Source organism: Gymnoscopelus microlampas (assembly GCF_963454915.1).
Source record: "Gymnoscopelus microlampas genome assembly, chromosome: 15".
NCBI lineage: Eukaryota > Metazoa > Chordata > Actinopteri > Myctophiformes > Myctophidae > Gymnoscopelus > Gymnoscopelus microlampas.
In genome coordinates this window covers 14,648,440-14,720,528 of record NC_139952.1, presented here as the reverse complement: position 1 = coordinate 14,720,528, position 72,089 = coordinate 14,648,440, and the positions used below count along the sequence as shown (strand labels likewise).

Sequence of the window (72,089 nt, the reverse complement as noted above, 5' to 3'; positions counted from 1 at the left end):
GGAGCCAGACATTGAATCATAGCGTTTAAATCATTCTCATCTAATTTCACAGTCATTTGACTCATGTCTGAGTGCTGAAAACCAAAGACATGTACAGGCAGTAATGATGCTAACCACAATACATGCTTGCCAGAAATGTCCTGCACCAGGAGACAGTAGTACCAACAAACAGGCAGACAGATAGATAGACAAGAGAGGGAGGCAGGCTGGGAGACAGACAGACAGCCTCAGCTGACGTAATTGGAAATGTCAGTGGATTTCAGCACCATCTAAGATAAGAGATCAACCTAAGTGATTATGAACCTCCATATATTTCTGTTTTATAAGAGGGGAAGATTTGACATAGATAACCCATTAAGAAACAGGCAAGAGGTGGAGTATAAAATATGATCCAAACAGCATAGTAACAAAACATAAAAACAATGAAACACGGGCAAATATTGCTTCAACTGCAAAGGATTAACATACTGTTTGTGGATGTTTTTTCATGCATGGGATCGGTTGTATAGGGGTCCTTTAGATAACAAACTAATCTCAACTATATCCTAAGATAACTACACCCTGGCTGAGACACATGCATCCGGTATGCCACCTGATACCATCAAAGCCCAAAGGCGTGAAATCTCCTAGCATGACATGATACGGGATGGAGTCTTTAAAAAAAGTGTACAGTCACGAATACCCTCATCAGCTTTAAGTTCCACTTTTGTCCATCAACTGTCCTCTGGACTGGGCATACTTCCAGAATCCCATTCATGTGTAGCATCATGACATATAACCTTACCTGAAATGAATGTTTTTCCAAAACACACCTTTGGATATCTGATATCCCGTAACATGAACAAAACAATTAACTGAATTTTTGGGGATCAAAAATAGCGAACAACATGACACCTGATTTCTAGTCATGAAAGACAGAGACAGATTGGCATAAGGTTGTTGAGTAACATTTGCAAGAAAAGTCCTAGAAGGCCAGATGATTCCACGAAAAAAAAACTGTGGAGTTTGAGGTGTAATGAATCTGAGCTCTGAGAACTAGAGCCAGCGAGCCAGCGTCTAGAGCCAGCGACGGCCAGCATGTTCACTGGTAGGAGACTGCAAGTGCAGCCTGTCATACGGGTTGAACCCAGCCAACGGCGGGAGTTTTTTCACCTGCCTGATGCATGATGTCATGGACTGCCACCTCTCGGTCAATTCCAAACGGCCACTCATCCATGTCCCAACAGGGAATGAGGGTTTGTTACATCTCTCCTCTATTTACAAAGCCTGTACTACATTAAGTATCAGCAGATTTGCGCTCTATGATGACATTGACTGACGGGTACAAACTGCTCAGCCAAAAAAAGCAAGGAATCTTGAAAAATAAATACTATAAAGGAGATGAAATTGCCTCAAGCCTCATAGCATCCTTTGAAACAGTGCCGATTATTTTGACCTGCTTAGCATCCTTCTAAATGGGGCTGTTGCCAAACTGTTTCCCCACTGATTTGTGGACTCTTGGAAAGACATGCCAGCACAGGAAACAGAATTGAATGCATCCCCCCAGAGTTAGCATATACTGTTCTCTCTCTCTCTCTCTCTCTCTCTCTCTCTCTCTCTCTCTCTCTCTCTCTCAAAGTCTGAAGCTTTGCCAGGATTGCCATGCCTGAAGCCGAAGGAATGCTAGGATGCCAGCAAGAATGTGGTTATGAAACATGTGAATGTCAAAAAAAATAAAAAAAAATAAAGGCCTTTATAGAACTATGACACCATATCACACAAACTGCAAACCACTTATTTACCAACAAATGTGCACACACAAAAATACAGTTCGAATATTGATTTATTGCATTTTATTGCAATTTGTACAGAGGTACGGTTTACAATGATTGTTAAAAGGATAACACAAAAAGCCCTCGGGGTATATATATATTCATGGGGCTAATATATTCATGCAAGGAAATATCTCCAGCTCGATAGAACACAAGAAATTAAAACATTGTGCTCCACATGTGTAAAACAAGATGCATTTAATAGTGTTCAGTGTATGCAACGTATGTGTATTGGTTTGTAAATTGCGCAGAGCAACAGCAAATTGATATCACCATGATGCAACTGTAGGCATCCTTTTTAATTTCAAGATTTCATTGAAAGTACCCGTCCTTGGTTCTGGTGAACCAAGGATGATATTATCTAATACGTGAGGGGCTGTGTTCTTTCAATTACTTTTTTCATTAATTTATTTTTGTATGCTTTGTTTGAAAAAAAAAAAAAAAAAAAAAAGAACACGGCCCCCTCGCGTATTCGAAGGACAATATCAGTCCCCAGAACCAACCAAGGACAGGTGTTTTCGATGAATCAATCATGGTTCTTCGATGAATTGAGTACAGAGGACCCCAATGGAAACAAGCCATAGTGCTTTCTTAGGTTTAAAAACAGACCTTGTATTGAACTGTACTTCCCTGTGCTTGTCTTTGCAAACTGTTAATAAAGTATTCAATCAATCAGGTTAAAATGGAGTTTGAAGTTACCAAATCAAGCAACTCAAAAACTGCTGGGGTCCTCACAAAGAGAAGCCAGAGTTAAAACTACCCCAAGCATGTTTGAAAGTGAAATATCCCTTTAACTATCAATAATTTAGCAGTGAAAAGAGATTACTGTACATAGTAGGATACTGATTCTCAAGATTAGGGTCCAGTGACCCCCAGGGGTCCTTGAAGGGACCCCCATGTTTCTGTATCCTTCAACCTCTTTTCACTGTATAGACTCCTTGGACCAACGGCATCACTTCGCCTGGCTCAACATCCATTGTAGTGTGCCTCTGGACCACAGGGGTAGTGTTTTCCAGTGACCATGGCAACATGGAAGACTGATTGAGCTCCGTGAGCAGGAAGTTCTGCACGGACAACAGGATGTGCGCTGGCTCCGCCGTCAAGGGTCTAAGAATTCCAGGAAGTTATTGTACTTTGTGGAATGGCCTGAGGAATGCAAGATGTCTGCCATTTTTTTAGGTCCTGCTGGCCATATCACATGTCTGAGGCGACATGCTTTGATGATAATGTGCCCTTGTTTGGTGAAAGTGTGGCAGATGAATGTTTGTGGTCACCTACCTCTCCATTCTCCTCTCCATTTTCTAGGCTCAGGAGGAGGTAGGCAAACGAAGGGTTGCTGGTTCAAACGCGGCTCTGTGTTGAAGTGCCCTTCTGCAAGACATTGAACAAGTGAAATTAATCTTTTGTGTCCCTGATTAATCAGCTTGTGCTATGTGATAGATTGAGTTGTTACCTCTGTGTGCAGTTTGTTTAATTTGTTACAGTAAGTATGGAATGGATGCACTTGTGCATTGCACGTTTGATGAATGGTACATCATCTTAAAGCCAGCTTTGCATCATTTCACAGCTAGCTTTGCATCATATCTAAACCGTTGTACTGGCACTGCACTAAATGCAATAAATCCAATAGGTGGAAAAAGGAGGCTCAACAGGCAAAAAACATAAACAATAGCTCAGTTTCCTAATCTACAGGGATAGTCTCTAACCAAAGGTATTCACTCGCACTTTTCCTCTAGACAGATCATGTATCCAGTAGCTTGCATTCTTCTCTCACGCGGCGCATTTGATCTTGTGTGAGCTACACCTACCTAATTGGCCCTGTCTCCCCACTTCCCCCATCGCCTTCAGACCAGGCCATGTTCTGGATTGTTCTGTGTGACAGCCCTTCTCCCTGACGCGTGGATAGAGCTGTCGTCCTGAGGGTCAGGGGTCATCGGGGTCATGGGTTAACACCACAGGCAGCTCTCCAATAACAAACAAATTGTTTCAAATCCAAAAACGGACGAATACCTGGCTCTCCGTTCCACCAACACTGGGTGCCATAAATCCTCTCACACCCAAAACATACAGCCACAACCTCATATCCATTACTACTTTCGAGAAATATCTTTGCACCCTGCTTCGTGTTTAGGTTCTCAGATATGGGCTATATTAATGTATGTTTAACTTAAAGCAGTTCTGTATTTGGTATATTCTTTAGCAGACTTCATGTTAACATCAGGTTCATCACTGCTATTCACCCTGTGTGCCAAAAAAACATAGGAGGGAGTACGTTAATGGGTGATGTGGGTTGGGGGTTGATCCCCTGGCAGATCAAATGTTTGTTCAGTGCTGAAAGGTATGTTCTGCCTGTGGAATTGGGGTGTCTGTTTGTATGCCTTAGGTGTAGCTAGTTGCATGTCGGCTCACCCTGATGATGTGCTGTTCAATAGAAAGGTTAACAGCTTTGACTCCTCGATTCCCTACTGGCCCCAATGAAAAAATACAGACAGACAAGAGTGGGAGAAGGCAGACAGGAAGCTAGAGGCATGGCCTCATTCTTCTTTACCTGGCGTCCTTCATTTTTAAATGTAGAATTTCTTTCCAAATAAAAATATGTTTTCAAACATTTCAAAAATAAAAGTAGCTATTTTCTACATAGGGCTTATGTTAACCTGATGTCCACAGTATACCCTAATACAATGGTTCTCAAACCTTTTAAGTTTAAGGAACCACATAGCTCAGGAAGTGTGCAAAAGGATACCTAAGGGTCCATTTAGAACCCCCTCAAGGAACACTGAGGGTCCCCCACTTTGCAGATTCACAGCATAGACTGTATGATTCACAGCAGCCATTTTGACATGCAATAGAAGAGTAAACACATGTGTTACCAATGATACTAATTAAGGTTGCATTCCATTTAGGTCAAACTGAGCCAGGGTGTTGCAATTGTGCACGTGGAACTTTAGGCTCTGCTAAATGTAACAGAACATTAATTAGTATCATAACATCAATGTACCCTACAGTTTCATATAGCTATCTTGAAAAAGGTGTATTTCTTTGGGAATAGTATTTATAATGGCATATTATGTAAATTATTAATACAAAAACACTAAACTGATATTACCTTTGTCGGCAACATGATGAGTTTATCCCGCAAATTCTACAATACTTTGCTAAGTGCTAATATGAAAGGAAGCGTATTGCGTTTAATGCATTGGCACATACGGATTACAAATGCAATAGACCTAATGGTAATGCACACAACCAGCCAAATATAAACTATCTACATAATAGCTACATCATTGCTGTATGCTTGTGCGTCATATCAAAGATATTTAGCACCCTCCAGTGTTGAACATAAGCACTACTAGGTTGGATTTCCCCCTCCTCATTAGATTAGATATCCTTTATTATCCACAAGGGGACATCGTTTTGCTCGGATCAATGCATATATGTGCAAGACAAGACAATACATAAATATAACAACAATTAACACACCCACCCAGCAGCCGACAATAAAGACTAGAAGTACTTCAATTCTGTAAAAGGTGTGCCTATTACCTAATTCTAAATTTAAAAAGGTCTGTAAAAGAAAGCAGTGTCCTCTCCAAACTGGAACGCCCATAATGTGTTTGTAGATGCTCATAATTACCCAACCTTGTATTTCTTTATCACAACTGAGAGAAGATTTATGACATGTCCTAGACGAAATTATATATATATAAAAAAGTAATTATATAAATAAAAAAAAATATCATGTCTCTGGAGCTGTAATAATCTCTCAAGAACAGATTCTGCTCTCCGCAAGAGTAAAAAACAGCAGAGGGCGCTGTTTTTCCTTTTTTATTTAGCGATGGGTTCCCAGATTGCTGGAGCTGTAAATGTAATGTACCTCTGCTGGCCCACAACGAGCCTGTTCATCTGCTTCTATAATGTCTCCTCTCAGTTTTCCTACTGTGTGACTCAAATAAATATATATTGAGACTGTGCACGAACATTTAGGGTTAGGTAAATCAATCTTTTGTCATTGGATTCCATTCATTTCAATTGAAATCTATGTAAATCTAAATAAAATCTATATAAACTAAGCTGATATGTAAAATCAGGAGTGTGAAATTATCTTCGATTGATTGATTGATTGATTGATTGATTGATTGATTGATTGACTTTAAACAGCATGGAAGTACAATAAAACACCTGGGCTAAAAGGGTAACATAAACAAGTATTTCTTAAATCTAATTTATATATCATGCATTTGTCTCTGTCTCACCTGACATAGAGCAACATACTTTGGTATGAATATGAAATGTTGCATCCACAATATATTCAGTGCAATGCATTTTCATGCATTAAATGTGCCCTTACAATGATATTTTTGCAAATTTCCAAAGATGACAACTTTGCCACACATAATTTTACTTTTTTTGTGCGTGAATTAAAATTCTAAATAGTCTTAAATAGGAAACAGGTCATCTAGTAAGGGAGGGTTGTCAGTAGGCCTACTAAGCTCAAGGGCTGTAACAAGAAGGGATGGAGTATGAAAGTCAATAAAGTCAGCGGTATGAGTGTGTAAAGTCCCAAAATGCAAACCAAACCGAAAATGTGTCTGTCTGGATGAAAGAGAGACTGAGATGCCTATACCTGCTAGCCTGGTAAACCCTCCCTCCGGAAATCTCATTTCCATTTGATTCCAGGAAATAAAATACAATTGAGATTTCTGGAGGGAGGGTTTACCAGGCTATATACCTGCCCGACCTATCAGGTAGACTACCAACAGAAGAGACAGCCAGAGCAGGTGGGGGTTGACAGTGCATTTTCGATCCATTTGTTGCATGAAACATTTCAGACAGCAGGTCGTCACTCAATGACGTTATTTCGATGCCTGCACATTGCTGGCTGTGGGATAATGGAGCTGTATGTGTTTCTGTGTTGAGCTTGTCAAGGGGAAATATGAGGGCACTGATTAACTGGAACATTGGTACGTCACTGGCTGTTTGATTGTCACGCATGCATGCTTCAACAATTGGGGAGTCAATCAGTCAGTATAGGCCAGTGAAACTACAGCACATAAACATAGGCCTACATAGCAAGTTTCCAATGAATTCAAACGTAGGCTACAACTACAAAAGGGACGCTCAGTGGAGCACATATAGCTTACATTCTTGCCCAGATATGGAGACTTTCAGACTGGCATGCAAGTACTGACATCATGACATCGTGTGTGTGTGTGTGTGTGTGTGTGTGTGTGTGTGTGTGTGTGTGTGTGTGTGTGTTTTCATCAAAATATGCAAGATAACGGCATGCTCACTTCCAGCGAGGCTACAAATCAGAACGCTGGTTATGCCTAAAGAGGAATCTTGTGTGATGTCTACTGTACGCACATGATAGCTTCTTACAGCACATTTCAAATTAGTTCAGCGTTATAACAAGAAACATTATTAGCAATTGATCTGAGAAGCACAGACCAATATTGTCCACTAGAGTGCAGTAGTACTACGCATGTAAGTGTAACATTACAGCCCAAAACATTACTACGTCCTCATGGACCACTTTCCCAGTAGGGCTGTATGCTTCCCCATACACCCCTGTCGCTTGCCACTGAAAACTGAATGCCAGTGCGACACTTTCTTATGATGAAGTATAAATGTCATACATGTCAGTTTTGGGTATTCAGGCTTTGCTCAAATGTCATCACATTCAGTCTATTCTAGGGTGTGTTGTAACACTGCAATAGCGATGAGACGTGATTACTCGTTCCTGTCTTTAAGAGGATGAAGATTAGAGTCCAGTCAGTCAGTCAGTCCGATGGACGGACGGACAGACAGACAGACAGACAGACAGACAGACAGACAGACAGACAGACAGACAGACAGACAGACAGACAGACAGACAGACAGCTGTTTCTCTCATCATGTGAACCAGTTGTCCTAGCCTCTGTGTGTGCGTTTGCGTGTGCGTGTGTGTGTGTGTGTTGTCAGTCTGTCTGTCTGTCTGTCTGTCTGTCTGTCTGTCTGCCTGTCTGTCTGACTCTAGTGATTACAGCTGCGCTAGTTGTGCCTCACCACCTGTCTGTGACCTCTTTCCCTCTCTTCTACTCTTTCCATTTCTGTCCGTGTCCTCGTTTTTTCAGTCCCCCCCCCCTATCCTTCTTTCTCTCTCCCTTTTCTGTTTTGTTCTGTTATTTCAGCTTTCACCTGTTCCTAGTTTCCAATGGCCGAGCTTTCATTCTTTTCTGATTGCCCAGTCCTTTCTATGTGTTCCTACGTCTTCCACTCTCTTCCTTTCTGTTATTGTGACTCTGCTTCACCATGTTTTAAGTTCACTTGTCTGGGCTTATGGTTCTTTTGTTCCCTGAAGACCTGCAGGTTGGTTCAGATCGAAGCTCCCAATCATGTTGCACATGATTTTGTGCAACATGTTGCACAAAATCATGACTTGCTTTCATCTACTTTCAACCTAGCATCCCTAGTCTGTCAAGATTTGACAAAAAATATTCTCACAACGCATCACAATGTGACGTGTCGTGAGCTTGTAGTTCAGCTATTTTTGCTATTCACCATATGAGAACTTTATAGTGTGTGAGTGCGTGGGTGTGCGTACACAAATCATGTGGGGGGTCCCAGCTTTTGTCAGATATATGAACGGGGGTTCCAACAAAAAAAGGTTGGGAACCTATGTTATACTGTCTAAGGAACCTATATGATACTGTTTAAGGAACCTGTATGATACTATCTAAGGACAAGAGAGAATAACCTATATGATACTGTCTAAGGAACCTATATGATACTGTCTAAGGACAAGGGAGAAGAACCTATATGATACTGTCTAGGGACAAGGGAGAAGCCACAGAAATAGACAATGCCATTCCAATCAAAACAATGCCATGCCAACCAAGACAATGGGATACCAGTCAAGACAATAGTATACACAGTCAAGCTGTATCCGTCTGAGCTTCTGGGTAGCCAAGTATTCAGCAAATGAAAGAAACGGTAAAGATACAGTCATTTGCAGTTTGTGGCCTTTTACAATAAACATGATGATTAAATGTTTCTACGTGGAAAGAGAAGAAAACAATCAAACGGAGGAGTATTGCTCAGTGAAATACGCCATTGGCTGTAAATACTCCGAAGATACAATAGCCCCTGTGGGCAACGATGACACATTCATACCATTCACTTAAGGCAAAATTTGGTGTGCAGCAAATAGACAAGAGTCATCCACAGTTTGTTTGGAACGGGATGAGAATACGTGATGAGACCAAATACCACATTTCCCAAATACTCCCGGCTGTCAAACATCACACTGAAAAACAGGAGGAGAGAACCCACATACCAATTGATTTCATTGACTGCACCAGCGATTTATACTGTTAGACATGACAGTATTTACACAATGAAACTGGGTCAAACAGTGCAATCAGACTCCTGACCAAATAGATATCTGTAATATCAACTGATTGCAATCAAACAACGTCGTTGCAACATGCTAGGATTAACAGCAATTTCAAGCCACTCACACATAGATTCTCAACTAAAGACATAAACACAAAAACAAAGTGTAGCTGAGATTCTCACTCTCTGATAGCAGCAGATTTGGAAAGTCAATGAGAGGAGGGAGGCCTGTTTACCGTTTTTGTCATGGTTATACAGGACAGATACCCACCAAAGATGTATTTTTATATTCTCTACCTACACAGTAAAATCCTCAGTGTTAATGAGAGAACCAAATGGACCATTACCGGTCCATTTGTACACTCTCTGAGTTCAAATGTTTCTGGGTGATATTGGTAGTGGTGGTAGCGGTATAGGGGTTGCACTGCACAACAGCTCCTTTCATAGCTGTCAGTGGCCGGGTCAGCTGTGCAGTAAAAGCTGTGAGTCCTACAGCTGCCTGCTCAGGGAGAAGGGTGGGTGGGGTGGGGTGGGGTGGGGTGGGGGGTTAGAGAAGAGAAGAGGAGGAAAGAGAAGAGAAGAAAGGGGTGGGGTCTGGTGAATGGGGAGATCTCCACTATAGAGCCATGCTGGCCATTCAGATACAACTGGATGGTAGAACAAAGATGGGTCTGTGCCAGGGGGAGAGAGACTGCTCCCGGGATGCAACGTTGTTTGTCTGCTTCAGCATTCTGTTAATTCCAGAACTTGTCATGTGTGGTTTGCATTGGAGGAAAATATGGGGTATTCCGTATAATATACGGACATATTATGTTCATCATATTATGATGAATATTGTGGCTGTCGGGGGGAACCAAAACCGTACATTTTCGGGGAAATGGAATAAAGAACCTGTGTTCCAATAGATCCAATGCAGTTATTATTATTTAGTCCCAAGTTATTGCTAACATTTGGTTAAATATTTATAAAACCCACAAACAGACCTAAAAAAAGAAAAAGTAGCAAAAATACCTGATCTTGTAGATCAGGTATTTTTGCTACTTTTTTGCGATGCATTGTGAACTTGTAGATCGTCCATTTATGCCCTTTTATGCCTTTATTGATCATTCAGTAGGTAGACAGGAAACGGGGAGAGAGATGGGGAGTGACACGCAGCAAAGGCCGCCGGGATCGGGACTCTAACCCACAACACGCTGTCAGGCTACATTGGAGCCTAGACCGGCTATTTTTGCCACTTTTGAGAGACATAGGGCATTCATTTACGTTTTTTTTTTACAGAGACTCACTTAGGACTCAATAGGGACTCTTATAGGTAAAAGTAAGGTTTCACTCTCCATGCATGAATCAATAATAAATGTGACGGACAGCAGTGGCTGTTTCGTAGGCTTGGTATAAGCCAATCACAGAGATTCGGCTTAGTCTGTGTTTCTTAAATTATGCATCTATTAGATTTATAAGGAATCACTTCCATTACACATGTTCTTCAAGCTTATTCACGCAAACTCTCTCAGACTTGTTGGCACTATTTTTCGTTTGAGCTCTTCTTCCCCTTCTTTCTACAGCATGTCTCTTTTCTTTGACTGCCTGTCTTGTTTTTAATCTCTCTCTCTCTCTCTGCTCTTCATTCACAAAGCGAGGTCCCACAACACTGGGCACAGAGCAGCAAGCAGAATCAAATTAGATTTAAACACCAATAAACATTGACCATGCATTAATTGTATTGCACACGACTGAAAGCATAATTATGCAAGTAAAACAGGACCTCGCAAATACTGCCCATCATAAACATTTTAGTACTAGCTCCTAACTGCCTGCCTGCAATATGTAGTTTGCGCCTGCATTAATACCAACTTATGCTCACGCCACTGTTGTGTTTGAAGCAACACTTTAGCGGTACAGTAGGCCTGTATTTTATTGCCTTTTCTTGGACTGAAGATATACAACATATGTTGTGATAGACCGCTAGTCCAAAGCTCAGGGAGCTGCATGACTTTCAATATAGAATGACCTTATTAAGATTATTACATAATACGCCCTAACCTGGCACTGTGTCATGGAACATTAGTAATTCTACTGTACACATCCTCATGGGCTTGCTACAACTCATTTGTTGTCATCTCAACCGTCTCCATGACTGTTCAGCAGAATAGGTGTATGATTCAATAGAATGATTAAACTGTCTCTTAATTTGGCTCTCATAAAGTGTTGTTCCAAGCTGGTTTGGGAGCAACAACAATATAACATTCAAGTCACAAATGCTGCACCATATGTGGCCTAAAGTTTATGTAGGGCATAGCATTTGTTAGTTAGAAGACCACCTACTGACTCTGTGACAAGCAGTGTTGGAGAATATACTTTCAAACATGCCTTCAGTGCAAAAGGACTATACATAATATTAATGGCGGACAAACTATATTGCGCATGAACTTGTTCAAAGCTTAAATAACTACCGTAAATAGAATCAAGAATCAAGGTGTCTTTGTCACTCACTCATGCAGGTACAAGCAGCAAAATGTTGGTTTAGCATGTTCTGCAAGATTGTGCTAACAGTAATCCAATATACAACAAGATAACGACAGAGATAATACTGGATATGTATCCATATGTGAGTGAAAGTCTAGCCACCCTACATAATTGCATTACCGACATCAAAAACTGGATGTCTAACAACTTCCTTCAGCTGAACGAGAAAGAATCTGAGGTTCTGGTGTTTGCCCCCCTCGCCCATTAGTTCCAAACCTCAAACCCACAGTTAGAAACCTAGTTGTCACCTTTGACCCAGACCTCAACCTCCAACATCATGTCAAGAAGGTTGTTCAATCCTGATTTTATCACCTCAGAAATATAGCAAAAATTAAATCATTCCTGACCATCGCCGATCTGAAAAAAGTTGTTCATGCCTTCATCTTCTCGCGCTTAGACTACTGTAATGCTCTCTACACCTGCCTCTCAAAAAAATCCATCCACAGCCTTCAGCTGGTTCAGAATGCTACGGCCCGTCTTTTAACTGGTACAATTTTTTTTTTATCATATCACACCCATTTTAGCATCCCTCCATTGGCTCCCAGTTGAGTTTAGAATCAGTTGCAAAATCTTACTCACTACTTGTAAGGCCAGGCTAGGTCTTGCCCCAGCCTATATCTCGGACCTACTCCCCCCTATGTGCCTGCACGTAGTCTGAGATCTTCAAACCAAGCGCTCCTGGCCATTTTAAAAGGTCTGTTAAATACAAAAGGTTGCATGGCCTTCACCTTCAGAGCCCCTACCCTTTGGAACGCCCTGCCCCTAGAGATCAGGCTCACTGAGTCTGTCCCCCGGTTTAAATCCCTCCTTAAAACCCACTTCGATAGATTAGCTTTTAATGCCCAGCCCTAGCCGATGATTACAGTCAATCTCCACTGGTCTTGCACCGGTATGAAAGTGGTCTGTTCATGTGCATCTCTGCATTATTTTTAATCTTTAATCTTTCTTTGTTTTGTTTTGTGTGTTTTGTTTTGCTGTTTTCTATATAAATAAAGTTGTTTTTATTATTATCCTTATTATTATTAAGTAATGTACTACTTGACATAACTGTATTGTATTACCCAATTTGTAAAAGTAACACATATTACTTTGTGATGCATGTAGTGTTACTTAGTCAAAGAATCCAAAAGAATTCCAATAAAAATAAATCCTGAATAAGATTTTGGAACAAATCCTATTGGAATCTTTTCTTATAGCATTTTTATCCTATAAGAATGTAAATCTTGAGGTTTTTTATTGGAATCTATTGGAATCCTATAGAGTTTTTAGCTGGATTTTTCTATTGGAATCCTAGGCCTATGACCTCTTGACTCTAGGGAACTTTTATTTTCGTAAAGAAGTATTGTACTGTATTTGGAATTCGAATATGTCAATGATTGTATTATATTCAAATATCAACCCGTTCGGCAAATATGATGTCCATGTTTCAACAATACAATGGTTTAAAGCAGTGGTTCTCAAATTGGGGTTCGGGGACCCAGATCCTCCTTGGGGGGTTTCAGGGTGTCGGCCAGCAAAATTAATGCAGCGTCAGAATCAGTTTAACCCGTATAGTGCCACATCAGCTATTTGAAAATAGCAGATCTACAAGCTCATGCGTGTTTTCAAAAGATTTGGAATACTTTTGAAACATATTAACAACACAAATCTTGTATGACACAAAATGTTTTCAGATATGGGGTCCGCAGCCAAGTACATGTTATTTTTGGGGTCCTTGACATGAAAACGTTGGAGAGCCACTGGTTTAAAGAACAGTTTTTCTCAAACTCAAATGACGGGAAGTGCTTTTTAGTTCTATAGCCCACATCAGTAACATTTCCAGCAGGGAACATGTTTCAATATTATTTCAATAAGATTATGATAGAGGCGACAGAAATTATTATAGCAATATTCAGAATCCTATAGGATTCTATTGGTACATTGGAGAACTCCTACCGGATTCTTATAGAAATTGTACATTGTTTTCTGCATCTTCCTCGGTCACTCCAGCATGTCCTCTCTCACCGCATCCATAAACCATCCTCTTTGCCATTCCTCTTTTCCTCTTGCCTGGCAGCTCCATCTTCAGCATCCTTCTCCCAATGTACCCCTCATCCCTCCTCCGCACATGTCCAAACCATCTCAACCTTGCCTGTCTGTCTTGGCCCAAACCTTCTTGGCTGACCCTCTATAGTCATTTCGATCTTGTCCCTCCTTGTCACTCCTAATGGGAATCATAGCATCTTCAATTCTGCCACCTCTAGCTTTGTCTCCTGTCTTTTTGCCAGTGCCACCATACTTTTACTCAAGTAACATTTTGAATATCTAATGGTACTTTTAAGAGAGTATTTCTACATTGTGGTATTGTTTACTTACTACTACTACTACTACTAGGCTACTACTGCTGCTACTACTACTACTACTACTACTACTACTACTACTACTAGTACTACTACTAGTACTACTACTACTACTACTACTACTACTACTACTACTACTAATAATAATAATAATAATAATAATAATAATAATAATCATCATCATCATCATTATAACAATAGCAACGCCTCATAATAATACATATTAGCTCAGACTGTTGTTGCCCATGGACACATCTGCAAAAATGTATCTATAATTAATGCAGCGTATACATACAGATATATAAATATCTGTATTTTTACTTTACTGGAGTATTTCCAATTTTCAATACTTTTACTTTTCCATTACATCTCAGAGGCAAACTCCACTACAAATATTTGAAAGTTTTAGTTACTTTGTTCTTTGTAGATTTTGATTATTATTACAAGCCACACTAACCACTTCAGCGTATATATATTTCGGCCATTTGAAAATAGCAGATCTACAAGCTCACAATGCCTCGCAATGTGATGCATTGTGAGCTTGTAGATCGGCTATTTTCAAAATATTTTGAAAATAGCCGATCTAAATAGTTTGAAGTTATAATGGGTTTGTATAGGAAAGGGGCGTGTCTGATAAAATGAATATCAAATATCTAAATACTGAATCAAGCAACTTAAAAACGGGGGGGCTCACAAAAGCCTGAGTAGACGATAAAATGACCCAAAGTTTTTTTGAAAGTGAAATATCCCTTTAAGTCAAGAAATGTAGTACTTTTTCCAACACTGGTGACGTGTGTTTGTGTTTTTGTGTGTTGCGTTTGTGCATGGATGGATGGCATGCATGCGTGCGCGCGTCCCTGGTCGGTCCTTGGCAGCTGAGCTCACGCGCCCCCCACTAGGAGGAGTCTGTCAGGGAGATGATTTGATTAGCTGGCCGCGCTGTGCGCTGCGATCTGATGTCAAAGTCCCTTCAGAGCTCCATCTACAGCTGAAGAGTGAAGACTGCTGAGCCTGTACTATAGGCTATATATTATTATTATTTTTTTAAAGGAAAAAAAAACTGGACAAAACAAATCATCCACTTGTCACATGGAAGTAGGCTGCACGATCAGACAAGAGCCATGGGACGCATTAAAAGGACGCAGATATTGCTGTGAAAGTTTGCGTTATTTTCAGTACCGGAGAGATGGAGACAGTCCGGAATGAAGGGAGAATCATACAATTGTAAATAGGCTATTTATTCACTAAAAGGGACTTGCCTTTGTGCAGCAAAGGATGACACCTGCACACCGAGACCGACCTGGCTCTGCTGGACTTGTAGAGTAAGGTTATTTTATTGCTCACGGGACGGGTGTGACTTTTGCTTCTAATTTTGCACGAACGTGAACTGACCTCTCATTGACCATCTGGACAGCTGTCCACACTGCATAGGCTACTATGCAGCTCATGGACGCAATGATCTGCTGCCCTTGTATCAGCATCACAGACTGCGACAAATAAACAACATTGGACAGTGTGGTCTACTCTACATCACATCAGATAATACAAGTGAGTATGAACGGTGGTGGGAAAAGTGCTCACATGTTTTACTTAAGTAAAAGTATCAATATGTAGTTATGTAATTACAAGTAAAATGAATCTGGAATTCAAAATGTAGGCCTACTCGAGTAAAAGTACAAAAGTATCATAATGTACTTCAAGTACTAAAAGTATTAAGTACTCATTATGCAGAATGTCCCATTTCCCAAGTTTTCATAATGTATACAAATCTTTTGAAAATAGCAGATCTACAAGCTCACAATGTAAATCAGCTATTTTCAAATGGCCGAAATGTAGGCTGAAGTGGGTAATGTACGTTTTGTAATAATAGTCCAAATCTATAAGTAACTAAAAGTTGTCAAATAATACTAGTGGAGTAATGGAGTAAAAGTATAGAAGTAATACTGAAAATTCGAAATACTCCAGCAAAGTAAAAAATACCTCAACATTTTACATAAGTACAGTGCTTGAGTAAATGTACTTAGTTACTTTACACCACTGAGTATGAATATCCATATGAAAGAAAAATAAACATCCTAAATATTTGCACATAAAATGTAGGCCTACTCTTTTGTAACAGTTCCTTTCCAGTTGTGTGTGTATGAAAAGGGGAGTTCAGACTTCATAACCTGTGCTATTTGTAGTCTACTGCGGTTTAGGATGCATAGAATACAGTAGGCTAATAGTGTATATTCAAAACCATATTTCCCAGTGAGCAGTGACCTACATTAGGCCTACAATACTTTCATCCTTTTAGGCAAATTAATGTTTCAACTTGATCATCATAAGAAAGATCCCATAATTTTAATTGATTAAAATGGATTATAGGCTATATGAAATAATATTGAAAGTGTATTGTCACAGGCTGCACTCTAAAGTAGCCTAATGGCTGTTAAGAGGACTGTGGTGGTGTATGTACTGCAATTGTTTCATATTAATTGATGACAGTAGTGTTTCTTTACTTACACTCCTGTGTTGTTTGTTTTATGTTGCAGATATTGCCTCTGTTATCATGGACATTTAGATTTGCCAGCATCTCTGTTAAAACAGACAGTCCAGGTTCAGTTGTCATGTCTGCCTTGGACATCTTTCCACCTGACTGCTCTGTTCAGCGGCCATCTCAACCTAGAGTCAAATAATTAAAAGAGCAGATAGAGAGAGAGCTGCGCATCAACTGTCCTCACCTCTGTCCAACCCCCATTAAGTCAGTTTAATCTCTGAAGCACTGACTCACCATGGGCACGGTATTATCACTGTCGCCTGGCACTCGGAAATCAAGCTACTATGATAACCGGGCAGGCTCTCTCAACCATTACCCGAGCTTCAGCAGCCACTCTCTCAACGCCCAGAAGGACCGCGGTCTGAAACGGGGTCAGTCCATCTTCCTCCCTGCACTGACCTGGAAACGACTGGTAGCCTCCACCAAGAAGAGAGGCGGCACCAAGAAAAGCTCTGGGGGTCCGGGGGCCCTATGTGACCCACTCAACAACAACAACAACATCAACATATACCAGAAAGACGCCGTGCTGCACCTTAACCGCGAGAATGTGAAGAAGTCGGTGTCGTGTGCCAACTTGTCCAGCTACGATTGCCCAGCGGGACTGGGTCTGGGCCTCGGGTACGGGCTGGGCTTGGGCCACGGCCACGGCTATGGCTATGGCTATGGCTACAGCAAACCCCAGCCACTGGCCTGTCCTGTGAAACAAGTCCCCCTGGGTACGGTGACCTCATCGCCTAAGCGCGTCATTGTCCAAGCCTCAACTAGCGAGCTTCTCCGCTGTCTGGGGGAGTTCCTGTGCACCCGCTGTTACCGGTTGAAGCACCTGTCCCCGGCCGACCCGGTGCTGTGGCTCCGGGCCGTGGACCGCTCGCTGCTCCTCCAGGGCTGGCAGGATCAGGCCTTTGTCACGCCGGCCAACGTGGTCTTCGTCTACATGCTGTGTCGGGACGTAGTGGAAGGGGACCTTGTGGCCTCGGAGCATGAGCTTCAGGCTACACTACTCACCTGCCTCTACTTGTCCTACTCTTACATGGGCAATGAAATCTCTTATCCCCTCAAGCCCTTCCTGGTGGAGGCTGGTAAGGAGGCCTTCTGGGACCGCTGCCTGGCCATTATTGATGCTACCAGCTCCAAGATGCTGCGCATTAACGCAGATCCGCACTTTTTCACACAGGTATTTGCTGAACTCAAGAGTGAGGGGGGATGTGGCCCCCAGGACTACAGCCGGGTGCTGGATCGGTGATCAAACCCAGTTGGCACTCCTCCAGCACGCCTCTGCCTTTTGATACAGACATGTGCACTCTTGCACACAGACACACACGATTCCTCTCGTTTTTTTTCACACTTTGCCCTTCTCCTGTTCAGCTGATGGTGTTAACACCTTAAGGACCAGACAGCCTATCTGTATTGTTTAAATCATTCCATCAGATGCCTGATGCCCTTGTCCTTACAATCCACAGACAGATCCTTAGGAGTAAAAAGTGATATTGCAACATTTCAACACAACGTGTTTCAGGCTCACTTACTTTTGCATGAATCATAGAGCCATTTGATCCAAGTCACCAACCCATATGATCCAACTCTTACCTCATGAATCTCATCAAAGGGGACCATTATCTCATTAGTGGCCTCATAAAAGAGCCTTCAAAGTCAAACCCCTCTACATAACCTACAGTCAAGTGCATTCCCACTAGACCACCTGAAAATGACTGAGCAATTTCCATCCTTGGCCACAGAGGAATGGAATATGCCAACGCCAACATCACTTAATATGGAGGAATATTCCATGAAGAGTATGGTTGTACTATGATCAATCAATTGGAATGGCATCTTCATCAATGACGCTCTTGTCATGTAATTGTATATTTGCATTATATTCCTGCAGGAATATCCAATGAGACTTACTAACCCTTATTGTAGTGCAAGCTATGTGTCAGCAATGAAAGGTGACTTAAACGTACTGAACAGCTGAAACATCCATGTTAGGTCCTCTGTGCTTTGTTATCAATTCAACAGAACCTAGTGTTTTGCAGAGCCTTTTGAAGGTCATCTGGCCTTAGGGGACAGTTGCCAGTTAACCTCATTATAGTCATTCTCCTCAACCGACAAGGACTTCAGATGTCACTGGCTACCTTATCTCATCTTAGGGTTTCCTAGTGGAAGTTGTTACACTTAAAACTTGTTTCAAGTTTCAAGTTTTAAGTGTGTGTGTGTGTGTGTGTGTGTGTGTGTGTGTGTGTGTGTGTGTGTGTGTGTGTGTGTGTGTGTGTGTGTGTGTGTGTGTGTGTGTGTGTGTGTGTGTGTGTGTGTGTGTGTGTGTGTGCCTGTTGATAGATTGTGCCGTGGGCAGTAGTGAAGGCCATCAGCCGTTTATCCCCATCCGTTGTTAACTACTTGTGGGCATCCACATTTGTGGTATTAATGAGATTAACAGATTACTGAAGCTCCTCCCCCTGCCCCCCAACCTCTCAACCTGTGCCCCCTTCTTGTCTACACCATACACTGTATAGAATCCAGAGTGTTCATTTAACTCAGAAAGTGGACCCAAATGGATCCTTTTGGTTACATTTGTGCATTCTTACAAATGGATACATTACCACAGGATTTTAATGTGAAGTCCTAGAGAGCTTCAGCAGCTAATCCTGTCAGGGCAGGGACCAGTCAGCCTGCAAACACACACACACACACACACACACACACACACACACACACACACACACACACACACACACACACACACACACACACACACACACAATGTTAAACACCTTGTCTCGTGCAATGTTTCCTCCTTAAAACAATGTGCCTGTGTTTGAGCACTACTATGGGTCAATGTCGTGACACGTGTGTGTGTGTGTGTGTGTGTGTGTGTGTGTGTGCGCGCGCGCGTGCACGTGAATGTTCGTGCGTGCGTTGCACCATCAGAGTCAGACGTAGCTTAAGTGCCCCTCAGCACAGGGCTGAAATAAAAGATGGATTACGCCGTGGTAAAGGCAGTTGTTTTTGTACTGCAGCTGAATGCGTCCCAGTTTCTCATCAGTCACCTGTGTATCCTTAAAGAAGTTAGGGATTCGATTATCTATATATAATATATATACCTATATCTCTCCTTTCTGTTTCATTGTTGGACCCCTCTCTCCTTGAACACTTCTTTGAATGAAACCATGGCGTTTATGCTTTAGGCATTCTGATTTAAGTCCAGTTTTTATGTTGATGTTCACACAGATCAGTCCATTGCAGTTGCAGCATAAAACACCATTGTACAAACAAATACATTAAATAAACATCAGAGAGACACAGCAGTCCTAGCATGGCATTTAAAGTCGATACTACAATGACTTGCCCCCATTCAACTACAACAAACAGCGTTTCTTCTCTTATCTCCTCTGTTGATTGAAAAATGCCATTTAAGAGATGTATAGGTAACTGCCACAGAGAATGCTGTGTGTGGGCATTTACAAGGATATCTCAGACCTGATAGGCTGCTAAAGGCTAACCCTGTATGTCTGACTCATAGATAGCTTCATCAAGCTGTTTCAGGGCCACAGAGGCTGATGCTCAATTTCTGTCAAGACGTCTGGCCTACAATAGCATGTGGCAAAGCAGGCAGCACTTAATCTTTTAGTGGCTGGGGATCTATAGAGGCTTGCCTGCTCCACCACACCTTCTGCTCTGACAAGACACTGGACGAACCGCGCACACTCATGGATTGATAAACAAGTACTAGGCTACTATTCGTACATGACAGGTCAATTGTTTACAGGACATTTGGCCCATACAAGTATAGTAATAGAAGTGCACGCACACACGCACGCACGCACGCACGCACGCACGCACGCACGCACGCACGCACGCACGCACGCACGCACGCACACACACACACACACACACACACACACACACACACACAGTATGCAAGTACTCTCATATACATACACCCTTGGGTAATCTAGTTCTAAGCCCCCTGCCTAATCAAATGAGGAAGCGAAACACGAGGAGAAATAAGTATGTTGAATGAATGAATCCAGTGAGAGTTGGTGTCCCACTTTCCTTTTAATTTTGCTCCTCAGCTCTGCCTTTAAATCTCTCTGCTACAGGCACCCATAACCACCCAAGGGCCAGACAGGACAGAATGAGGTTGTTTGTTGGTGTCACAGGTGTAGTGATTGGGGGTGTTGTGTCCTTCTTGAGAGTGAATGTGGGTCATGGTTCTCAGTTATATCTGCTTCCACGACCAGTGTCGTTCCATACAGTATTGCTAAGGCTAAGAGATGCACTGAGTGGCATGTTCCGATATAGCGTTATCCATTGTCATGTGCAGTAACATCAGTGACACACAGTAAGTGTGAGAATTTTGTTTTATATTTGGTGTCATAGCTCAAAAAGCACAACGTGACCATTCCCTTGATGAAAAAACGTTGTTCACTTCACGCTAATCCTCTATAATCATGTGTAGGAGAGGCCCATGTGCATGAGTAATTCAATACAAGTGCAATTTGACAAATGTGACAACTGGTGTGTATCCCAACTGACCTCAAACTGACTACTCTTTCTTTCTGTACTGCTGTCTAATCAGTCTTTGAGCTGGATCATATTACTGTTCATCCAATCATATTGCCATAAAATGACGTGGTCTCTAAGCCAATCAACATGCTTCTCAACCAGAACTCTAATTCAACTCATCCAATCAAACCCACAGCAGGAGGTCTGATCTCTGCCTGGCTCATTGAATGGACATAATGTACTTATCTGCAGCAGACACACTTTGGCAACTCTGTGAATAAGTCACGACTCCTGTTATCTATAAAATGAATACTTAATCAGAAATGAACGTGATCTACTTGAGAAAAGACAAAAAGGGAGACTATTCTGTGGACAGGACACTGGCAAGGACGTTAACAACTTTGCTATACAGAATGGGCTCAGGCCTTAATTGGGCTGGTATAGGAGACTTTTGAATTTGGGGTGAACATTGTGGACAGCTCTGTGAGTTGTGCTACCTTATTCTCAATGTATTTTATTGCTGCTGTTGTACGTTGGTGTGTAATGACAATGGCACACCTTGGACAGTCTCTTGAAGTTCAGACGTAAAAAAGGCAGATACTACTGTACTGTGTAAATACATTGCTATATGTTAGAAATGAACCAAAAACAAACAAAAAAGAACATGTCATGCTGTGTGGTAGTGTGCATGCCAGCCAGGTAGTCTAGGTAATGTTCTTTATTTTTCTTCAACTGTATTTATTTTATTTTTTACTTTTGTTTGAATTGCTTTTTTCTATGTGTATAATATTTTCAGTGACATTTGATTTCCATTGGTACATAAAAAGAGCACACTGGATTGTTCTTTTATGGGCAATATGATGAAGTATTACTTAAGTGTCATTTTTATGACTGCAAATGCAACTATCATGGCCATTGTGGTGTTTTTTTATGTTTAGAAAAAACAACAGATCTGTAATTTGTGTTTTCTTATCCTGTCTTGAAATATCAAAGCATGTTAGGTCATATGAACAGTGACAGAATTATAACATAAAACCACCATGGCTGTCTCACAGCCATCTCGACTTCAACATCACCCCTCAGTGTTAGATGTGATCAGAATATCATCATGATATTTTGGGCTCTAGGTTTGCAGGTTTAAGGGCTGAATGGTTAGTAGCAAGTGTTTTTTGCCTGTTTTTAGAACAGCATGTCAGGCAGGAGGGTGATTACTGTAAATCTCATGGCCTTCTCAACATCACAGCCTCACTTTGTTGGCTCTGTTTATGTATAGGAAACGTTCAAATCTGCGGAAGTCAATGGATGTTTTCATTGATCAATAGGCCATATGGTGCTACAAAGGAGGCTATTGTACTGGACTGGCTTTGTCACAGGTGGCTCCATCAGCCCACACTGCATCCTTCGTGATTGCAGCTTTTCCTTCACAAGGCTATCCTACACAGCCTCACTGTCATCAGAGGGGATTTGTCTTCCACCATATGCTGTATGTTGGGAGAGTGTTAATAAAGACATACAGTAAAAACACACCTGCCTGTGACCCTTTCCTACATACCTGCCTGCTCCATTCTCAAGATGTGTTTCCTGGCCCTCTTGAGTTTCCATGGTTACCTTCTTCAGTTGCCAATTATTGGCAGGGAAACAAAATTAAGCAGTGAACCTACCTTGAGTGACTTTTATAAAGCCACTTCATAAGTATGCACGCAGCAAGTGTTAATTTAACTCTGGAAGTGTACACATTTATACCTGTCAAAATGTATAATACTATTGTTAAGGAAAACTTGAAGATAGAAAAAAATGTTTTTTTCTTTCTTTCTTTCTTTTTCATGATGACTATGTTGACTATGTTGACTATTTAATAAACTATTGAGGTGAAATCCAAATCCGGAACTATGAATGTAATTTGCAAGATAGAATGCTCTTATGCTCTCTCTCTCTCTCTCTCTCTCTCTCTCTCTCTCACTGTCTCTTAATATATCTCTCTCACACACACAAAACACAAACAAGGAAACGGTCAGCACACACACTATTGCGAGCCACAGCTTAGCATCTGCAAAGCCCACATACTTACTGAAACTACCATTGTTGTTTTCCCTGAGCGCCATATACTTCCCTTGTCTGCAAGGCAAGGCAGCCATGTCTGGCAGTAAATCCATGCGGGACATAAAATAGCTTAATGCACGCTCTTACAATAGCCTGACAGCGCAGATGGCCTTTGGGGCTTCTGTCGGGGGCACTGCCCTCCATCTGAGAACGACTCTCTGCAGTCAATCACCGCCCACTGTTGTGTGCCACTGTGGTCTGCATCGCCCCAGGCGGGGCTGCTGTAGTGGTGCTGCTGCCTATGTGCTTTGAAGAGTGGCAAACGAGTGCCATCTCATTATCGCGTGTCAACAGGTGCACAGTATTACAGATTTATACTTTGGTCATACGACGGTGTCGCATGCTGAAAATAGCAGATCTACAGCACTGAAAACGCAACACGGATGCGAAACGTTGTGAGCTTGTATTGTGGATTGGCTATTTTAGGCGTGCAACACTGTCATATGATGGAGAATCAATTGGGCAAAACAGATACATGGAGATCATGCATGTATAAGGAAATAGTGGAGCAGTTGAATAACTGAGGCAGATTCATCGTCTCACCATGCAAGGGGGACCGACACGCCAGTCGTTTGTGCCAGTAGCCATGAAACTATACAATGAAACCACTGGACCTTCCATCACCAGGCCTTCGGCCTTGTCCTCAGATTGACTCATGTGTTTTGGTACTTTATTCCCAATCTCTGTCCGTTTTCTCCTATTAATTACTTTTGGATAATAGGAGTAAAATGTTATTCTTAGCCGTATGTTTTATCAGTATCGGTCCTCTATTTCTTACTGTGGTACTGCCACAACAACTGAATTTCCTTTGTGGGATCAATAAAGCTCTATCTATCTATACTGCATGTGTGAGAACACAAAGTCTCTCTGTTCTACAGAGCATGTGAGTATCATGTGAGGTTAGAAGTGGGTTTTGCTTTCAAAGTGTGTCTATAAGTGGAAGAGAACATTATTTTTGTCCTAGATTATAATAATATGTCACCCATATTACTGAGGACAGTAAATGTTAAGAAACACACAGACAGCATGCACACAGACACACGCACGCACGCACGCACGCACGCACGCACGCACGCACGCACGCACGCACGCACGCACGCACGCACGCACACACACACACACACACACACACACACACACACACACACACAAATATCTTTTTGCCAATATCCTACATAAAGCTAACCTCCTACAAATAAACAGGCTCTGACATCCAAATAAACATGTACATAAAAAGTAACCTATGCTCACACAAATGCAGATGCACTAGCAGCTGCTGCTTTCCTTGAGTCCCGAGGTACCATAATCTCTGTAATTCTCATTACAACTGCTAACATCCTACACACAAGTACATGTATAAATTCCCCTATAGAATTTAAATATAGAGGATTTATAGTACTTTTATTTTAGCAGTAGAGATCTCTCTGTTGTTAAGTAACAGATGTCAGCCATAAAACTCCAAATAAAAATGATGCAGCCAAAGCAGCTTACTTAGTTCGGTCCACTGTGCCCGTCTGGTATGTAGCTGCGTTATAACGTTTATTTTGTTTAATGCCATTCATAATCTGCTCACAATGCTCAACTTGACAGCAAAACGAGGAAAAAGAAAAACATATGGCACTGGTCTGAGACTGGGTCACTGGCCAAGGCTAAGGACATTTCTGAGGGCACAGAGGTGAGGGCAGGACACTAGATGAAGAAAGGAACGAGTCAGAGACAGAGATGGAAAGAGGAGCGAGAGTCAGGAGGTGGTGCTGCAGATGGCTGCAGGGGCTTGGGCCTGCAGTCCTCCCTAGCCCTCTCCTCTCTACACAAATCACCATGCCCTCTGCTTCCCACTGTTTAGCTCCTATTGTGCACAGTTCGGTGTGCTCAATGGCGCAATGAAAGCCTTTACTGCTGTTGTCCAGCTCTTATAAAGTCCTCTGGGATGCGAGAAGAATCACACCATTGCTAATGGGGTGGTGTCCATCCATTGGCAATATAAATTAAAAAATTCTCCTGAAACATCTACCCATGTTAGTTTACTTTTAAATAAATCAATAAGTGATTTATATGCACACACATGTGTATGTATATATATATATATATATATATATATATATATATATATAGCGCCACGCATGCACGCACACACGCACGCGCGCACACACACACACACACACACACACACACACGCACGCACGCGCACACGCACACGCACACACACACACACACACACACACACACACACACACACACACCATCATCTTATTTTGGGATAAAGCACTGTTGTCCAAATATAACACAAATTACACAATGACATTGTTCTGTGAAACAGATCAATGTAGGATCAATGATTCTGATTGATGAGCATTGTGTCAGGCACCTGTTGGCAAGCTCAAAGGGTCTTGTTCAGACCGAGACAAGTTACTATAGCAATGAAGGCAGCTATTGACATTTAATGTGTATGTCTTGTAATTGCAGATGCACAATGATAAGGTCAACTGTATAAACATTATGTTGCATGATAGATGAATATATTCTAGAATAATAGAGTAACCTAGGATGAGTAATTGTAACCAGAGTAATGTGAGAGTTGTATGCAACTGAGAGAATCTTTATTTTGTTTAGAACATTCTTGATCAGTATCTAGGACCAGGACCAGTAGCTAGCAACAACAGCAGGGATTGAAATGTGGTGTGTGTCTTAATTGCAGAAATAAACCATTTAAACTCCACACACTTCAAAATGGTCATTCACGCCGAGGTGTGTGTGTCACATGCACACAAAAGTAGAGGGCCATGAGTTCTGCTATCTGCTAATTTCACTAGTTTGGGTCTCGGGCAAATGTCTAATTTCTCTTTTGGGTCTTGAGCTAAAAAGTTGGGGAACCACTGCTCTAGAAGAGGAGAAGGGAGCTGATGAGGGATGTGAAAATCTCAAATCTTGAGGGCTGTCAAGTATGTTTGCACAAAACTCAGACTCACTAAACCGTCATAAGGGGCTACCATCCAGTAAACCCATATTTAATCTCAGCGAAAACAAATATCAATCACAAGACCTTGTAACATTTGCTGATTAGTAGGCAGTCAAACTGATAGCATGTTGATTCAGAGCAACCCAAGCTAAAAACCAATCTCCCCCTCACATATAATGTTACTGTAATCTGCTGCATGTGACCTCCCCTCCATGTCGAAGGGGAAATGCTGGAAAACCTGTACTGCTTTCCAAACCAGCAGCCAGAGGATTTAGAGAGAGAAACACATACAGTATTATATCGCTAAATCCTCTCTCCAACTCATTACCAAATCCTCTCTATTGGGTCTCTAATCTCCAAGGATAGATAGATAGACCAGGTGCCAGTCTTTCTGTAATGGAATTGCAGCGCCCCTTTAAGTGATTGCATCAACAATTGGCAGTTCCGATAAATTAGATTAGAATTAGAGGAATCCTATTAGCAATACACTGCTGGAGCGTCAGCAAAATAGTCTGCATTTCATCAGCACATAAAACACACTGGCTGAAAAACCAATTCCAATTGATTTCCATGTGTCAACATTGTAACCACTCCTGGGCCTGTTCTGCACAAGTGGCATTAAGATTTACAGCTCTGTTTGTGTTTGCTTGTCATTTAACAAATGCATCAGGAAGTCTGCTATTATTCAGAGTATAGGACATGGCCCTGTCCTAGAGAGCAGAGCTGTCAGACTGAACAAATCTAATGGACAGGACTGATGTAGTGACTATGACAACTAGGCAGTTGCAAATGTTTATCCAATGGTTGCAAAATATGTTTTTCAGTTGGTAAAATTCTCCTCTTGCAAGTGAATACATGTACGGTATATCCAAATGGAAATATATAACTTAATATCCACCAGGAGATTCATGTTTTCACCCGTCTGTCTGTCTGTCTGTAGCTAATCAATGACGGTCAGCGACTGTCAGCGAGTCAATGACAAATATATTTTTTTGGGTGAATTAATAACTGCAGAGCAATCATCCCTCCAGGCTATGCGATACATGTCCCGTGATTATGGACCGGCTATGGACCGGAACAGGCCAATTGGGCACATGTCCGTCTGGCTTATGGGATTTATACTACTACCTAGAATATTATAAAGCTCCTGTCCCTCAGGCTTATGGGATGTACACTAGCGTAAATGCAAAATATGCAGTACATTTATCAACTTGACAACATACCCCTAAACACCAAAATCACGACACTATTAATGTCCTGTCTGCGACAATTCAACTCAGTCCGAGCTGTCTTAAGCCAGGCGTTAGCCACTTTGACAGTTTAGGGTGCTGGCGTTCACCTACTGTATGCACCAAAACAAATATAGCCCAATACAGTGCACGCACGCACGCACACACGCACGCACACACAGGTCTGGGGTCTCATTCCTCAGACTATTCTGCCATGGCCTGGTACATTTCAGATATAGCTGTGTGTACATCTCATTTTACATGCAATTTATTTTCAGTTTCATATATAATTTACAATTTACTACATGAACTTGAAACTTTGGAAAACTGCAAGAAGCTGGCTCCATAAGCTGGCTCCATTGTGCCCGAGAGATCTTTGGTTGCTGGCCAAGTCAGAGTTTAAATGAGATTCACATTCAAGTCTGTTTGCCAATATCTCAACATGGTGTCAAATTAGGACAAGGAGATAAGAGTTATTCCTATCAGATGTTTTTTTGCCCTTTACTTTGACTAATAGGGTCTCAAAATAACTAAGCAAGGCGAAACTAGAAAGCAGGAAGATGAAAAATAGATGCACTTCTGCACAGCTGCTGACTTAGGTCACCTAGTTAATAGAACTAGAAGGCATGGAGCATTGTCTAATGGTGGTGGGTACAGTCCTGTTGCTATATCCTTAGTTATTGCCATCCTTAGAGTAACAGTACTTTATATGATGGAGATGAATATATGTATGTATGAAAAGTATGCAATGAAGTATTCCTTATAAAGTCAGAGGAATTCTTCACAGGAAATAAAAGGTTCAAAACATGCAAACTAACTTACAGATGAGGAAAACCGATGTACTGTACATTGAGAAGAATGGCCAACAACACATTCATATTTGCGCAGTTGCACTAATAGTTCCTACACAATGCATTATTCAGTTTAAAACCTGCAAATAGTTTTGGCTACATTTTGTACACTCTCTGAGTTAAATGAACCACTTAAACCCTATAATACTTCATTGACCGGAGTCCCCATGGATTTTAGGTCCCAAAAATAGCCAATCTACAGGCTCACGAATGTTCGCCCCAGAATAGGGACACTAGGGTTAATGTGGTTAATACTGATGTTTTTATTTTGTGGAGGGTATCACAGGAGAGAGGGTGTCAGATCATGGTGAAAGGATAGGGAGTGCAGGCTGTCACGAAGTTGAGTAAAAGAGATGTATTGACAGCAGAAGACAGAGTTAAGCATTGATGAGTATGGAAAGAATTGGATTCCACGGTCAGATGTAGTCTTTGAAAAGTGTGACCCTACTATGTTTAAGAACTCAACATTGAATACTCGTGTTATGTTATATGACTTTGACTAGTAAAATTACTATATGTAATTATAAATTCAAGCAACGATCATGGGGCAACAAGGTTCATTATGGACCTGACTCTACTACAGTAAACAGATTCTAGTCTTTTTAAAAAAAAGATTCGTTTTTTGGCTTTTCTGCCTTAGTTATTAAGTGAAGATGGACAGGAAAGAGGGGGAAAGAGACGGGGAGAAACACACATCAAAGGCCGTCGGGAACGGGACTCAAACCCACGACCCCGGGCCAGCAGATCCTACTCCATTCACAACGAAAAACATTGCGGATATTAAAACAACCACATCACTACAAAATTACATTTTAATAATTTATTTTACTTTCCCTTCTTTATTACTTCTGATATAAAAAAAACATAGTCTTAATTTTCTGGACAGCAGCATTAGACAATGCACAAATAAAACTCATTTTGCAAAGGCATTGAAATAATTCTGCTTGAAAAAATAAAAAATATATATTTGAAATGTCTCATCTTTGATGTAATTATGTTAAGTTATACAATATTTCATTAACTAAAAGTGCATCCATTCATTTTGTATAAAAAAAATTATGTACCGATATAAAACATCTGCAAATGTAAATGTAAAGCTGCAAGAATACATTTAACTGACTTGACTTTTAATACTGCATTCTGAGGTGGTTAAATAATTAATCCCTGTTTTAACAGAAGCTGCCAATTTCTTCCTGATCTTTAGCTATTTTTCCAGTATACAAATAAAAGTCTCTCCAGTGCCCCGAGTAAAAAAAAGAAGCAAATAATGCAACCCAGTCTTCTCTAGGAAAATAATTTAAATTCACCCTCTACTGAACTCAATTTTGAAAAATGTCTCTACAAGGATGTGTAACTAAACTACCAATTCCTGAAATACCTGTCCATCCCTGCTCTGACCAACAAGTATTATGGCTTTGCAGTGGAGTTTATCATGCTTCCCTTTTTTTTTTTAGATTAAAGCTGCAATCCAGAACTTATATTAATTATTATTTTAACAATCTGTATGTTCATGCAAAATAACTAGCACACATGCAGTGTTTGGAGGTGGTCTCCCTTACTGTTCCATTGAGAAATGTACACTAGTGCCAGGATGGACACCTACTGTATACTGTACCTACTGGTGGACAATTAGCCCCCCCTAAGGCAAGCACAATATCTCCCATGGTCAAGCGGGGATTCCATCTTGGAAGATCGGCAGATAGTTTGGTCCCCCACACGGATCGAATCCCGAGTAGGACATAAAGCTTTAAGGATTGCACCTTCAAGTATAGCTGATAAATTGATTGTGACGACAAGGAGGCCTTCATCAGTTTGAACGTCTTGGGTTACCAAGCTGAGGATGATGGTGTGTATCTTCTTGGACGTACTGCTGAGGGACCAAGCCCCCCTGTACAGTACTATCCTGTGTTTGTTTAACCCATTCAATCGGGGAACGCATCTGTGTCATTTTAGGATTTCTTTGGCTATCAAAAATGGCAGATCTACAAGCTTGTAGATCTGCTACTTTTGGAAAAATCGTCGAAAATATGTGCATTTTTGTGCAACATTTTTAACTCTGATCTGTGCCTGGAACAACATATTTTGAGATGGGACCAAATACATTGGGGTCCTTAACATGTAAAAGTTGGATTTAGAAAACATTTTTAGAAATGTATTTGGCCCGCAGACCCCGATCTCAAAATGTTTTGTTCCAGGGTTATGAGGTAACTGGGTGTTTATGGTAGGATGGCCTACATCAGTGTGAGGGCAACAGTAAGACGAAGCCATCTCGGTTCTTCTTGAAGTCTACGTTGGTCTGGCCGGCCTTGGTCTCCACGGTAACGGTTTTGGGCTTACCACGCATGTGCACCTGGACGACTGGACTGCAAACCTTCACTGGTAAGAGGACTTTCCTCACTCTGAAACATAGACAGATTAGTATTAGGATACTTACAGTATGAACCATACAGTGGTATAGTTACTTACGTATTTTCTATCAATTACACAACCCATTTTTTTGGCTTGGAGATTATATTTTTTTTGCCGCATTCCTGAGCCAATCATTTGATGACCAACCGGTCATCAAATTGGGGATGAACTATCCCTTTAAAGTCTAACAATGTACACACATCCAAGCACAACACGCACAATACAAAGTACAAGGCTAATTATTAGTTGAATAGTTTGAAGTTGAGTAGTCCATGAAAACTAAATCGAAGGATCCTCTATTTTCATAGATGGTGGAGGTGAGGGTGCTGCAGCATATCAAATCTCTTTGGTGGCAGACAGCTGGGAAGAGGACATTTTCCTGCCTGCCAGCTGCACTGTCAGCTGAAGAGGATGGCCTGTACGTGTTGAAGGCCATGTGCTCCACGCTCTGCACTGAGGTTCACTCAGCTCAGTCTGGCACCAACATTCTACACCTGACACCACCACTCTAGTGAAACTAGCCATCTACAAGCTCACAACACGTTGACGTGTTGTGAGCTTGTAGATCTGCTATTTTCACTATTTTTGTAAGTTTGCCGAACAGGCGACTTTCCGATTCCCAGACGGCCTCTCTACCTATTCAGCTATGGCCGCTCCCGTCTAAGCTTACTGTTGAGCTTAAAGGGATATTTCAAGTTTGAAAGGTTCAAATACAATTAAAAAAATCTATTAAAATTAATGAAAAAAGTAATAGAAAAAACATGGCCCCTCACGTATTAGGAGGGCAGTATGAGTCACCAGAACCAAGGACGGGTGTTTTCGATTAATCTATCATGGTTAAAATGGAGTTTGAAGTTACGATGGGTTTGTATAGGAAGGGGGCGTGTCAGATAAAATGAATATCAAATATCTAAATACTTAATCAAGCAACTTAAAAACTGTGCAAAACAGTGTGCACTCAGTGGAGAGAGCCCAACAGCCAGACTTTTAAACAATCACCCCTAAATTCACAAAGTGAATGTCGGCATCTGTGCTAAGCTACTCCTAACAGGTGTAGCCTTGTACCCCCCCCCCCTCTCCATCCCCTTGGTCAAAAACCCCCACAACCAGCTGTCCCCCCCTTCCGGGGCTGTTGAAACATCCGGCCCAGAAACCCACCGACCTTGGCCGGGTTTTGATTCGCGTGCGACCCTGCTGTCATCTGAGATTCGAGCGGCTAATAAATAGGAAGGGTCCAGTGAAAGTTGACACCGGGCTAAGGCGCCCTGAACTTCAGACTAAGCCACAAGCTATGCCTGTGCACAGTAAAGTCCTGCGTTCATTTACGTCATTAAGTGTACAAATGGAACCAATTGGACCAGTGTGAGGGCTGTGGATGATTGGCTGAGAGCAGAGCTGTGTGTAAAGCTACATGCTAAAGAGGACAGAGGCGTTCCACAATGCCTGACTATTACTAACACACAGACGTGCTGTTTACGACTTGTGCTCTTACTTTCTTCCCATCTTCCCATCATCTTCTGTGCAGAGAGGGGCGGGGTGGGGGGATGTTGAATATATAAACATGATAAACCCAGCAGTCTGCTGTTTGTCAATAGGAGGGCCTCAAGCCACAGTCAAATAATTCACTGCCGTGTGTGGAGAGACAACATCACAGACAGAATTGGGGCGCAACCAACAGCAGTTCATGGAGGAGACTGAAGACCCCCCCCCCCTCTCTCTCGCTCTCTCCTGTCTCCCCCCATCATCTCCTCTGCATTGCTGGATTGTGCTAATCCAATGTGAACATATGCCTCTGGTGTCTCCATTGTGGAGAATTATGGGCCATTTCATGTGTGAGCTGAATGTAATGTGTGGCAAGATGTGTTGTTACTGATGCTGCTTGGCCCTCTGTGCAGTCCCTTTGTGCAGTGGTGGAAAGTACTGTAACTAAGTACATTTACTCAAGTAATGTACTTAAATACAATTCTGAGGTACTGACTTTAACTTTACTTGAGTATTTCCAATTTTAACTTTTTACTCTTTTTCTGCTTGCTTGATTAACTGATAAACCACTTTTACCAGCTGCAACATTAAAGTGATGACTGCATTACTAATTACAGTCCAATATTATTGTAAAAGGGGCTATTCTGCATAATGAGTACTTTTGTAATGTTACTCACATTTTTGAATGCAGGAATTTTACTGAGTTGCACTATATAACAGAGTATTACACATACATTGCGGTATTGCTATTTTTACTTAAGTAAAAATGTATTTCACCACTGCATGGGGAATCAAATCAACACCGACCCTGTGCAGCACTGGTCCCAGGGAATAATGTGCCATTGCCCTGACAGAGTGCCTTTTGTTTGTGTGTGTGTGTGTGTGTGCGCTTGTGTGTGCATGCGTGCATGTGTGCATGTGTGCGTGCACACACGTTTGTGTTTGTACACAATGGCCACCCACATTCCTCTGTCTATTTTAGGAAATTATAAACTCAGTCCAAAAGCAGGCCTTTTTTTTAACAGTCAATGCCACATCATTTCATCCGGCTGAAAGTTTCAAGTCCAATCATCAGGATCAACAAAGTTCTCTCTGCCAGAAAGTTTAGTAACCTAATGCTTCTTAAATGATGAGGTGACCCATTGCCATCCATCACAAAGACGATGAGGCATTTTCTAACCCATGATAATGTGTTCAGAATAGAGTGCCCCTTATGCACACTGCCAATAACTGTTTTCCAGAACTGTGCCAATGGGGGAAAACAATCTCATCTTGATGAACTTCAATTAAACCCACCCAGAGACTATCCGCAAGCAGAGCAATTCTTGTTTCAGTAAAAGAGCATGAAGGGGGAAAACAATCAATGTTTTGTGGTAACTATTAATTCTGAGCTGTAAATAGCTGGGTGTCAGATCATCTGACATCATCAGGCACAGGGCCTCAGGTGTGATGATGTCTGCTTCTAATGATCCCACAGATCCCAGACCAGCGTTGGAGTGTTAAGGATCACAGTCCCAGATCATCACATTAGGGGATTAAGGGATGTCTGGGGGTTTCCCCCATTCTTTCCGCACACATAGACATACTGTACAAATACAGCATGTGCACATTATGTCCATGTGTGTGAAAATAATGGGGAAACCACAGCTTTTCTCTCTCTCGCTCTCTCTCTCTCTCTACACATGTCTATGCACAGAAACAACTGGACAAAGAACCAGCTTTGCACCTAACACAGTATTAGCACTTTAAGACACTGCATTAATTAGAGAAAAGTAGCGTAAAGTCTGCTGTAAATGTTTCATAGCTTGGCTTAGAGCTCACCGCCATATAAAATAAAGGTCAGAGAAGTGAAAGAAAATCAATCGACTTCAAAAGCCAAATTGTATTTCTGTCAAATGACTTCCAAATCCTGTGAAGGCGCCTCAGTTGTTCACTAAATCACTGTGTCATCTTCGTCTTATTCCCCTCTATCATTCATATGAATTCATACACTGAATCCCAGCATCTCACTTCAATCCTGCCCTCTCTCATCCATCCCCATAACTGTCTGGACTCTCTCGTCCATCACTGGCTTCAGGTTGGGTTATGATTGGTCCTCAAGAGGAGCTCAAACAGGAGAGGTGTCAACAGTTTGACAGAGCAGAGCTAAACCAGAGAAAGATCAGGATCTCTGCACAGACCACAGTCCCAACAGGAGATAGAGTGATGGACAAGAGAGATAAAATGATTGTTGAACAAGAGTGTCAGTAATATATGAAATACTGTCAGTGGTAGACTGGATTCAGGATCACCAAACTTTGCTAACTCGAGTTGTGTTATGCAGTCAACCTAAGCCTGATTTATACTTGAGCTTGTACTGTAGATCTGCTATTTTTGCTGCAACAGTGTCGTACGACAGAGTATAAATTAGGCATGAGTGATATAGAGGGGTTTTCTGCTGCACTTTATAGCCAAGACAGGACTCCGTAGCAATAATTGTTAGCCACCTTTTCTGAGAAAGTATTTAATTGTGAATTTCATTTGGACCAAACTGTCAATTTAGGCAACATCACCAGGCCAGAAAGCAGGCAGGGGAGTGTTAATGGAGTAGTGGCCTCTTTAGCCCTACTTAATTGTATGACGTTATGTGAAAATAGCCGATCTACAAGCTTCCAAAGCGTAGCATTGCAACACAATCATTTTTGTATGTCTTTAGTTTTTCTGCCGATCTACAACCTCACTAAAGGCATTGTTTTGAGTAGAAATGGATGAACTCTGCCTCCCACCCAAACTCTGGATAACCATCTTGACTACAGCTTTTCTTGTGGAGAACACTGTATAGCCTTGCTATAGCCTTGCATGCTGCACAGCACAGCCTGTCCACCCCACTGTCGTCCAAACTTCCACTCACCACATCATAAACACCTTCCATTTCCCCCTGAAAGTAAATGGATGTATATTCTGTAGCAATTTTCCTCAGCTGCCTGACAACCATCACTGGGGGCAACGGCAGAATCTGCTGCCCAACTGGGTGTATGGTTGACATTTGTGTGAGGGGTGGGAGTGGGGATGGTGATGGTGGGCTATCGTGGGCAGAGGCTATTTGAGTCATTGAGTGCCAACTGCTAAGGCTGCTGCTGGGAAGTGGGAAGTGCAACTCTGCATCACCATGAAGCTGTCCATTGCTTCCCACAGAGTTAGCACTGGCGTCAGCGCCAGTGACCAACGCCAAGACTTATATGTCATAATTATCATCATCAACAGCATTAAAAACAGAAGCTCTGTTGCCACCAGCTGCACTCTCTGCCTCCCGAGCCTCCCCAGGAAACATTCTGAGAAAACATTGGAACTACAGTACAGACACGGTACTATACTGGACAGTACAGTACACTTTACCTACTGTGGTTCTTATACAATGTCTTGCATTGAAGCACAATTGTGGACCATAAAGTGCAATGTAACAGTAATGTAATGTAACATTAGCTTCAATCACTTCCTTGACATTGATTTACTCTAAAGCCCCTCCACAGATTTCTGAGATAAGAGCAAAGCGGTTTAAAGCAGCACACTCAGTCAATCACTGATATAGCACGGAATATTGCAACAAATTGATTGTCAATAGGGAAAGTAACACTATCAAGGGTTTTTGCGACGTGGAACATTGGCTACACATCGGAGGGTAGCTCACTTGGTGGATGTTATTGAAGAAATTATATTATCTGCAGTAGAACCACAGAAAAAGCCATGTCAAGTCTTCCACCTGCATACACGTGGCCAAGTGTCTTTCAGGTATGCATTGACGTATAGAATAGACGTTCTTCAATTATCTAAAATACAGGTCAGTTTGGTATGGTAATGCAAATCTCCAGTGTTTCAGGGCTGAGCAATATATTTAATTCATATTGATACTTGAAATAGATAAATATATATTGGTATGTATCAGACTGGTATCTGCCAATGAACAGTGTTTAAATGAGGATGATTTGGTCACTAATAATAATTATGAAAAACAGGTTGCCAATAACTGTTATTAAAGATAGTTATTGTTTCACATTATGAAAAATAAAGTATAAACAAAAGGTTATTGACAATGCTTGTGCGAACATTAACCCATGAGATGCTCACAGGGACACAAGGAAATACCTACCCAATGCTTCAAGTACTACTTTAGCTTGGCTATATCCAGGCTAAAGATGATCTCAAGAAGCTGCTGTTCGACAGCGACAGCTCTGTTTCTAACCAATTGAGGACTTTAGACATAAGTATTTTTAAATATCCTAAATAGGTTGTTAAAGTATTTTTTACAGTATACATTATAATATAATATAAAATGATACAATAATATAATTTAATGTATTTGAATGATCTGTGATTGTAGATCACTGAATCCAAGTACTTTCTTTTCTTTTTTTTTGTCTGATGCAAGCAAATGTCACAACTCAAGTATTAATAATAACACACAATTTATAATCATATTTTAAATATAATAAAAAAGATTGTGACAAGGTATTTTATTCATACTGTGTAGCCCATCTCTAGTTGATAATATTTTAATAAACATGAGGAAAAAAGATAATTGCACTTCGTCTTACAAGAACTCAGCTCTCTCTCTCCTTCTCTCTCTCTCTCTCTCTCGCTAAACTCTGTCTGAAATTTGCGCAACACACTTTCATAACACATTCTGTCACGCTATCTCACAATCCAATCAAATCGACCCCTTTCTTTCTTCTTCAATACTAATCTTTGATCAAATCTGCTGCATCACTCATCCTGAAATCTGAGCATTTTACAATCACCCTACATCACCAAGGATATTAAATCCATTTTGTGGACAATGGTCATTAGCTCATTGATCAGGAAGCGTTAATCCCCTTCATCACGCCACACAGAGCAAACCCTTTCTACTTTCATAATGACACTAGAGAGAACTGCTGTAGCAGAGTGTCTTCACAGACTAGAGTTTCTTCACAGACTGGACTTTGTCTAAATGTGTGTCTACATTTGTGAACATTGGTGGTGTCTACACGAAGGCTAGTTTTAAGAACAGCTCTGAGGGTGAGATAGGAATATTGAACCAACAAAATTACAGAGGCATACTGAGGGATAGAGATAAACCCAGAAGAGACAAAAGTGAACAAAAGGGACTGTTGACCATGCATACAAACTGTGCAATCTCACTCCTTGGTAGTACATACTGTAGCTCTGTTTCTGTTTGAGTGCTGAAGTGCCAATCTATGGGACTGGACTGCCTGCAAAACATAGCATTGAGATTGTTACGTGTGCTGAATGTTTTGCTTTTGTATTGGACTCATAGGGCTATGGCACCCATGTGCTTAAAAATACTTAAGATATTAGCGAGTTGAACACACCATTTGTTTTAGACTTCAGTCATGTTACCTTGCCATCTGAGAGACAAGAACATTAAGGACAGCCACTGAGGGAGTGAGGGAGTGGAGAGAGAGAAAGAGAGGAGGGGGGGGGGGGGGGGGGGGGGCTATTTCAGGCAAAGATGACGCCTTTCATGACCTAAAAAGCTAGTTGAGTTTCAAAAAGACAGGAGCCATTTGGACAGATTCCAAGTCTATAGTCAGTGACACTCACATCCAAGAAAGGTCAGGCAGAGGGCCAGCCAGTACTCTAACTGTCACAGATTACAATTGTGTGTGTGTGTGTGTGTGTGTGTGTGTGTGTGTGTGTGTGTGTGTGTGTGTGTGTGTGTGTGTGTGTGCGTGCGTGCGTGCGTGCGTGCCTGCGTGCGTGCGTGCGTGCGTGCGTGCGTGTTCTTGTATTTCTACCAGGACCTCAATTAGTAAAAACAATATGAGAACCGATGGACAGGAAGTGGAACAGATGCCTAGGGTTGGGTGGGGTACCAAATCAAGTATTTGTATGAACCTAAGGAGGTCTTTTTACTGATGTGTCTATGTGAATGGATCTCAGAATGTGCTACACACTGGTCGATGACACAATAATGAGTTCATAAAACTTATTTTTCAGTACAAACGAGCAAACTGTTTTAGTATAAACCTTAATCTCCAAGCATACAATAATCACAGTCAGATTTGCTAATGCCATAAAGATATTATGACTATGTATCTACAGTATTTTACTCAAACATCGCCAGTGAGGGAGAGACACTGCATTCCTACAGAAAATGCCAGCCTAGCAATAAGATTTTAAAGCAGACAAAAAATATATATTTACCAACATGCCAAACACATTAGTCACTACATAAATCAATACGCTGTGAACGCTGCAACATCACTTGTCCTTCAATAAAACAGTCAACACCTAAATAATAAAAGAATAAATTGACTCACAGATTAGGTTTACTGTTTGAAGAGCAGTAAACTGGCTTTTTATTAGATGCCAGCAGTTAGCCAAGTTCTCTGTCATAACTTCACGCTGGATAAATAATCTTTTCTCAGGCAGCAGTCGCAATGTTTTTACTCAAGAGATAAAGTGCTAAAATGTATTGTAATTACAGTAGCTACATAGTCCAAATGATTAGCATTGCTGTAGCTACGAACTCTGTCCTGCATTAGTTAATTAGTGGGCAGCAACAAACTTTTCTACAAATTGTAAAACAAATTGTCTGAATTCTGGGAAATTCAAGAAACATATCTCCACACATGACACAATGTAGCCAGTAAGTATACTGTATAATGCCTACAGTATTTGCGATTTCCTGCATTTTGGTTGAGTTCACAGACAGTCACATCACCCACATCCTCTCTCCATTCTCCTCTTTGTTTCTTTCCCCTCAGATGAAGCAGAAATGCTCTTCAGAAAATCGTTTTTCATTCATTAAAGCCGGCTCACCAGACCGCTCACATAATGCTTTGAGGTTAATGCAGTCATATGGTTTTAACAAGTCTGGAAAGCTAGGGGTGACCCAGAAGACTGCAATTAAAGCAACACCATCATGGGGGTTTTCCATATTCATACATGAAACTGGTGTGAGGAGCACAGAGAACACAGAATAATGAGCATGGGAAGAATGAAGAAAAAGGACAACATGGAGAAAGAAAGACTATGCGAGAAAAGAGAGGAGAGGAAAAGGGAAAAAAGAACAAATGATGAAGAGAGTTATAAACACCTGAAAGTCATTATTGGGCCAATTCATTAGCCAACTCCCTTCACAAGCCAGTGTTTCCATTTTTGAAAGATTTGGGGAAATTTCAGAAATAGCAACATAAACAAAGTAATGGTGAGAATAGAAGTAATTGGAGGAACTTAGAAAGTGCATTGTGCTGTTTCATTTACACAGGCATTGCTCGGAATTTAATGTAGGGAAAGAAAAACCTTAGATGGTGCTCAATGAGATTCTAGAAATCAGAAAACCACCATCAGTATGTATTATATTCGTCGTATCTTCTAAAGGTATGGCGAACCGTATCCTAAATCCTGTCATAGCCCAGTCATATCCATCCAGCTGTCCTAGCAGATGGCCCCTGAGAGACTAACCCCCACATCCCCTGCCCCATCCCTGTCTTTCTCTCTAGACGTTAACATTCACATACAGAGACATTCACATGCACACTCACATACATACAGGCGAGAGAGAGACAGTGAGAGAGAGAGACAGAGAGATGTGTGCACAATTCCGCATAAACAAAGCTGATTCGTACATGTCGACAGAAGACCCAGGTGAGAGAAAGCTAGAAAGAGAGGGATGAGAGGAGGAGGGAAATAGGAGACCATGGAGAAAGGAGACACATGAATGGAGGAGAATAGAGGAATCTACTCTGCCGAGGGACCACAATGTGTGCCAAACAACAGAGAGCTATATTGAAGTCAGCCTTTAACTGCTTGAATACTGCTTTCACTGATGACCCACTTTTGTACAACCCTCGTCTCTAGCACGTTCTTTTTTCACCTATAAACACTCAAATGCAGATATAGATCCCCCATTCAAGTGTGTGTAATTGTGGGAAATGAAAAGGGTCAGAATGAGAGACTGCAAAATGTGGCACGCACAGGCAAATACAGTATTGCTCCACTGACCGTTTCCTCCCCTGACCAACATCCTTCACGTGTAAAATACTCGTACATGACTCCCATGGCCCTGATTATCAGCTTCCAGGCAGAGGGAAAGTAGAGGAGCACGTGAGTGTGTGTGTGTGTGTGTGTGTGTGTGTGTGTGTGTGTGTGTGTGTGTGTGTGTGTGTGTGTGTGTGTGTGTGTGTGTGTGTGTGTGTGCACACGAGATAATTCTCAGTTATTTTAAATCAAAGCTAAAGAACTTTCTGTTTGCCGCTGCCTTTTTCTGAGTTTTTCTTTTTTCATAATTTCTTCTGCGCTGTAATTCTATTCTCTTAGTTTTTGGTTTTATAAAAATGTCTTATCTTCAAATGTCCTTTTAGAATGTCTTAATGCCTCAGTGCTTCATGTTTTGTGTGAAGCACTTTTCCTTGTTGTTGAAATGTGTTGCACCCATAAACTTGTCTTGCGTGTGTGTGTGTGTGTGTGTGTGTGTGTGTGTGTGTGTGTGTGTGTGTGTGTGTGTGTGTGTGTGTGTGTGTGTGTGTGTGTGTGTGTGTGTGTGTGTGTGTATTGCACACATTGTCATACTCCCCTCTCCTCAAACACACACACGCTTCCCACACCACACTTACGGAGCTCACGTCTGACTTTGTCTCTATATCTCCTTTTGACAAGTAGCCTGTAGGGGTCAAGACCCCGGCATTCACCCCCAGATGGTGGCACAAAGACAGGCAGAGGCCGGCGGAGGCGAGGCACACAGCGGCACGCTGATCGGCCTCATCTCAATGGCTGCCGTTGCTCCATGACGCCCTGTGCGCCTGCCTGCCTCCCACCCTGCCAGAGCCAGGCAGCTGCCACAGGGGTCCCAAATGACACTGATTCCCTCCCCCAAACCAAACACAGACCAAAAGTCTAAGACATAATACTCACACATGGGGAACGCACTCGTAAAACTCACAAAAGCTTCCCTGCAAAACCCCAGGAGCGGCGGCTATGCAAAAACACCCCCTTATAGACAAGAGTCATAAAAGTGAGACCCCACACACAATAAAATCCTCCGTGTTAATGTGTCCATTTGTAACTCTCAGAGTTAAATTAACACGGAGGATTTTATTGGGTGGAAGAAATACGACAGCTGCATAAATGTGGATGATTCCACAGACCTGTTTATGTTGTGTTAGGGTTTTTGGAATGAGCACCATGATGAAACCTGCATGAGAGATACGGTCTAGTAGTGTGTGTTTGTGTTGTATCGAGTCCGTATGATCCTGAATGGATTTGGGGGGATTAAGACTTAGGGAACCAATCAATTTTGACGGAGAACTATTTCAGTAGGCTTATGACGACACGTGTGCACAGCCACGCGGGCACACATGCATATACAAACACACGCAAAATGATGTGTGGACACATAAAAATATATAATATGGAGATAAGAGGTTTCTGCCAACAGCAACGATATATTCATACTTGGGGGTGATGGTGTTTCTACCACATATTGTGTCATCAAAGCCTAAGTCCATTAATCTAGCATAACAATGAAGTAAATGTTATTCTTGGCATTTATCACTGTCATAGTTGTCTGCGTCTGTTTCCTGCTGTGAATAACTGGCGTGAAATGAATTGGCGGCGGTGACATTTTGTCACTGCCATGTATGAATCTGATCTATCAACAATGTTTATAAATCTGTTTCACATTCATCACAGTCAGACGAATTTGGATGGCACAACCCACGTGTGTTCACACCAAGCGCGCACACACACGTGTGCATGTGTGTGTGTATGGCTGCTCAATGGTCATCACTGTGAAATGATTCATTAAGGTCCCTGAAATCATCTATGCCCTTGGTTCTCAAACTTTTCCATGTCAAGGACCCCTAAATTAAGATGTATTTTGCAGAAAATAGTTTGTGCCAGGGACCCCTCAAACAAGATTAGTATTGTTAAAATGTTTCCGAAATATTAAAACTTTTCCAATTTTTTTCAAGATTTCTCAAAAAGATAGTCTATTTTTTAATAGCCAAAGTATAAAAAAGGGCTAAAGAGGTTAATCTACTATCTGCTGGGGACCCCCTGGAACCCCCTCAAGGACCCCTGGGGGTCCCCGAAACCCCACTTTGGGAACAACTGGTCTAGGTTTCCCATCTGTTTCATTGTGATAACGGGGCACCGCTCACCGTGTGAAGTGGTCGACCAGCGTGCCCACCAGCTCGCCCACGCGGTCCAGGTTGGGGCATAACTCCCCTCGCTGTAGGCACAGCAGGATGTCATCCTGGGAGGTCGTGTGCAGCGCCACCATCTGGTCAGCCCCACTGGTCACGCTCAATCCTGTTAACTACAGGGGACAAACAAAGTACATCAGAGTAGCCACCAGCATAGACAACCATCACATTTTAGTTTTTATTTGTGTTGGACTATTATGTGTGTAGTTTTCTTTTATTTTTATGTATCTTTGTATTCCTGTGAAAAACAATTCCCCTGTATATGAAATGTGCTGTACAAATACAATTTTACTTGACAGTGACAAGTGTCTGGCTGGTAATTTACTTACATATAATCTATATACAGGACCTGCATATACAGTACATAGATCAACATTTGTTCCGCCTAACACAATACAACGAGACTTATCCTGGACCAAAAGCAGGTTAGGAATTATGTCAAACAGATTAGTTCTGTCTAATTTAAGTGGGGTGAGTGTAATTCTTCCCACTGTGCACGTGTGTAGGAAAGGGGGTCATGAGTTGTGTGGCCCAGTTGGAACTACAGTATGCATGAACAGATTTAGAAGGGCAAGCAGAGCAAGACGGAGGGAGGAAAGAGAGGGGAAGGGGGCAGACAGAGAGACCAAGAGAGATAGTTGGAGAATGGAAAAGAGAAAGACAGCCAGAGATAGAGAGGGAGAGTGAAAGACAAAAGAAGTTACACAATAGATTGTAGAAAGAGATAGAAGGGAGACAGGAAGAAAGCTCATGGTACTAAGCCTCTTATAGCTGGCTGGGATGAGCCCACTACAAACACAGGTTAATCCACTCCAGAGGGACCTATGGGGGCTGTCCTTGTGTTGTCAGGACAGTGGTTCTGGGACAACCTGACCTTCGGAACGAATATACTGATATGACAAAGTCATATTCATCAATGCAAAGGTAATCAGCACTCGCTGGTTGAAGTACAATGCTACGTCAAGTTTGGCAAACTTGTGCCTGGGCCGATTTTGAGTCTCCACAAAAACTTGTGACTGATACTTTAAAAACAAATATGTGGTATGTGGTCTTACTCTGTAAGGAACTGGGGCACCCGTTTTTCGATGCAATATAATAAGGTATTCCATGTATAAAATATAATATAATTTTCAAATGGAGCATTTCATAACAACTTGCATGTCGTTCCATTTAAAAGGTATATTACTAACACACCTCAGGTTAATGTAAGACTTAAGAGGCCATTAGCAATTTGTCCCATTCTTCCATAGCATAGCACAAGGTTACCTTTCCAACGCAAGATAAAAAAGGGCCGGGCACCCCTGTTGGGTCACACTCGATTGCCATAGAGTCATGAGGGACAATGTGAGGCAAGAGCTGAACTACTTCAAAATCAATAAAACTCAAGTCTCACTCTGACCTGATATCAACTCCATTTTGAGTTTTCAGCGCTTAATGGTATCAGCTATCTTTAGCCGTTCTACTGCCGTGCATAATGACTGTTTTTACCCCTCTGGCATTGTTGCTTTGTCTCTCTAGAATTGTTCTTGGAAAGTCGGTGCTGTCTCGTTGTTACACAGGTTTCATTCTACCTCTTTCTCTCTTTAACTGAATCCTCCCCAACCCCTTCTTATCTCTTCTCTGCTCCCACGAGTCCTCTTGTCCTTCAAAGCCCAGGCCCCTGTCAGATACCTGATCAAATTTCTCAGATCAGTGCATCAGATGCTGCTGCAGCCGCAGCGTGACCACAGACACCAACACACACACACACACACACACACACACACACACGTGGCCACAGAGAGTAGCGCCGTACCACTCCACTGCCTCACCGGTACCGAGGAATGTAGGTCAGACACCTCACACTGTCTACCGGCAGACCAAACCAAATAATCTCTCCCTTCACTTCTCCCTCCCACAACAGCTGTGTTACTAACATTCACATACATGCTTTAATGTAATGCCACTGCAGTGAGCGTAATCAAGGTATGTATACAAAATGCTTACTTGTGACTCATAAGTCTCACGTAGCCTATATAGAAATATAGACCTTCATTAATCCCGCTAGGAGACCCGGCGACCTTCTGATTATGAGACAGTCCCTTACCCACTAAGCTATGGCCAGTGGCCACCTGTAATATGAACTGATATTTGCATCATTGACTGTGACAAAAAGGTGGGTGTTGGTGTGTTGGTGTTTCTGTGCATTGTCTGTGTTTTATGTGTCTATCGTATACAAGCTTACTTACAACATCTAAGGGAAGCCTTTTCAGAACTTTGTACTGTTTCTTTGGCCCCAGTTCGTAGATGTTCTTGTCTGTGAGAAGCAATACACGGTCTGTGGTTTTGTTGAAAACAAAACCACAGATTACCTAAGATTGGACGAGGAGAAAGAAAGAAATTGAAACAGAGGATGAAATTAAACAGAATAACATTTATTCAGGCTTATCTTACCAATTCCCATATTTTCAGAGTACTTCTAACAAGTAGAAAGTTATTGGCTTGCCAGTATTTTCTTTACTGACAGCAAAAACAGACTTCCTACAAAGACTATGAATACCAAGATAGAATGTTCTATTGAATATATTAAAGCTTGAATTCTTTCCTTGTTCTTATTCTTGTTCATCCATCCACAGTATCAGTGTCCTCGTATGGTCTAATAGGCTTTGGTTTAAGTGGTTCCCTAGCATTTGGTGGAGGCCCTTTTTCGGACTCTTTTGATAAGGAAAACGTGTTCATTATTACCGACTGCTGCAGTGAACTGATAAGCATACTTTCAGCACAAGGTATAATAATGTACAAATCTATGACTTAACTCCAACTAATTTATGAATTAAGTTCTTTTCCAATCTAAGACTTGGGGTATTAAAAATCTGGGCTAAGGCTGAAATGAATTTAAAATCATCTGACTTTGTAATTATGTCTGGATGATTAACAACTCTCACTCCCCTGCTGTGATCTTTATTTGGGGCAAGTAATGTTGAAAGATAGACTCATACACTGCAACAGCTTTATAATAGGCGTTGTGAACAGCCGGAGGCAGGGGGGCTAAATGTCGGGAGTGAGAAAAACAACCCAAAGGCTAAATTGAAAACACAACAGACTGAAACTCCTCGTGGCAACAAACAGGCACTGCAATTTTCTGCACAAATTCAATACATACTTTCCTACAGAAGCCAGAGAAGAGGACCTGGCTGTACTGCTCTTTGTTCCTCAGATCCTTGGATGCCCTGATGAAGTTGTGGCTGGTCTGAGGGCAGTCCCTCGCCTGTATGGAAACCAAAGACCCCCGTATTACGTACATGAAGCAGCAGTGGTGGAAAAAGTACACAAATGTTTTACTTAAGTAAAAGTATCAATACTGCAATGTAGAAGTACTCCGTTACAAGTGGAAGTCCGGAATTAAAAATGTACTTGAGTAAAAGTACAAAAGTATTGGTATCAAAATGCACTTAAAGTACCAAAAGTAAAAGTATCAAAATGTTTGAAAATAGGGAGTTTTTCAAATAGCCTAGGTATGGGGCTGACGTGGTTAATGTATGTGTTATGATATAATAATTTATATCTGAAAACTAAAAAAAGTTTTCAAATAATTGTAGTGGAGTAAAAGTACAATATTTGTCTCTGAGATGTAGTGGAGTAGAAGTAAAAGTACTGAAAATTGGAAATACTCCAGTAAAGTAAAAATCACACCCTGTGTGAAGGTAGCGGCGCCTTGATACATTTTGTCATCGATATGTGTTTATAATGTGTTGTGTTTATAGCCATATGTCACGTGAAGCTTGACCAATCACTTTGTTGACGGGTCTGACCAATCAGAACGTTGACGGGTCTGACCAATCAGAACGTTGACGGGTCTGACCAATCAGAACGTTGACGGTGAACACGGACAAAGTCAGGTATAGAGCAGGAGCCGCTAAAAATACCTCAAAATTGTACTTAAGTACAGTACTTGAGTACATGTACTTAGTTACTTTACACCACTGAGTCTACTGCCACCAACTTCTGATGGGATAGGATAGCATCTTCTTGTTAGTCATAAAACTCTCCATAACCTCTCACGGACTCTTTCAAGCCATATAACGCTCTGATTCTATAAGGAGCAGATCAAAGCTGCAGTCCTCGGGCTGCTGTTACCAGACACTGCCTCTGACGGGCCTTTAGAAGCAGGAACATGGTTGCTGATACTAGAGCAAAGCTTCTTTATGACAGTGTCTTAACAGTACAGTGGGAGCAATGAAAGAGTGGAACCTAACACTGTGTCAAATGATGCTCCAATAAAATGGACAACTGCATAAAAGTAAAGGGTCGCTCAGGTCAGATTATTTCAGTGGTAGTACAGTTAATCAGTCCCAGAGTGTGAAAAGTAGACCCACAATCATGGCTATCTGCCTCACTGTATTAAAGTCTAATAAATATACTTTGATGTTAATTCATGGGGCAATTCACAAGATAATCTGTCCTGACAGAGGTCCAAATACTGAAGACTTTGTTTGTGCATTTATTTATTTAGACTAGATTTAGATTAGGCCAAATAGTTGACAATACGGCAAGGGAATTGCCTGTAAATAATAATCCAGGCTTTAACTGTGATCCTTTGCATGGTGAGCTGGAGGCAGTGAAGATGAGCCACCCCAAAGTCACGGGCAGACTGAAGGAATGATGCGTGGTTTCCAGCAGTCATATTCCTGGCCCCTCAAGGCATCTTTCATGCCACCAACCCCATATTAACCCTGAAATGAGCCGAGCATGAAACCCATTAGAGCAGGGCTGTGTTCATAAGTGCCGTCAGCCAGACCTTATCATCAGTCATACTGCTGCTGTTTACTCTCGAGCTCGTCACATGTATAGATGATGCATTCATCAGAGTATGTGACTGATGTCATCCTATTCAGAAACTACGTTTACACAGCTGTGTCAGAACGGACAGATCTACTGTATCTCACTGTAGTGCCCTCTAGATTTCCCTGCAACTCTACAACATTCTAAACTTCCTGAAAAGGTGTTGGCAAATATATTGCAACAAAGTAACGCTTGCTATGCATCAACATGCTTAATTGTAGACCAAAAAATGTTCTGTTGTGTGCAATCTCCTATAGCATTAGCATAACAGCATTTGTCCCTTTTTATATAAGATGATGTCTGGCAACATATATGTGATGTCTATTTGTTCGTTTTTTTGTCTTGTGTTTTGATTGGTTCATGAAAAATGAATAAAATGTATGTAAAAAAAAAAGCTGAACTGTAGAGCAAAATGCAAAACATATTAATGACAGTCAGAATTGCTTTGGTCTGGCTTGTGTTGAGTTGTGTGCTTCTGTCGCATATTACATTTGATAGGTAGTCTCGTTCCCAGGCTCGCCCGACGCCCCAGTCCTTCCTTTCCCCAGCCAGAGCGCCCATCGCTGCCACCTTAGCCCGCACTTCTGCCATGTCAGATGGAGGGATGTTCTTCACTATCTGCCTCGCCCACCACCTGAAAACGGGAACGTAAAAGAAAAAGGGAAGTGGAGTAACATCAAAGATGCATCAAGGAAGCCCTGTAGGTGGTACTGATACAACTTAACGGCCAAAAATAAACTTTAGCTGCAATGACAAAACATACCCAGTCCCAGTCCCACCCTCAAATATAAACACACGCATGTACACACGCACGCACGCAAGGACGGACGGACAGACAGCATGTACATGCATGATGCACACATGCACGTCGTATGCACACACAAACACACACTCCACCCAAATCTAAATGACATTTCTGCGGTTGCTATAATTCTTTCCAAACAAAATTTGCATATAGATATCCAATCTCCTTACATGCATTAAATATTGAATAAGTTCTGACCTACGATGCAGCATAACTGTGATTTTGTGGAACTGAGCCAGTGCAGCCGGAGCGGAGGGCCACTCCACACTCTTTCCATAGTCGGCCATCGTGCGCACGTTAGCAAATCTGCTCTCCACCTCCCAGAAGTGAGCCTTGACCTTGTAGCGCTTATAGCAGCCCATGATCGTGTAAATGGCTCTCATGCGCCGGCACCTCATACGGGCCAGAGCACCACGCCAAACCTAGAGGATGGAGTTTGAGAAGGAGGCATGAAAAGTAAGGAAAGCGAAAGAAAAACAGACAGAAAACATGAGGGGATAAGTGAATAATGTAATGAAAGCAGCAGCGTGAGAGAGGAGAGAAAGGTTTCAGTGAAGCTTGCATTAAAAATTCACATGCCCTGGCACAAGACCAGTAGACAGTAGACACTCCTGCTGCATTGGATACAAACATATACTTCAGTTGAAGAACCAGACCTAATTTTAGATTATTCAGAAGTAGGTCACAGGAAAATTGAAAAACAGCTAGGGCGTTTCATGGTGCACAAGAAATAATTAATTTAATGTAACTATCCTCTGATCGCATTAATCATCTCAATTATTGCTACTATGATTTGGAGTCTCCGATTTCATTTGGCAGACGAATTACAGTCAAACATAACTGACAGCCTTATTAATCAGGCCGCGTACAATTTTCTTTTTCTCCATCAGTCTGAATAAGATGTGGATGAGGATAGCAGTGATGCTGATGTGATGAAGTGAGAACTGATGCTCAAGTTGTCTTTACCTTTAAATAAAACATGATTTATTTGTCTAGTGATGTAGATAACAATCGATATTTCCAATATTTGTAAGTTGTTTTGGGCTATTAATATCTTCAATTGAATGATGCTTACAAATTAGAAAAAATTACTAAGGCACTGAAAACAGGCAAGTAAATTAATCATTAAAAGGTAGGGTAAGTAAGTCGCTTTGGATAAAAGCGTCTGCTAAATGACTGTAATGTAATGTAAGTGACATTTTTTATTTTTTTTGTTAAAAAGGTTAAAGTACTATATTCAGATAGTAAACATTGCTACAGAGCGTTTGTTCAGTCACAGGGGTTTCTCCAGCTAGTAAACAGAATAAAGTACATTTTCAGGTAGGTGATCATTTTTAAGCCAATCAGGAGAGAGCACTGAAAATGCATTTTCTGTTAAATAAAGAGCTGGAGAGACATGGGAGACTTTTACTGAACAAACACTCTATAGCAATGTTTTAACCAAAGTAAATCACTTACCCTACCTTAAACTAACCAACTAGAGAATGCATTCACGTCATTAGGAGGCCCTAATGTTACCTTCTGTATGAAGAGCACGAGGATTGGGATGAGAGCAGACCTCTCCTGCTCCAGGGAAAAGAGCGACCGTGGTGTTCGGACAAACAGCTTAGTATGTCCGTAGGCCACGTCGTCTTGGAAACCATGCTGGGTGACGATGGCTTCCACGGCCTCCCTGTCTGTGGCCATTAAGTGGTTCGGCCATGTGTATTCACATGTCATTTTATACCTACAGGGCATACAGGAAAGGCGGAGTCAAGAATCACATTTTATTCTAAAAAGGACCCATTCACACCTTTTTAAGCTATATTCATATAATTGGTCCTCACTAATGCTCAATATCAAATGGTACCATTTCTGTCTTCTCACTCTATGTCTCAGAGGAGGGCTGTAGGCAGTTCAGAAACCTGCCTACCAGTGACATCATCGGTAGGCATGTTTGGTCATTTCAAATATTTGTTTTTTCTCCTTTATTTTTTATTAATGCAAGAACCATGGCTTCTATTTCAGCATGCTAACTTTCCAGGAAGAGAAAGGCTGTAGTTTCCATTAGTTTGGAATCCCATCGATGATGTCATTGGTAGGCAGGTTTCTGATCTATCAATGGGTGAAGTGGTGTTATGAAAGCTGAATCCTTCCAGTTCCAGCATTGTTACTGTCTGTATATGTTGGGTTCATGTGAACAGTTATAACATAGTCATGTCTCATGTACTACAGTAGATGGCCATGAAGACTGCTAGTATAAATAGTTTACTCATTCCTCACCTCTGCAGAAAGCGTGCGTATAGTTGCCGGTAAGCAAAGCCCGCCCTGCGTACCCTGACATTCTCCAGCAGGCCCAGGTAGGCCACCTGGTGCTGGCAACGAGGGTCATCAAATAGCACTGGAGACTTCATCTCATTGGGCTTTACACAGCGCACATAGTAGGGCTCCTGCAACATCGGACACAAGAATAAGTCTTTGTAATGTCTTTGTGGTTGGACTGGAGATCAGACTACGTCACACTGTGAGGCCTAAAACATTTCAGACCAAGAGAGAGATAGAGAGAGAGAGAGAGAGAGAGAGAGAGAGAGAGCGAGAGAGCGAGACCACGACACAGCCAAGCTACAAAATGGTAAACTGACTGCAATGACCAGCTACAGTAAGAGGCTATGTTTCCTGACACTTCCAGTGCATTTCCTTTACACAACAGCATAATTAACAGCACATTAAACAGCATATTCATCTTAAAAGATCACGTTCTCTGTGTTGTTTTGCAGCTGGATTCCAACAGGGACACATTTTTTCACTTGCACACTCACAAAATTAAATCACTTTGGGACACCTTTCCCCGCCAAAGAAAGGAGACTGCTGGGATTTGGTTTCGTCCATGTTTCGTTCACTTTCCCTCAGACAAATTTGAACGATATGCTCTGTATTCCACATCCCTGTCAAAGGCACTTGTCAGTTTCAATGATACACATGTGTGCACATCCCCAACTTCAGCTCAGTTCAGTAGAGGCTCGACACAACAGCCTATTAAAAGAAAAGCTAGTCAGATGAAGAGATTGGTCACAGTTACTCCCACACAGAAACTGTGGGAGAAAGCATCCATGCACTCATTCAACGTGATCTAAAATATAAAAAAGGAACTGTTGCCAGGAGAGTCTCCCCCCTCATTTTGCCTCAGCCACATGGAGATGTATCAGCAGCGAGACAGTAGGTCATCCCAAAATAACAGCAGGAAATGTCAGACCTCCGTCAATGGAGCTGAGAGCGACGTGAGCTCCATGCTTTGTTGTGCATTCCTTTCCTTCTCCATAAACACAACCAGACAGGATGGGAATTAGTGACCTACAAATATGTTGCTCTCTGACCCAAAGGAACACATCACTATGTATACAAATCACATACAGTACTTCCACTTGGCTGTCTTCCAAGGAGAGCAAGAAGAGATTCAGATAACCATTAGAGAGACCAACTCTTTCTCGAGTGCACTGGCCTCAGGCGAGTGACAGTAAAGTAAACCAAAAGGCAGATCTGGGTCAATGCTAAACACTGACGACAAAAAAACAACAACAACAACAACAAAAAAACGGTGTCCCTGATTTGCCAACTGTTGCAAAGCAACAAAGCAACATATCGTACAAATCAATTACCTAGGAACCTTTTGGTGTGTGCATAATGTCCTGCAAAAGCATCATAGTGTATGTATATGTATGGAAGAAAGGCTAACCCTAACCCTAACTCAAAGTGTAAACATGGGCCTGTAAGGTCACTTTTTATACACAGAGTTAAATGAACACTTGGGGTTTTACGGTTTGTAAATCATGGCAATAGCAATTATCACTTTGTTAAATTGCATCTACGTGTTTCTTGGCGTTTTCATATACATACTGTAAAAGAAATGCACCTCAGGGTGCAAGCACTGCCCACACCAAGTTCTCTCCATTCCCGAAATATGTCCATTATGTAATCTTGACCTTTATTATGACCTTAACCTTTGACCTTTGATTATGACCAAGTTTCATGAAAATCAGCTCATCTGTTCTCAAGTTATTTTGCTCACAGAAACACACACGCGCGCACGCAGACGGGACCTATTACAATAGGGAGGGAAGGGAATTCAGGATGTGACATCAAACATCATTGACCTTGCAAGCCAGTTTATCCACCAGGGCCACGATGGAGTTCTTAAAGAGGGTGCCTGCAGTCAGGGGTCGCTTGGTGACCTCTGTGATGCCAAGCTGACCATCTGGCCACATCTCCTTCAGGACTGGATTGGCACTAACACAGAGAGAGAGAGAGAGAGAGAGAGAGAGAGAGAGAGAGAGAGAGAGAGAGAGAGAGAGAGAGAATAGATAAAGTGTTAAAAGGAGGCCAAAGAGTGCAGAAAGGACATCATTACATAATTAATGGGGGTACAGAGTAAAATCCTGAGTGTTAATTTGTCTCAGAGAATCTGGTTCTATTTGTGCACGATGATATGAGTCAAATTAACACTCAAGATTTTACTGAGTAGCAGGGGAACGAGAGATGAGAGGGTGTTGAGTAAAGTGATGGAAAGTCATTTTCACTCATCCCAGTTTCTGAAACTGTCTTGAACCTCCTCATGTTAATAATAAGCTTTATTGTCTCCGAAGGGATATTTGTCTTCAGTATGTTCAAATGCAACAACAAAAAACAACACATAACCAAAACAACATATCACACAACACAACACCAAGACAATACATGAGTTTAAGTGCTAAGCGTGTGATGGCCTTATTGTTCATATCAGAAAGTGTTGGGAGACAAAAATGGTGAAGGATGCATTTGGCACCTGTTATACATGAGACGCTTGAAATCTTGGAAAAGCGGGTCCTTGTTCTTGTCCAAAAAGCCCTCGACAGAATATCTGAAATAGACATACATTAGATAAAGTCAATACATGTGACAGTAAGAGCGGTAGATTTGGCTACGGCTAATGGAGACTCCTGGCTGAAGAGCAGTCAATTGAAGTGGTGTGCCACAAAATAGAGATAGGGTCGTAAAATTTCACCATAACTCATGTAATCATACATTAAATTAATGGGGTCAGCTGACCCCTTTTTTCTTCCATTAGCATTGCTACCAAATGCTAAGTGTACAAGTGCACATTTTTAGTGGCCCAAGCAGCGAAGTATCTGGGTCTCAGACACTATAACAGTTACAGTTACCAAACTTGGCAGATAGGTTGTAAATCTCACACACTATTGGCCAGATGGTGGCGCTATAAAAATAATGCTCATTGGTTCCTTAATAACAACCTTCTACACCTCCTACCTCATTCTTCTCTTTCACACACTACACTTCTGACTGAACACGTCACAAAGTCCGTAAGCAGAGGCTTAGAATAATAGTCACGCTGCTTTAGTCGATTTACAAATGAGGCACATGGATAAATTCCCCAGAGCTTATATTTAAAACCTCTATCTAGGGGGCATTGCTGACGGAGTGAGCTGGACTAAATTCACAGAGACATTCCTTGAAGCTAGGCAGTACATTGGGCATTTGGAATATTTAGGGAAGCATCAGCAGAACCATTCTGGCACGTGTGGTGATGTTATGTAAACCGTCCGACCCTTTGGGTTGAAGGAGGGTACATGACGTAAGACATTTTGGAAACGATGCTCCTGAACCAGTGACGCCTCAAACCTCTTTTCCATCCACTCTTTCCTTCCCTTTCAAATCCTCTTCCTCTTTCACCTCACTCCTTCTTTCTCTTTCCTGTCTCTCTCCCTTTGTCTTTTTCTCCTTCTCTCTCTTGCTCACTCTCTCACACATACTTAACACATTCAACTCACATTGTAGGTACAGGCCATACTGTACACACACCAACACGTGCGCACTCTTTTTATAGAATGCACAAAATCCTGCCCAACGTTTGGCACGCATTTCTCTCCCTTTTTTCACACTTACACACACACTCATTTACAAATGTGCACACATGCATGCACACTCATATACGTAAACACACACATGTACAGTGCATACAAACAACAAGCGCCCTCCATGCTCAGAGACACATAGCGTGCCACGTGTCATCTGCATGGCCCTGTGACTGAGTGTGTCCTCAGCAGTCACATCTGAAGGCCAGGACTACAAGGCTGCGAGGGACAGATGTGTCCCTGGAGCTCAGGAGTGACAACACCACCTGAACCCATTCTGGGGAGGGGGGCTGGCGGGGGAAAGAGAGAGAGAGCGAGAGAGATTAACACTTGTGACAGGGAAACAGGATGGATTGATGGATGGATGGAAGGATGGAAGGATGGCAGGATGGAAGGATGGATGGATGGATGGATGGATGGATGGATGGATGGATGGATGGATGGAAAGATATAGTGTGGAAGAGAGAGCAAACAAGAAGGAGACAGAGGGACTAACAATATTGGGACATACAAGCCAGGAGACAGACCATGAGATGGAAAGAAAGGCACACAAGGAGAGAACAGCACTGTATGGTTCACAAGACCGGAGAGGACAGCACAGGACAGAGAGGAGAGGACAGGCTAGAACAGACAGGAGAGGACAGGGCAGGACAGTGCAGGAAGGATAGGACAGAACGGGACAAGATAGGACAGGACAGACAGGAGAGGACAGGACAGACAGGACAGGACAGGGCAGGAGAGGAGAGGACACACAATGATAAAGTCAGAGGCTCCCCACTGGGTGGCGGATGATTTAGAGCACTGTATATTTAAGTATGAAGGTCACGGGTGGTGCAAGGGTAGTGATGTATTAGGCAGGGTGAATGGTAGCCAGCACTGGCAGCCTCAGAAGACGAAGGCGACAGGTATATGGTCATTGTCCTGCAGCATGAAGTTATACAGTGAGGGAATTCAATACATTGTACTGTATAGAACAGAGGAGCATATACAGTAAAGCACACGGCTGTACAAAGTGCTATACGTGCAGGTTGAAGCACTGTAGGGATTTAAACTGGATGACAAAGAGATCCAGGAGGGAGTCGCAATAAATAAGGATGAAAAGAGAAAAGGAGGGGTGCACAAAGTAGGTCAAAGCCGGTGATAGAGGCTGTGTTGCGGATGAAGGGAGGGTGGGGAAGAGGAGAGAGAGAGAGAGAGAGAGAGAGGGTGGTCAGGGCAACGGTATATTTAGCCTAACTAAGAAGAAGAGAATAGGACAGAATCAGATCTGATGGGACAGGGTTGCGTGGGGTGGGGTACACTGTCAACATTGAGGTGTGGGGACCTTACAGGGGGTGACAGCTCAGTGCCAGCCCCCCCAGGAACATGCTGAGCAGAGACTGGGCTGAGGGATAACTATGGAGTCTGGTTGACGTAGACGCTCAGCGACAGGGAAGGCCATCTGTCATACAGCCGTGGTCTTTGCCACACCAGTGTAAGTTCTAATCCAGTGCAAACCAATGCTTGGCCGAGCAAAACATTAATACAAAATAAATCTGCCCTCGAGCAGGAACTGCGTTTGTAGTCAAACTTGAGAAAAATGGCTTTCAATTGTATCAACTGTTCCTCACAAAAACATGAAAATGAAAATAAATGGATGGTATAATGTTCAATATTCAGGTACAGATTTGCTGACATGAAATCAAATCATGGTCATGATCTTTGTCATTCTCAGAACACAAAAAGTAATCTCTGCTCAGGTTTCAGAAATGAAAGATCGTAAAACCAGAACTGCTCTGTTTGAGTGAGTTGTGTTCTACATAATGTTAGCATGGATTTTCAGACTCAAAGGCCCACCCCTCGCCCTCAGCAAAGCCTACTTCAGTTCTCCCTGATTATTGCTGCCACTACTGGCTTAAGTGACCACATCTTGCAGTGTGAAAATAGTCTCATCAGCTCCCTCCCGCCGCACATCTTGCTCCCTTGACATTACAATGTCCTTCCCTGTCTAGATTGAGGACTGTACACATGAACAACATGCATTTTGTGAAACCAAAGCAGTAATGGACAAATGGTTGCACAGTGGGCCTCATCTTGCCACTGTAACCTTGAAATCTGGGCTAATGTATTTATTCCTCAAAATGCGATACAGTGACACAGTCTGTGTGTGTGTGTGTGTGTGTGTGTGTGTGTGTGTGTGTGTGTGTGTGTGTGTGTGTGTGTGTGTGTGTGTGTGTGTGTGTGTGTGTGTGTGTGTGTGTGTGTGTGTGTGTGTGTGTGTGTGTGTGTGTGTGTGTGCGTGCGTGCGTGTGTGTGTGTGTGCGTGTGGGTGTGGGTGTGTGCGTGTGTCTGAGAAAGAGAGCACTCTCTGTGTTCAACTGATATTGATAGCAATTGTGGAACTCTTGTGAACTTCTGTCACAAAAGTACAATGTATTTCTGTGACCGTTAGGAGTATCGAGGACAATGAATTTCAGCTGCGGTAGACTTCTATGATCGTGACACTACAATAGTTTAGATCTACATTACTAGACCCATACACAATTGTTGAATATTGGCCAAAATATTTCACATATTTGAATGTGACACAGCATGTGAATTAATGGCTTATAATAATTTCCACCCCCAATAGTAAATGTTATTCTTCTCTTACTAATGTTATTATATGACATCTGCTTGTCAGCAAATAGTAACAAAGCAGCCTGTCACGTGTTCTGCCATAAACTCTCCTCCGGGCTGAGGCTGATGATGACATAATGATGAAGTCAGCAAAACATAATGTAAAAAACAACTCACGTGACATCTCCGGCGTAGTGCCTGACACGGAAATGCTTCTGAAACTCCATGGTTTTGTCAGTGGGGCTGAGCTGGATGGGAATATTATGCATAAATTGATCATTGAAAAAAAACAGCACAAAATAGAATTAGATACACATGGCTGAGCTACGGTAGGAGTTAATTGGGAAGGAGAAGGGGATGTGAAGGAAAAGAGACGACAGAGGCTGTTCTTGGTCTAACCTTGCGGGAGGTGTAATGGGGGTGTTGTGCCAGTTTGTCGTTCATGCTCTCCAGACAGACGGTGTCTGTAACGTTGCCTACGCTGAGGCAAGCTTCATCTAGGATGGAGATGATACCTTTGTGTGGCTGCTCCACCAGATCCACAATGATCTGGTTGTTGAAGTAGTCAATCTGGACACACACACCGTAAAAACGTTAAAGGAGCCCGTCTTCATATAATTGGTCCTCGCTATTGCTCATTACAATGCATGGGTGGTGCAGTGGTGCCTGCCCACCATCGCAGAGGTTGCGGTTTCAAATCCACCGTGGTGCATCCGGCTTTGTCGGACGTCTACAGTATATACGTACACAGTTGGCCCGTGTTTGGGGGAGGTAAGCTGGGCGGGGAGGGTGATATCTGTCACCACACGTTTTCCTACGGGCTGGGGCGTCACCTGTAAGCGGGGAGTGTTGGGCGGGAGGAGTAGGACGAAGGCTCTACGTCCTCCCGATGGGGGCTCCTCACTGGCAGGCGAGTCAGTAGGATAAAACAGCAGTGACGACACATGTGTGTGGAAAGAAATAATTGTCATAACGACTAAATTGGGTATAAAAAGAGGTCAAATGCACCAATAAGAATTTTCCCTCTGCGTCTCATTGGTGGGCTATGGACAGTTCAGAAACATGCCTTCCAATGACATCATCAATTGGGATTGCAAACTAATAGGAACTACAACCTTTCTCTTCCTTAAAACTTGGCATGCTGAAATGGAAGCCATTGCTCTTTTATTAATAAAAATGCAACGGTGATGTCATTGGCACTGGTAGGCAGTAGACAGAAATGGTGCCATGTTGAGCATAATGAGCATTAGTGAGAGCCAATTATATGAAGATAGGTTTCAAATGGTATGCTTGGGAAATGGACTGATTTCTCATCATATTGGCTAAGGGTAAATTGATACCAGCTGCACTGTGTTTGAGTATTTACATGAATGTTTCACTTCATTGCATGTGATTGTGATTATATACTGTACGTGCGTTTATGTCTGTATCTGTGTGTACCCACATGTTGCCAAGTGATGCCCTCTCTTTGGTATTCACTCTGCTCCTGACAGAGGATAAGCTCTATGAAGAGCTGCTGGAGCTTCTCATTACAGTAGTTGATGCAGAACTGTTCAAAACTGGCCAACAACACGGGAAAAAAGGCATTAGCGAGCAATATCATCTCATTCTATTTATGCATAACTAATACATAAATTAGTAAACAGAAATGTGTTAAACAAATCAACATTTGATATTCTTTTAAGTGGCCACCATTTGTATTGATGTCAGCTTTGCACACTTAGAATTATTTTTTCTTTCCTTCTAAAATGTTTGTGACATTCTGTTGTGAAGTTAGGGTTGACATACTGTAGCCCTATTAGGTAAAAGACTACACTAACTCAACTAAACAAAGAGGAATGACAGTCCATCATTGCGAATGAAGGTCAGTCAATTTGGAAAATGTCAATAACTTTTAAAGTTTCTTCAAGTGCAGTCGCAAAACCCGTCAAGCACTATGAAGAAAGTGGTTCTCATGGGTATTACCATAGGAAAGCAATACCCAGAGTTACCTCTGCTGCAAGTTTATTCGAGTTACTAGCCACAGAAATTGCCAATTAACTGGACCTCAGATTACAGTCCAAATAAATGCTTCACTGAGTACAGTAACAGACAAATCTCAACATCAACTGTTCAGACTGCGTATATCAAGCCTTCAAAGTTTATTTGAAGAAGAGAAGAAAAGACTTGCTTGGGCCAAAAAACACAACCAATGAACAAAGTCGATGATTAGATATATCTAACATCTGGGGCACAAATATTGAAAATATATAATACTAGTGATTCTTAACTTGACCCAGTTGCATGTCCTTAGTGTCCTAAAATGGCAAGGACCAAAGCCAACAGTACTCTCTACTCTGGGTCCCAGGACTGGAACTGAGAACCACTGATAGATGTTATATAATGTAATATAATGTACATGCATTTAGGTGAGGGATGAGGGACAGCAGAGGCCAACCTGTTGTTATCAAAGATCTCAAAGCCATAGATATCCAGGACCCCGATGACAGTGTTTTTCCCATCAAGCAGTGGGTTGTAGTCTTTAACTTCAATAACACTGTTGATACGACCCACAATCCAGGCAAAAAGTCTCTCGTAGAGAGCCTGCAGTGCCGAAACCAAGGGGGGAGGGAGGGGATATTAAGTGAAAGTGACAAGTGAGAAAATTAGATACAAGCAAAGTGTGGGAGAATGATGATGTTAACACAGTTTACCTCAGGCAGGGAGCCTGATTTAAAAACAATCAATTCAACAGCTAACAGGTTTGGTATACAAGTTGTGTATTAGCCATAGGTTGTGATGAGAAATAACATGATCTTATTTGATGAGAGAATAACACCTTGGCAAAAGCATCCCTCCCAGAGCAGGCCTCCTGTTGCGTGTGTCCCTTCTCTATAATTTCGCCACCCCCGGCGGCCACAGTGCGGTACAGCAGGCTCTTACTGACAGTATCTGACTCTGTGGTGGTCAGCTTAGCGATGTGGGTCACAGCCTCTAGCCCCACCACCTGGACACTCTCACCATCACACTCAAACTGAATATTACCCTGAAAAAGTACAAGCATCATTAGACACAAGATCACAATTTTACTGTACACGAGCACATACTGTGACAGTGTCATATCATTTGTAAACATTCATTCACATTTGTTTTGTTGTTTTAATGTTTTTTAAACCACATGAACCCTAGCCTATTCTGGGCATGCAACAATAGGCGAACATTCCTTGAAAATAGCAGAAACCAAGTACAGATAGGGTTCAAGACAGTGGTTAATCAACAGCGATATAACCTACCAGAAGAAGAATGGTGGCCAAGATCCTGTAGATGGAATCAATCTCTGCTTCTGAGAAACCAATCACCTTCAGAGCACTCATCACTGCTTTGTGACTGGAGCGATCATTGCTGGATGTCTAAACGACAGAGAGGTGTTTGAACACATGGATTGAATGGAATCAATCCAGAAGGAGAATTCAATGAAGAGGCAATATATATAATGCCAAAGGATAATAAAAGATAAATATTATTGACATAAAAGGTAGATTAAAGCTATAAATCAGACTTACAGTGGTGTCAGCTCCCTCTTTGGTATAAACATAAACAGCAGGGTCATTCTGCAGGTGAAAGGACTCCAGCATTTCATCAGAGCCTCCACGCAACAACTGTCAAAACACAAAGTCATATAGTGGCTAAGTTTGCAATGAGAATAATAATATATCTCATATGGTCAAAATTTACTCAGTAAACTTTAACAACGGCATATCATATTTCTATTGTCCCACTTGTGTCAGTTTCTCTTCAAATGAGAAGGACAGCACTTGCAGTCAGGTAATTTTTCTTGTATTTACATGGATGAATTTCATCAGTAAAGCCTTCTTCTTCATTTTCCCTCTACTCCAAATCTCTTCACGGGAAATAGCAGATCGACAAACCAGGCTTGTTGATAAGCTATTTTCTCACAAGCATTGTGAGCTTGTGAGACACGTTGCATGTAAACTTGTGGTTCAGATATTTTCGGCGAACGTTCTCCCAGAATAGGGATGCTGGGGTTCAAGCAGTTAAGAATTATTAACACAAGAAAGAGTTTGAGCATGTTTAAACTTTAACATTTGTATTAGTGTCTACCTGATAGAATGAATGGAAGTTCCTCTCCCCCTCTTGCTGGTGGATCACCCTAGACTGGCAAGGGAAAACATATCATTATTACTGTGAGCAATAAACCATAATTGACCACTGGAAGGAAAGTGAAGCATATTGTTTTTGGAGACATTCTTTTAAGAACCTGTGCTTTTGTACCGCTATTTAAAGAAAGTTCAGGTAACTGAGTAGATATCAACACATAAAACATTAACCCATGACATTTTTAGGGCCCCTGTCAGTTGAGGGCCCTCACAGTCACTGTCAACATACATCTGAAAAACTTAGCTTTTTGCATGAAATGTGCTGAGAAAGTTCAGTCAGGAAACTCGTCTCTCACGCAGTTGCGTGCGGTCAACCATTATTGACCGCACACTTCACGTTTCTATTCTCAACCAATCTCGTTCACACATCACTATGAGAGCGCCCAATTTAAATGGGGAAGTTTGCTTTGTTCGTTTTCTTGTTTGTTGCGTTGTCTGAACATTCTGATGCTGCTGGTGCCTTTCTAGGAATTGTTGCTCACCATCCACCACCCCTGCTTTTACTGTATGTACAGTGCAATGGCTAAAAGCAGATCCTTTCATCACCAAACCCCAAAAAATTGTTACTCATTGTATATTCATTAAAATATTTCAATTCAATTAGGAAGTTGTCCTGACTGAACTATCATATATCTAAATAAGCAATAAGTACAGTAGCAAAAATACAATGTTAAACAAAATGGAGTCAGAGGATAGGTTAGGGTGCAAACAGTAGCCTAATGTAGTTATTTCTGCTCAATGTGAATGGATCACAGCACCATACATATAGGACCACAATGGAAACAAGTCCCCAGGACTTTTTTGTGTTCTTTCCTTTTAGCCTTAATGTCTGACTACACCACATGCTTTTTTCAATAAATTAAAAAAAAAAAAAAAAAACATCAGTTAGACAAGTTCTCTCACAGTGGGGATAATAACAGCATCATCATCATGTGGGTGATAATATATACCAGGTGAGCTATTCATTAACGCCAAACGATGGCAAAGCAGGTTCACAGGAACATCTATTCATGGACTCTCACCTCTGTCATTAAACATTCATATTCGTCTCAAATTAAATTAGGTTATTTTAGGCAAATTCTGGCTTAATATTAATAAAACAAATGCCTCATTCCTCTGGGTTTTCTCTGTAACGGCAGTGGAGAGCTACTGTCTACCTTCTGAATCTTAATGTCATTCTATTTACATTTTCTAAAATATTGTTGTGTGCTTTATTATGACAGTGAATAAAAACAGGAAAAAAGCTGATGTCATGGGACACAGGTGATGAAACATGTACAAACACCTGCCATCAGAACTAGGTCTATGTCAGTGGCTCCCAATCCCAAACCTTTTTTCCTTTGAGCTTCTTACAGCTGACAACGAATAGCAAAAATACTTGATCTATAAGCTCCCATCGTGTTGTGACGCGTTGTGTAGATCTGTTATTTTCGCTAATGTTATTATTACTGTGCTTCACACTGATGTTGCATTACAGGATAATATATTCTGTACGAATATACAGACAGACAGTGGATGAAAGCAAGTTATGATTTTGTGCAACATGTTTAAAATGTTGTACTACCTCTAAACAGACAAGGCCTCACGTGACCCTGTGTTCTTTGCCCTCCCCCCCAGGAGGGTCCACACCCCAGATTGGGAAACAATGGTCTACCCCCCCAAGGACCAGGGGTCCTTGGGGGGGTACCAGGGGGTCCCCAGCAAAATTAGTTAATATAGCAACACAATCATTTTAACCGCTCTAACCATATTTTATACTTTGGCTATTCAAAAATAGCAGATATACAAGTTCATAGCGCTTATGAGCTTGTAGATCTGCTATTTAAAAAAAATCCCTAGCACAAAATATTTTTGAGATGGGGGTCCCCAGCCAAATACATATCATTTTGGGGGTCCTTGATATGAAAAGGTTTGAGAACCACTGAACTATGTGACACACAGCTAGCAGGCTGAATGCCACCCCCACTGAGCCCTCACCTTCTCTAGCAGGTAGTTGTTGATGTGTCCACCGGTGGGGTCACCGTTGAAGTTGAAGTTGATGTCCATGTACTTGCCGAAGCGACTGGAGTTGTCATTTCTATTTGTTTTGGCGTTCCCAAATGCCTCCAGCACACAGTTGGATTTCAGCAGCACGTTCTTCACACTGATTTATGACAGCGCCGGTGACCGTGATGGAAAGATGTGGGCCACGTCCACAGGGGGAGCGAGAGATAGAGCATATAGTGAAATGATGGATGGTAATGTCAAACCCTCCAACAAACTCTCATCAAACAGTCCCAATGATTGATGTGAATTGAACTCGAGAATAAAAAAAACAGCATTTAATAACTTTTGAGGCTGTTGTGCAGGTTCAGTGTGCTGCTCAAGGACACTTTGAGGTGCGGCTGGGAGGGGCCGGGATCGAACTGGGGAACCTTCAGATTCCCAGGTGGCCGCTCCTGAGCCACTGGCACCCCTTGAGTCATAGACCAGCTGTACCACTGAACTCCACCCAAACAGCATAGTTTCCTAATCCTCAGTATTACTTACCTCTCTACCTCTGCCCTCTGGTTGGGGTTGGTGATGGCTGCTATGTACTGCATGATGTACTTGCTGGCCTCTGTCTTTCCTGCTCCACTCTCACCTGGAACAAAACAACACAGATAGGCGTGGTACTGGTAAACGGAGGCAAATTATGGCAATGGTAAAACACACGACGATAGTCTCAATCTCCTATCCACAACACATGAAAACGTACTAGTACACATCAATGCGGTGGCTGTACTCAATTGCCTGTCACTTAAATTTGGGGAACGTTTAATACATTTCACTTCATGCTACATTTCCCTTAATTGTATTTTTGTTTATCCAGGATAGTGTTAGCAACAACTTATTGTTTTCCTCATGGGATACATAAAAACTACTTAAAGTACAGAAACAGCACAGAAACAAACATCCAAAGTCTCTATACATTCATAAAGGTCAAGTGCAAATGACTTTAAAACAGTTTATCCCGTTCTATTAGGTCTTACCCTTATATCAACACTTTTAAATCCCATCTAAGACACACCCTTTTTCCATAGCACATACATCTGCTTAAGATCTGCTTCATGTTTGTCATGCATTGTGCGCTGCGTTTACACATTTATTTCAGACTGTTCAATTATATTAATACATTTCTATTTTTTGCATTTAACAACAATGAAGTGCTACTGTATGACAGTATAATTACATTTCAATAAGTTAATACTTTGGGGTGAGTATAACAAACACTGTCTGAAAGAGCCATGAATATAGTGGAGAAAATTAGGAGCAAAAATATCTCACTCAAGTAGACATTTGAGCAGAGGCAATGTGTCACATGGTGATGTGGTGAGAACCCAAACGCAGGACAGCCAGGCAAAGTATAGTTCAAAACCCATCATTGGGTGTTTTAATACAGGAGACAGGTGAACACGAACACCTCAGACAAACTATAACATGTGACACAAGACAATGGTTAATTGGGGAACAAGACTTATATACACATGACAGGTGATTACAAACGAGATACAGCTGGTGCAAACAAACATAGAACCAAGAAAACTAGACCAGGGAAACTAGACCAGGGAACAACATAAGTAGAAATACAAGATCTAGAGTTTACAATCAATGAGACATAGGTCTGAAACTGTGACACAGAGACACCTTAAATGCTTTACTATGAGAACATATCAAACCAGTCATGCAGGTTGGAGGCCAGTTGCCAATGTGACTGAGAAGGGCTTCCAGCATGCATCTGGGAGGACACACACTTTTATTATCTTACTGTATGTGTGCTTGTTATTAGAGTTAGACTGTTAGACTGTGAAAGTAAACCATTAGGCTTCTGATTATAACTATATATATATTAACCACTATACTTCATTGACTGGAGTCACCCAGCGGTCTAAATTAGGCACCCTCCTTTTTCCCCTCTACACCAGATTTCTTCACCAAAAATAGCCAATCTACAAGCTCACAACATGCCTCTTTGCAATGCGTTGTGAGCTTGAAGGTCCGTTATTTTATGAATCTTCACCCAAGAAGAGGGACACTAGGGTTCACGTGGTTAACAACGCCATGCATGAAGACACAGGCTTCATCAATAAAAGCACAGCGCGAAACATAGGTAAGCTGAAATGCCGTTGGATGCTCACATTGCAGTACAAGACGCTCCTACACATCACACAAGTATAACATGCAAAAAAAACATATTTTCACTACACATCAGTCATAGAGTCAAGGTTTTTGAACAGGGTGAGAATATTTATGGGGCGTGTTATTTAAATGACGCTCGTTTCAGCCGTGACATTTATCAACGCTGGGACCAAGTGTAAGCTCGGATCAGCTGTGTAGGTAGCCCCTACGGAACCTCTCCCTCCGCTATGTAGCTCCGAGATGAGGTCCCTCTTTATTTCCTGCCGTATGCTGTAGGCCTTGTCGCACATTTTCCACTTTACATGTTTCTTACCCCTTTCTGCACATCGTATCCAAAAAGTAAAGCATTTGCGCCACTCTCTCAGATGTTTAAAATTTTAGCTGGCAATAAAATCTATCCAACGAGTTGAAGAAAGTATTTAATTTGCCTCGGTTTTCATCCGGTTCCAAAATATTTTGCATTAGAAGATGCAATTCAACATTGGACCAGTAGGGTAACCAGTAATGTTATCTCTACGGGCGCAACTCTTGCGCAATGTCTTAAAAACATGGAACCGGATGAAAACCGAGGCAAATTAAATACTTTCTTCAACTCGTTGGATAGATTTTATTGCCAGCTAAAATTTTAAACATCTGAGAGAGTGGCGCAAATGCTTTACTTTTTGGATACGATGTGCAGAAAGGGGTAAGAAACATGTAAAGTGGAAAATGTGCGACAAGGCCTACAGCATACGGCAGGAAATAAAGAGGGACCTCATCTCGGAGCTACATAGCGGAGGGAGAGGTTCCGTAGGGGCTACTGTGTAGGATGCGTTGATAAATGTGACTTCGACGTTGGTGTACGCCGAATATATGGAAAAATATACGGCGGTTTATACGCTGCGTTGATATCTCTATCCAGTCACACCCTGCAGCAATAACATCACTGCGTTTACTGTGAATTTTACATGTAAACGGTTACATTTAGGAGAAGTTAGTATTTTGCAGCCTACTGCCCAGGAGGAATGCATGTGTTAGTTAAGTGTTATAGAAATGACCTTATGCAAACTCATTACCACACAATGCTGGGGATTTACATCCTAGAGGTACAGTACCACTGCTGTACTAGTGCAGAGGTTTTTAAAGCTTTTTTTTTGTTAAATTCAAGGACATCTATTTTGATATACATTCGTCCACGGAGCCTCATTTGATACGATTTTTCATCTCAGGAGTTACATCCCTTTAACAAACCAAAGAGGATCTCTGATAAGGGAAATCAAAACCCACTGAGTCATCATGCTAGCATTGAGCTTTGACATGTAAACTATGATATAAATCAGGCAGAAACCTTGCGTCTCCGTATTTAATATTTTTAACTGAACTGGACAAGTAAACATGGTTGTCGTTAGTTGAGATAGTGTTTCAAAGTGTCCACTATTAACAATAACAACTACAACAACACTCCACAATCATAATCCATGGAAACCCTCCATCCACACAGCCTGGGTCTGTGGGAATGAAAATGAAGGGAGATTGAGTGAGCTGAGCGTGGAGAACTGCCTGACTGCCATGCCTGCCTGAACTATCGCAATGCTCGATTTGGGCTTTGTTGAAGCTCATCGAGCATTATGTCTTACTTTGTCGCTGTCGTGGAATTCTGGCTCAATCAGTAATTGATGAGGCAATAGGAGTCGAGACAATATTCTAGGTGGTGATGGTTATGCTTTAATGTACATGATATTATGGGGAGAAGTACAATAACACTCGGTGGGGTCGGTGGTACGGTAGTTCTGCCAGGAGCACATGGCTCAGATCATAGTTATACTGTAGCTGCTTCAAGGACGAGCTGAAACCATAACTAGAAAAAGTTCTCCTCAGAGCACAGGTCTCCGCCAGGAGAGGTTAGTGTGGGCCAGCAATGTTCGCAATTCGCCAATCAGGCTGGAATGTGAAAAATCGGACGGATCAGACGGATCCGTCTTGATCACTTGACTAAAGAGATAACATGTACCGATTTGCATGATCTTTGGACAACATTTGTAGGAGTAATATAAAAAGAATTCGGTGCAAAAGTCTGCCTCCAGGTGGCGCTATAATAGGGTAATGTTGAAAGGGTGGCATTTGTTCATAATTCTTCTGCATCACGAATCACAAATTTGCCTTTAAAAGAGAATGAACAAGACTTACCTGAAATGACAATGCAGGTGTCTTTAGCTCGTCTCTTCATGGCCTTGTAAGCAGCATCAGCAACTGCGTAGAGGTGTGGTGGGTTTTCATACAGCTCCCGTCCACGGTAGGCATCAATGGCATCTCTTCCATAAATGTCCAGCTCTCTGTATGGGTTGACTGAGACCACCACTTCTCCAATGAAGGTGTAGATACGGCCTTTCTCAAACCTGACCATAGATAAAAGAAAATACTTTTTTTTACGCATGCATGCATGTAAAATTGACTAATTAATTATTACATTTATGGCATTGAACAAAGATTTGAATCTTCATACTCCATTTATTTCCTAATCAGGAAATAAATGGACCAATTGAATGTAAATTAAGGCACTGTCAGTATAGTTAAGAATAAGATTAGGCAAGGGTTTGGTGAGGTTAAGGTTAGATTAAGTATAGACATGGCATGCCCGGTGGTTGATTTATTGTCAGAGGCAATACAGAGAATTTCTACACAGCCATACATACCACCAAAAACAGAAAATCTTTAACCACTACACACACCTCAGTGTCAAAGCGTCCCACTTAAGTGAACACCCATTAAAATGACAACACCCATCAAAATACCCTAGAGCTACAGTAAATGTAACACATTTTCAGAGAGAACAGCTATCACTCATATGCCGACCATGACAGGAAGTGATGCAAGAGAGTATGGAAAGCAGGAAGTGTATTTTATGTGGTTCAATGTGGTTGCTTCCTCAACCTTGGCTTGTACATCTTGTTATAGTTTCATGAGATGGGACAACGCTGAAAGATGCAGGGTTTAAGAATTGGTCAAACTCAAAGTTATATTCAGTACTATTTCACTGAGTACAAGCGCTACGAAAGCTATAGGCTAGTGTTTATGAAAAGGATTATCATCTGCCCTGGATTAATGAATAAAATAGTCAAAATTTCAAATTGATTTAGGATTTTTTTTTAAAACACACAGTTTGGCAGTGACTTGACAAATCCAGAAATATACCAGAGGCAAAGAGCCATTGGGAAATATGGAAGTACATCACAGACCTTAGCAGTTTAGTATGGTTGGTAATAAGATACATTTTATAGGTTATATTTCAGGCACTGCTATGAATATAACCTGTTTAAACTTTCCCATTAGACAAGCCTGATCAGGAGGAGAAAACTAGAACAGTCAAAAAGCTGTTTGCCAAGCCATAAACCATTGTAATATCAAACCACAGCTGTAAATAATATAAAACATGTTTTTACATTGGAAGTTTGCTGTCAATAGCTGAAAGGCTAATAATTGTTGTTGTTATTATTATAATAACTATTATTATTATTGCTATATTGACATCCTCTCAAACAAGTGTTACATATAACTGGGTATTTACAGTATGTGTCTTACTCTTCTCCTTGCTTCTTATTATGAGAACTTTGAATTTAATTGGTGAAAAAGTCACCTGATTCAGTGATAACCCACATCAAAACACAATAATAACAAAACTGAAGAAAGGGGGGAAACTAACAGTTTTCAACAGGACTAATGAGTTCTGATTATATGCAATAATAGCTATATGCAATATTTTGCAGCAGGGTGTCAAGTTTCTATGGTGGTCAAAGCAAACACTGGTTTGTATCGTAGCAACACAAAAAAGCGGTAAAGACAGTCAACGTGGAAATGACTCAAACATACATAACTTTGATGTTTCCCCATCTCACTCAGTGCACTCACTTCCTCAATTACTATCTTGGAGGAAGTGCTTAAATGGTCAAGAACATTTCATCATGTGATGTGATTCAATTTATGATGTTTAATAGTTTCAGGAGAACGGTTAGCACTTTCCAACTGCCTTCCCTTTCAGAATAAAACCATGAAAATGTATATCACAACTTATATCGATCGCACAATTTGACTTCCTTCACTGCAGAGCATTTAATCAAAATATGCATTTTGCTGAGGACAATTCAGGACCTTCCCTTCTGCTTCAGTGGCCATGTATGGAATGCTACCCTTTTCATCTTTGCCATCCAGCTGCTAATCCATCTCTCTCCCTCCCTCCCTCCCTCCCTCCCTCCCTCTGGGTATGTCAGGCCTTACCTCAACTTCAGGTTTTCCATAAACTGTTCCATTGTCACTTCATCAAGCAGGACAAAGTCTGACTTCCCAAACTCTAGGTCCTCGAGCTCCGCCATCCCTGAAGACAAATCAGTCCACTCACACCCACCAAGCCAGACAGAGAGAGGAAGGAAAGCAACTGACAAGAGAAGAAAGAGAAGTGTAGACTTCTGGGGCCCGGTAGTGAACAGGGCACAGTTTATGTCTGTGTCTGGCAGTGGGTGTGGCTATGTTCTTTTTGTGGATTGTAGGGTGTGCTTCGTCGAGTCACTGAGGGCTGTGGTCTACATGCTACAGCACGTCATCCTGTCAGTCAGTCTGTGTGTGTGTGTGTGTGTGTGTGTATGCGTGTGTGCTCTTGCGCACATACATGCGTGCTCGTGCTCATCTATATATACAGCTAGAACTATCATTAAACCCATACACCACTTCTGCATCCTCCTGCCTGACTCTCTTCCTGCCACACAGCTGTGAGGGCCTCTGAGTTTCAGAGCCGTTGCTGAACTTATCGTGGTGAGAAACCTGATCACAATGTCAAACTTTTCCTGCTCACTTTCCGTCAGTGTCTTCCTTTGTGTGCATATTCTGCATCTTTCCTCCTTCATTTTTAATTTGATTTCCCAATGTTATAACTGTGAGACATTTGTGACACAGCCTTGGAAGATTAACCTTGTAATTGTGGACAATAAATCGCCCTTACTCAAAGAGGATCATGGCATATCCTGTCTTACAGTCAGCGTTGAGCATATATAATTTCACTTAGCATTTACTCTCAATTCAAGGTTTAAACTGACAGTATGCTGGAGCTCAATACACTAACAGTTAAGAGTAAAAAGATTCAATAGCACAAGACCACGTGGTAATGTACTGTCTGGTTTCAATTCCGCAACACTACTATTGTTAGTTTTGCCTCTACATCTCCATACATCTGATTTCTTCTTTTAAAAGGAAGAGTTAGACAAATCACCCAGAGGATATGTTTTTGGCCCTATCACCACATGCTGGGGCATGGTCCTCCAATGTTTCAACAGCGAGTGCTTATCTTTCCCAAAACAGGCCGAGTAGTCCAGCTCAAAATATGACTCATATGCTGTCCTTATTCCATGACAAGCAAAACCTAGCTTTATGTTTGTTCTATATATAGTGCAGTATATATTTAGTAACATTTTCTGCCCATGTAAGAACAAAGATCTATTTTTTGCGATTGAAACCCAAACTTTGATCAGATTAATCAGAATGGAACAAGATGGTTCAAACAACAGAAATGTCATGCAAGCATCGACTAGAAAGTGGTATGAGTCAGATGACGTCACATGTTTCAATGGACATTGCACCAACATTTTTAAGTAACTGGGCATGTCACAACAAACCCAACTAAGCCCAGTTTACAGTAATGTGCCCTCTTCTTCTTTTCATGATGTTGTTTCATGACTGTATACTGTAGGTTGTTCCATATGATCTAACAGACATTTGACACACGACAGAGAACAATTGACACAGTGCCCACTGTGTTGTTTGCTGTCTACCATAATGATGAACTCAACCAGCTATTCCTATGATCACAGTATTTCTAATCCAATAATTGCTGTACCACATTTACGTACAGCTTAAGTATTAGCTGTACATAAACTGACCACCCTTGTTACAGATCAATCAATCTGGGAACCCATTGGCAAAAAATAAATAAAAAGAGCTCTGAATCTGCCTTGAGAAATTACTGACAAATAGACTGAATCATCATGACATCACCACAATCCACAACCAAACATGTATGTTTAACCTTATTTCTGGAAGAACAGGGCAATTATGATATTATCGACTATTAGAAATATATTATTAATTTTGTTCTAAATATCCACAAGTTGACAAACTAGACATAGCTAATGTTCTGGACACTTTATTTATATTGTGAAAACGTCCATAGACATTCTACCTGTAAATACCTGTCCGTTTACAAACATTCAAACATTCTGATCTGGTCTATATTTCTTCTCTCAGCAATAAGGCAACTTCCTGGCCAAAAAGCATTACTTCCTATGAGGGGAATGTTGTTTTTGTCTCCATCTAGATGCTGGGCTCAGATGCAGCAATATTAAATGACACCAACATAACATTAATTGTGTTATAACACCTTAAAGATACAGACTAACTGACAGAAGACAAGCAAAATAACATACACAATCTTCCTTTTAATGTTTAATCAAAACGTCTCAAATTAAAACACAATAAACAAAACATCATAAACAATAAGAATAAACTCCTGCACTGAGATGCCATTCTCTATTTCAATCTCCTTATGACTGATAATTTTGCCACCACCTTTTTAAATGAAACCCTAAGAGAAATGAACAACATGCGACCACATACCGGCCTCTTTTAGAAGGCACTCATCAGAGCGCAATTTCTGGTGCACTTTTTAAAGTTGAAAATAATTAAACAATGATCTGGACACTTTTTATCAGCTGTCCAATCAGGACTGTACACAAATGCAGAGATGTTCGTCTGAACTGATGGTCTCGCTCAGCTGTCAGCCACGACCCACGAGGCACCCACACACCAGACTACCACCAGCCTATTATTACCTAATATAATAGGCTCTGTGCATCACTGTATAACTGTTTCCTGTTCATTTTTCTATAGCTTTGTTTGATTGGCTCAGCAGCCGATTTGAACTGGAAAGTGGAAACACATGTGAAGGTGTCATGTGTGTTTCCGGTTCAAGCCCGGCAGCAGAGCTAACAGGCGGGGGAGGAGAAACACAGACCTCGTGCTCATCTCTGGCAGCTGGTCTGCACAGGATCGATACATTTTAGTTGATAAATATGCCATACACAAGTGATTTCACTTTACAAAGTGAAAGATTTCTCTTTGCTCTGATGAAGGCCAAACCGAAACGCGTCAGATTACAAGAAAATTATTTAACTGAGAAAATGTATTTTATTTTGGAGTGCTACTTTCTTCTTTCCACCTTGGTGCAAGTTTTTTCACTTGAGTATGTTCGGTTAGCTGAGCACCCACAGCCAAGAAGGCAAACAGAGGATGCGCATCAGCTCCAGTTTGAAATATGTATGCAATACATTTAGCTCAATC

The 72,089-nt window shown here is 41.6% G+C and overlaps 3 protein-coding genes across 4 annotated transcripts in view; 1 reads left to right on the top strand and 2 right to left on the bottom strand.

The window, feature by feature from the left end:
• Window positions 1-16,821: 16,821 nt before the first annotated feature.
• Window positions 16,822-18,168, top strand: LOC311061380 (cyclin-dependent kinase 5 activator 1; the record flags this gene model as incomplete). The annotated part of the gene is made up of 1 exon (XM_084079988.1): window positions 16,822-18,168. The coding sequence occupies one exon, from the start codon at window positions 16,822-16,824 to the stop codon at window positions 17,827-17,829; it is 1,008 nt and encodes a 335-aa protein (XP_083936114.1). The 3' UTR covers window positions 17,830-18,168.
• A 10,865-nt stretch (window positions 18,169-29,033) lies between these two features.
• On the bottom strand, window positions 29,034-69,199 carry myo1g (myosin IG). 2 transcript variants are annotated; one of them, XM_084079593.1, is made up of 22 exons: window positions 68,982-69,199; window positions 66,897-67,105; window positions 63,102-63,195; window positions 62,550-62,715; window positions 60,517-60,570; window positions 59,958-60,053; window positions 59,688-59,804; window positions 59,234-59,440; window positions 58,853-58,998; window positions 57,860-57,974; window positions 56,815-56,985; window positions 56,593-56,663; window positions 52,731-52,805; window positions 52,063-52,195; window positions 50,195-50,361; window positions 49,451-49,658; window positions 48,131-48,354; window positions 47,617-47,761; window positions 45,449-45,553; window positions 44,535-44,657; window positions 42,262-42,419; window positions 29,034-30,627 (listed from the first exon to the last, which is right to left on the bottom strand). In XM_084079593.1, the coding sequence occupies exons 1-22, from the start codon at window positions 69,074-69,076 to the stop codon at window positions 30,465-30,467; spliced, it is 3,042 nt and encodes a 1,013-aa protein (XP_083935719.1). In that variant the 5' UTR covers window positions 69,077-69,199; the 3' UTR covers window positions 29,034-30,464. The 2 variants fall into 2 exon arrangements, 1 of the variants encoding a protein (XP_083935719.1); XR_014602358.1 differs by lacking the exons at window positions 29,034-30,627; window positions 42,262-42,419; window positions 44,535-44,657 and having other exon boundaries at window positions 48,135-48,354; window positions 68,982-69,197.
• A 1,984-nt stretch (window positions 69,200-71,183) lies between these two features.
• The window catches only part of rbm43 (RNA binding motif protein 43), a 4,155-nt gene continuing 3,249 nt past the window's right edge, over window positions 71,184-72,089 (bottom strand). The window contains exon 3 of the mRNA XM_084081522.1: window positions 71,184-72,089. This exon is cut by the window's right edge and continues 1,967 nt beyond it. The gene's annotated coding sequence lies outside the window, so the exon portion shown is untranslated.

What these genes read in the sequence shown, in the direction of transcription:
- myo1g (XM_084079593.1), bottom strand. Translation starts at nt 69,076, where the DNA reads ATGGCGGAGCTCGAGGACCTAGAGTTTGGGAAGTCAGACTTTGTCCTG. An exon ending in CCCATTACACCTCCCGCAAG is followed by an intron (nt 56,664 to 56,814) that starts GTTAGACCAAGA and finishes ATTCCCATCCAG; the next exon opens with CTCAGCCCCACTGACAAAAC. An exon ending in CTGGTCGACCACTTCACACG is followed by an intron (nt 30,628 to 42,261) that starts GTGAGCGGTGCC and finishes TCTATGTTTCAG; the next exon opens with AGTGAGGAAAGTCCTCTTAC.